The following is a 72089-nucleotide window of genomic DNA, read 5'->3' as shown; positions in this document are numbered from 1 at the left end:
GCTATTCTCGATAATCTCAAACACCAATAATTCACATCATGTTAACCTTTAATTCCCCGCAACGCTCTAATCATTAAAATCACCCCGAGACTCATCCCGAGCCCCGAACTTAAACCTATTATGACTAGACCGCTAATTAATATTCAAAGATCGTCTCATGCCGGATAGCTTGAACAAACCCACATTATAATGTGGTCTCAACAATAGGTCACCGACATGCACACAAATATACAATTATGCCCTCAACGGGCCAAATTACCAAAATATCATAATAATCAAATGTGGACCCACATGCATGCATATAACATCATATTATAATATAATTCTCATAAACATGCATATTATCATTTAATGGCATAATTAAACAGTTATGGCTCTCCCGGCCTACTAATCCAGCCATTAAACTGCATTAGGGATTTCGGGGCATTACTGCATTTTAGTCATATTGAAAAAAAAATTGACCAAAATCGGGCTCAGAGTATTATTTTGATCCATTTTGCAAAACATGAGGTTTGAAATGTCATTTAACAAAACATAGGGGTCGATCGAGTATTTTGGCAAAACATAGAGGCCAAACTAGTATTTTCTCTTATTAATATATAATTATGAGATACTAACAAAAAATATGCTTCTTTTTTCTCCTATAAGAATTAGACACTTTTTGACTTCTATTATAAAGACTAATGCTATGGGGCATCATATGGTGTCTAACACTATATGATGTGTTAAATCGTAATTGGTGTAATATAATATCAAGGCTCGCGTATTTTATTTTAAATTTGAATGTGTTGGACCTGATATTAAATTTGCAACAATTACTATTTGCTACATCATGTAGTGTTGGGTATCTTAAAGTGTCATATAACAATACTTTATTAAAAATAAGTTTTTTTTTTTAAAAAAAAGTTTTATGATAAAAGTCAGTAAATACTTTGAAAGGTTGTATATAAGTTACTAAGTAGTCACTAAGTAGTTTTTTGTGGCAAAAGTCACATTTTACACTAATTTTGTGTGGCCACTAGTAATTTTTTGTAAAATTTAACAAACAATTTATCGACTTTTGTCACACCAAATTGGTACAAAATATGACTTTTACTGCCAAAAAAACTTCTTAATAACTTAAGTGCAACCTCTTAAATTATTTACTAATTTTCATTACATATTTATTTTATTTTTAGTAAGAGAAACTACTACTGATGAAAATATTTTAATACAATAACATGCTAGCCTGAGAACATAAGGAGCAAAACACTTGATTTGGTTGGTAGACGAGGTACATGTCTAACCATACTTAAGACACTTGATGGAGGCACATGTCTTATAACTCTGATGGCAATTAATAATTAAAGCTCCATATTAGTTATGAAACTTGTAGGCATATTGAAGAGACAAGTACACATCATGAGCCCAAGACACGCTTAAACCGTTTGCTTTTGCTTCCACATAAAATATCCATGTATCTCTTCCCAGCCAAAAGGAGTACTACAAAAAACATTCCCCTATACTCTTGCGTATGTGAAGTGAAATTCCAGTTTTTATAAATACCAAGTGATTAAATAAAGACAACTTAAATACACATGGAAGTGAGTTTAAGTTGAGGATAATTTTTACATGGTTAGGATACCCTTAGTCCACGGGGCCATGTCTAAAAATAGAACTGTTGTAACTCAGAAATATTACTCTACTCAACAGAAACAAATTCTCAAACACATGTAAAACAGCAATGTATATGCAAAAAACCAGAAAAATTATGAGCAATCAAATAACATAATTTAATCAAAGAAAAGAGAAGAAGAGACACAAAGATTATCCTGGTTCAGTCACAAATATGGTGACCTAATCCAGCTCTTCCCAATCTGGGAGTTCCCTTAGTTATTTAGAAAGTTACAACCACCAATATTCCTGTGTACACCTCCGAGCCTCTTCAATGAAGTTGTCTTCTACACCTCTATTCTAATCTCAAGAACAAAGTCTTTACATACAACTCCTCTTCTTGCTCGTTTCAAACACACACTATATCTCTCTATGAAAACACTCAGATGACTCTCCTTTTTCTCACACACCTCTAAAGATGGCTGTTACTCATATTTATAATGAGAGTAACAGAACCAGTTACAAGAGATTACTTAAAACCGAAAAACAGAATATTAGTTGAACTCTAACTAACTAACAATCTAACTGTTTAACAATCTTGTTGTGGATTACAAACACTACAAATTCCTCCTTAATTCACAATAAGATGAGATGAAAGGGAAACCAGTTGGGAAGTAAACTAGCTCATTAGCTTGCTCCAAAATTCAGGAGCTCCAAGCAATGTTGAAACTTGCTGATTGTTAGCACTTTGGTTCCAGCATCAGCGGGGTTCTCCTCACTTGCAATCTTCTCAAGTTCAATTTCTCCCATCTCTATCTTGTCCTTTATCCAAAACATTCTTATGTCTATATGTTTGGATCTTTCATGATAAACTGGATTTTTACTCAGGTATATGGCAGATTGTCTATTTGAGTATATCACTATTTTGTCTTCAAACATTTGGATTTCTTTCAGCAATCCCTTTATCCAAACTGCTTCCTTGAAGGCTACAGTTGTTGCCATAAACTCAGCTTCTGTAGTGGAGAGTGCCACTACGGGTTGGAGCTGAGATTTCCAGCTAACACAGCACTCATTCTACAGAAAATAGAAGCTAGTTAATGACTTTCTTGTGTCCTTATTTGCAGCATAATCAAAATCCACAAATCCCTTTAAATTTATCTTCTCTCCATTCTTTCGAAACAGCAGGCCATGATTCTGAGTTGACTTCAGATATCTTAGTAACCATTTCATTCCATTCCAATGCTCTTGACCCGGATTTGACATGTATCGGCTTAGAGTGCTCATTGCATATGTTAGATCTGGTCGAGTGTTCACCATAGAGTACATTACACTTCAAATTTCCCCCGCATAGGGTACATTAGCCATCTTTCTTCTCTCTTCAATTGTCTTAGGTGATTGTTCTGTAGAAAAATGTGAAGTGTCCTGCTATAGGTAAACTGGCCACTTTAGCATTTGTCATATTGAACTTTCTGAGTATATCTTTCACATACTTCTCTTGTGATAACATTAACATCTGTGCCTTTCTTTTCCTCATGATATGTATCCCCATAATTTTTACTGTAGCTCCTAAATCCTTCATTTGAAATTCACCTTTTAACACATTTTTTAGTTTGTTGATATGATCCCAATCCTTTCCCATTATAAGCATATCATCTACGTAAATGAGAATAAAGGTTTCAGCTAAAGTGTTCAGATTTGAGTAGTATAAACAAGTATTATATTTTGATCTTGAGTATCCAAATCTTGTCACCACTGAGTCAAACTTTCTGTACCATAACCTTGGTGACTGCTTGAGACCATATAAAGATTTCCTTAGTAAGCACACTAGTTCTTCCTTCTCTGACCTCTTCTCAAATCCCTCTGGTTGGCTCATAAGGATAGTGTCTTCAAGTTTTCCATTTAAGAAAGCAGTCTTGTGACAGTCAGAATCCTGTGATCTGTAAGGGGAAAGACCGAGTAAGCTGTACAATCCCACACTGCCTGGGGAAGGTCAAGTGTAATGATTCTAAGACTGTGTAGGTATGGGACTACACAGTTGAAGAGGGCTTAAATGGATTGATGGGTACTACCTATATCAAGAAGGTGCATCTTCTTTTCGGTAGCCCATCACTTGAGAACTCCATGGTTAAGCGTGCTTGGCCTGGAGTAATCTAGGGATGGGTGACCCCCTGGGAAGTTTTCCCAGGAAGTGTGCGAGTGGGGACAAAGCACGCTGGAAAGACTTGTCTTGGTTTGTAGGGCCAGTCGTCATTCCAGAAAGCAGCCATAGTGATGTGGGGCGTCACAAGTCTTGACATCAAGCTGCTCTATTTCCCAATCTTTCTGAACTGCAAGGGCAATCATTATTCGGATTGTCTTCAATTTAACTACTGGTGAGAAGATCTCTGTGTAGTCCACTCCTTCTTCTTGATTGTATCCTTTTGCCACTAAGCGAGTCTTATATCTCTTTGGTTCAGTTTCTGACATACCATCTTTAATTTTGAAAATCCATTTGTTGTCGATGACCTTCTGCCCAGCTTGTCTCGTTACTAATTCCCATGTTTTGTTCTCCTTTAATGAGTTGAGTTCTTCAAGCATTGCTTCTTTCCATTTGTTTGCATCTTTGCTACTGATTGCTTCTTTAAAATTCTTTGGCACTTCCTCTTTAGACTCATTCTTCATTGACAAAGCATAAGCTATGATGTCAGCTTCAGCAAACTTTGTTGGTTGTTATCTGGCTGTTCAGATATGGCTTCTTTCCCATCATGCTTTTCATATTCTGGTTCAATTTTGTCACCTAAAACATCAAGAAAAGTACCCTTCTCATTTCCTTTAAAAGGCAAATCTGCTTCATTAAATATAACATCCCTACTGATTACAATTTTATTTGTTTCTAATGACAGTAATCTATATCCTTTTACACCATTTGGATAGCCTAGGAAGATGCATTTAATTGATCTCTTACTCAATTTGTCTTCAACATTATGAGCATATGCAACACAGCCAAAAAAATTTAAATGAGAAAGAGATGGGGGCTTACCAGACCATAATTCTTCAGGTGATTTCAGCTGGTTTGCTCGGCTTGGACTTTTGTTAATTAAATAGCAAGCAGTATACAAAGCTTCCCCCAAAAAATGTTTCTTTAAACCGGATTCAAGTAACAAGCATCTAACCTTATTTAATAAAGTCCTATTCATTCTTTTGGCTATTCCATTTTGCTGTGGGGTCCTAGCTACTGTTTTGTGTCTTTGTATACCATGTTTTGAGCAGAAATCATTAAACTCCTGGTTTACAAATTCTAAGCCACTGTCTGTCCTAAGGGTCTTTATTTTTCTATTAGTTTGAGTTTCTATAAACACCTTCCATTCTTTAAACTTATCTAAGCATTCATGTTTATGTTTTAATAAAAAAACCCAAACTTTTCTGCTGAAATCATCTACAATAGAGAGAAAATATTGATTACCTCATTGTGTTTTGATTCGACTGGCACCCCATAAATCTGCATGCATATATTCCAGCACATGTTTTTCTCTGTATTGGCTGTTTGTAAACTTTATTGTGTGTTGTTTGCCCTGCACATAAATTTCACAGAAAGGTAAGTTAACATGTGTAATCCTTGCTAAGATAACTCTACCAATCCCTGTTCACTAATGTGTCCCATGCGTGCATGCCAAATCTTTGTATCTGAGTTGCACTTGTCAATAGTAGCTGCAAGTGCTGGTGCCATTGTTTCCCCATCAAGTATATATAAGCCATTTCTCTTGGTCCCTTTCATCACTAACAAAGCTCCCTTTGAGATTCTCATATTTCCATTATTGATCTTATGACCATAGCCATCATCATCAAAAGTCCCTACTGAGATGAGGTTCCGTTTTAAATCTGGTATATGCCGAACTTTAGTTAATGTTATGATAGATCCATCAAAACTCTTTATTGCAATAGAACCTATTCCAATTACTCTGCACTTGTGGTCATTTCCCATTACCACACTACCACCATTTATATTTGTATAATTAGTGAACCAATCTCTTCTTGAGCTCATGTGAAAAGTACACCCACTATTGATCTTTCTTGATCGTACTAGTATGTGCCTCTCCATTTGTCTTTGTTGATTCTAACTGTGTTGAAGTAACAGCGAATACATCTCCATCAGAGTTGTAGTCTTTATCTGCTAATGCAGAGAAATCTTCATTCTTTTCGTCTTCTTCCTTTTTCTTTTTCTTTTTGAGTTCCCAACAGAATTTTATCAGATGGCCTACTTTGCCACAATGATGGCACTTTCTTGTTTCTCTGTTTCTTGACTTAGATCTTGAAGAATTTTTGTGTGGCCCTCTTGAGTGACTTCTTCTTATGAGCCTTCCTCGAGCCATCAAGGCCTCATCTTTGTTCGTCTCTTGCCTTGCTACCTTTTTCCAAGTGAGTTCACCATCCCTTGACCGAAGTGCTCCCATAACATCATCAAGTGTAAGCGTGTCCCTGCTGTACATAATGACTGTTCGGAGCTCCTTGAACTGATCTGGTAGTCCATTGAGAAGAATCACTTCCTGATCCTCTTCCTGAATATTTTCAACCATGTTAGTAAGAGCCAAGACAATTTTATTCAACTCATCAATATTTTGATCTAATGAATTGGATGCATTTATTTTAAATCCATAATACTTCCCTTTCAAGAAGATCGTGGTTGCTGTTGTCTTTGCCATGTAAAGTTGTATTAGCTTCTTCCAAATTCCCAAAGCTGTCTTCTCACTAATGACCTGCCTCAGAACATTATCTGAGAGATTCATTATGATTGTTGATCTAGCTTGTTTGATGATAGTATTGTCTTCAACCTTTCCTTCTCCTTCTGGTTTCTTCTCTGGCTTTTCTTCTTCTAGAGCCGAGTCTAGTTTCTGGTATATCAGGATTGCCATCATCTTTTCCTTCCACAAGTTGAAGTCTCCGGACTTGTCGAATTTTTCTAAATCGAATCTTGTTGAAGATGATGCCATTCTTGATTCTTGTTTTGATTCAACGAAGTTCTTACTTGCTTAATCCAACCTGGATCTCTGATACCAATGTTGTAACTCAGAAATACAACTCTACTCAACAGAAACAAATTCTCAAACACATGTAAAACAGCAATGTATATGCAAAAGCCAGAAAAATTATGAGCAATCAAATAACATAATTTAATCAAAGAAAAGAGAAGAAGAGACACAAATATTATCCTAGTTCAGTCACCAATATGGTGACCTAATCCAGCTCTTCCCAATCTGGGAGTTCCCTTAGTTATTTAGAAAGTTACAACCACCAATATTCCTGTGTACACCTCCGAGCCTCTTCAATGAAGTTGTCTTCTACACCTCTATTCTAATCTCAAGAACAAAGTCTTTACATACAACTCCTCTTCTTGCTCGTTGCAAACACACACTATATCTCTCTATGAAAACACTCAGATGACTCTCCTTTTTCTCACACACCTCTAAAGCTGGCTGTTACTCATATTTATAATGAGAGTAACAGAACCAGTTACAAGAGATTACTTAAAACCGAAAAATAGAATATTAGTTGAACTCTAACTATCTAACAAGTATAAAAATATTGACTTAAACATGACAAGATTTCCTCTTAAATCTACGCTGCAAGTTTGTTATAATATCTTTAAGAACCCTGTTCTGATGAAACTATAAAACTCTTGAAATCATTTTAATAGTTAGCGAGTGCTCTTTTCTTCTTGAAGTGAATCTTAATAAAAATATTATCCCGAAATTTTATGTGTTCTTGTATAAAGATCACACCTGTGCTTCACAACACATAATATACAAGAAATATATAATACACACTTTTTAAAAATTAATGAATCTCAGTATTAATCTTTTACAAAGAGATCTCAATATATCATAGATATGCACAAATGATAAACACAAAAAGAGATAAAATTTTCTTCAATTACAAAAATCTATCTGTATTACAGAATCTGTTTGGACAGATACAAAAGTTGATCTAACAACTTTTATGAACTAAGACGTCTTTTCTGTCTAGATTTATTTCTGGGATCAAAAACTACCCAAAATAAACTTCAGCCTGTAGAAAAATGATCAGAATAATTTATAAAGGAATCTTAATAAATCTTTGTTGCCAAAATCGTTTTTCTTAAGGAAAGAAATACTCAATCTTTATTTAGAGGATCATAAATCCATAAATTGATTGGTATTTCCAAAAGACCTTTCATACTTGATCTCATTTGAAATCTCAATTAATTACAAATATATTTGTCTAATATAAGATTGTGAAATATGAATTTTACATGAAGTATAAGTTACGTGGATATTTTATTTTATATAGACTTTTAATTGATGTTTTAAAAAATATGGCTTTTTTTTCAACATAACATTTTTATGGCTTTTTATACTTTTTTATTATTTTTATGGTTTTTTTTTTATATTTTTTTAAAATGTCTGATTATGCCATATGTTTATTACTATTGACTTTTTTTAGGGTTAATACATTTTTAGACCCTGTGTTTTGACTCATTACCTGTTTAGACCCTGTGTTTTGACAAATTATTTTTTGGACCCTGTGTTTTGACAAATTATTTTTTGGACCTTGTGTTTTGTAAAATTGTTCAAATATGCCCCTAAACTTGATTTTGATTAATAAAAAATTGAATATAACAACACAGTTCTTAGGCAGAATGACTGTATTTTTGTTCTGAGTTGTTAGTTTGATGAATTATTTGTGATTTTAGTTCAAAAAAATTTGATCAAAATCGTGTTCAGGGTCTATTTGAACTATTTTAGAAAATACAGGGTCCAAAAAGTAATTTGTCAAAACACAGGGTCCAAACAGGTAATGAGCCAAAACACAGGGTCTAAAAAGGCATAAACCCTTTTTTTAAGTCCAAGTATAGTTTTGTAATTTTATTTTATTTAATTTTTTAAAATTTTGTGAAGGTAGTTTTTATATTTTTATATTATTTTATTTTAACTTTTTTATATTACTTCTTCATCTTTCTTTTTTTAACTTTACCATTCAATTCATTTTTTTTCCCGATTCTTCTTCTTCTCTTCTTCAAACCGGTTGTTTTTGCATGCTTTTGTGTCTTCGGTGATCAGAATTGTTGAATAGAATTTGGGGTGATCAGAGTTGTTTTCGGTCATCTGAGTTGTTGAATAGAAGTTGGGGATGACTGGAATTTTCGGAAGTTTTCGGCTAACGGACGTGAAGGGTATGGGTATGCGTCGTTCTCCTCAAACTCCAACAGTTCCTGTTGACAATGCATGTCCTAACATTAAGGTATTTTGGTTTCTTTATATTGTTTGGTTTTTATTTTGATTTGTATTTTTTTCTGTGTTTTGGTTTTCTTATTAGTTTGTTTTTTGTTAATTTGAGTTGTTCTCAAATTTTTTTTTTCTGTTGTATACGTTATTTTTATTTTATGTTTATGTTTTTAAGGGAGGTAATGTTGTGTGACGCCCCACATCACTATGGCTGTTTTCTGGAATGACGACTGGCCCTACAAACCAAGACAAGTCTTTCCAGCATGCTTTGTCCTCACTCGCACACTTCCTGGGAAAACTTCCCAGGAGGTCACCCATCCCTAGATTACTCCAGGCCAAGCACGCTTAACCATAGAGTTCTCAAGTGATGGGCTACCGAAAAGAAGATGCACCTTCCTGATATAGGTAGTACCCATCAATCAATTTAAGTCATCTTCAACTGTGTAGTCCCATACCTACACAGTCTTAGAATCATTACACTTGACCTTCCCCAGGCGGTGCGGGATTGCACAGCTTACCCGGTCTTTCCCCTTACGGATCACGGGATTTTGACTGTCACATGTTGGTTCTTCATCAACAAGTGTTGATGGTGGTTTGTGTTCTTCCCCTCGAGGTAAAGATTCATCAAGGATCAAGAGCACAGCTGCTGGGACAAATAAAGATCATGGGAGTAGAGTTAAGGTACCTAGTTACTTTGATTTTATTTTCCATGTTTATGTGTCTGTTTTTATTATAATTTTTTTTTAAGTTCATAGTTTATATTTGTTTGGTATTGCTTTCTTTTGTGGTCCCTTGTAACTTTATATGGTTTAAGCGTATGATTATGTTTATTATGTTTAGTGTTTTGTAATGTGTTCTCATGTGGTCCCTAGTTACTTTTGAATTGATTTACTTTTATCATTTTTTGTTATTTTAATTTTAAGTTTTCTTGTTCTATATGTTATCCACTTTTCTTTTCTTTTTATAATTTTTTTGGCTTTTATAGGTACCGAGTTAGTTGTTGATGCTTAGTATTTTTTTTTTAAAGTTCATAGTTTATATGTGTTTGGTATTGCTTTCTTTTGTGGTCTCTGGTTACTTTATATGGTTTAAGCGTATGATTATGTTTATTAAGTTTAGTGTTTTGTAATGTGTTCTCATGTGGTCCCTAGTTACTTTTGAATTGATTTGCTTTTATCATTTTTTGTTATTTTAATGATAAGTTACTTTGTTCTGTATGTTGTCCACTTTTCTTTTTGTTTTATAATTTTTTTGGCTTTTATAGGTACCGAGTTAGTTGTTGATGTTTAGTGTTTTATAATAGGTACCTAGTTTCCTTTATATTATTCACAGTTACTTTATTATGTTTAGTGTTACGTTACCAGTGTGTAATTGGTTGGCATGTGTTTTTTGTAGGATGCGCATTTCAGAATTAAACCTGATAGGTGTTTTGGTAGTAAAGTCCAACAGTGGAATAAGCCTTCTGTTATTAGTGAGATTAAGGCAGTTTTAAGTTCGAAACCAAAAGCGATGTTTCGAAGAACCCCATTCGGTCACTTTTTGGATATGCCTGATATTACATTTCAGGCGCAGTTATTTCATAGTGTTTTGCTTAGGGAGGTTCATCAAAAAAATGAAGATTCCGAGTTTTGGTTTAAATTGGGTGGCAAATTAGTTAGGTTCTCAATCAATGAGTTTGCCCTCATTACTGGTTTGAAATGTGTGGGCATTGTTGACTTTAGCATGTTCAAATAAGCTGATTTAGGGCTTAGGAAATCTCTTTTTCCGTTGTACGAAGGTAAACCCAGGAAGGAAGAAAAACTTAGGAAAGAGGAGGTTGCATGTGCGTTTAATGATAAAAATTTGAAGAAGAAATGTGATGAGGTTGTCGTTAAGTTGGCTATTGTTCATTTGTTAGCCAGTTTTTTGTTTTGGACACAAACTGAGACTCGTGTTGACAACTCCTTCTTTGCCATGGTTGATACTGATTTCGTTGAGATGAAGAAGTTTGCTTTTGAAAAGTATTGTGGCCAAGAACTAGATGTGTCATGCGAGCAGTATTGAAAGATAGGAACGCCATGTATGATGATTATGTTCCTAGGAAAGCAGATGGGTCACTGGATAACCATAGTTATAAGTGCTATGGTTTCCCTATTGCTTTCCTTATATGGATATATGAGACAATTCCTCCTTGTTCTCAAGCGTTGTGTAGAAGGGTTAATTTTTTGTTTCCAAGGATTCTGAATTGGACAAGCAGGGGAAGTGTGTCATACCAGTATTGTGTAATACCAGTATTTGGTTGATAAAGTTCTTTTGGAGGAAGAGGTGATTTTGTTTTATTTTTTATTTTTTTTGGTTTTTTTGTCATTCAATTTTATTATTATTATGTTTGTTTTATATTTGGGTAACTAGTTACTTATTACAGTTATGTTTGTAGTTTGTTTAAAAATAAATTTTGATTCTTATAGTATGATGTTAATGTCATAATCCCTACCAATAAAGAAATGAGACTGCCTATATACTAAGAGGGTTGTCTGTTGAGAGTAAGCTTTTGCCAACAGATCCACCTGATGATGATGCTAGACCATCAGATATGCATCAGGATCTTATTGCCATTCAATCAAAATTGGCTGAAGTGCAAGATTCCCAGAAGTGTATATTGCTTGCAATTTCTGAATTGAAGAATTCTTTCGCATCTGATTTTGCTACTGTTATATCTTTGTTGGGTGGTATTAAGGCATCTATGGTTGCTGGTAATCATAATGTTGGTGGAGAGTTTGAAGATCCTATGCATGCTAAGGCTTCTTCTGAGGTAACTGGTTACTATTGTTTGTGTGTTTCCCTATATTATGTCTAATTTGGTTCTAATTTTTGTAAAAATTGTTGGTTTTTGTATTTTAGAATTTTTTTTATGGCCATTCTTCTGGAGGTTACCAAAATGTTGATATTGGTGAGGAGTTGGGGGCTGATTTGAAGCATTCTGTTCAGATTGCCTCACAATTTTTTACTACTGATAAAGTAAGATTTTCTTTTCGTTTTAGTTGTTTAAGCAATTGGTTATTTTCCCCTTATTTTCTTGCTTTTAATGAAGTATTGGTTGTACATATTTATTTCTTTTATAGGAGCCAATTAAAGTTGACTCAACTGTATGCTCAAGTCCTCGAACTCCCACATTTCATGTCTCTAAGGTAATATGGAGAGTTATTAATGAATCGGTTGAGAGGCCACTTAAAGAGAGTAGTTCTTTGGAGGATAAAAGTAAGTGTTCGATTGTGTTGTATGATGATGCACAAGCCGTTGATAATGGACTGATTTTGGGAAAGAAAAGGGAAGCAAGGCCGAGCGCTGTAGTAAAGTCTTCTTTCTTAACAAATTTTGGATCTTCTGAAGTCGGAGTGAAACAAAAAAGAAAGAGGACAATATTGGATAATATTTGTCCATTTTCCAATGAACTTGGTGATAATCACACTAAAGAACAACTGTCTGAGTTTGACTCCTGGATTAAACGTGATTTGAAGAAAAGGAACAAGTATGTATAACTATTAATTGTTTTTAAGTTATTTCTATGCGTAATATGTCTGATTAATTTGTTAACTTTTTATTTTATTTTAATTTATTGTTCAGGTTCAAGAAATATGATGATAATTCCGTGGACCCACCAATTAACTTCACTTTTGTCCTTATTTCTGAGAAGACTTTTGTTTCATAGCCTTTATTTCTCTGGGCAATTCGTTGATTCAACAGTGAGATTCTTCCTTTTATTTTATCTATTTTTTCATGTTGGACTTATTTTTTTTGTTTTAAAAGGTAATAAGTCTAGTGATCTATTTATGTTATATATTATGATGTTATTGGGTAACCAGTTCCCTTACTGTTTCTTTGTTGTAGTTCATTGGGTAACTGGTTACCCAAGCTTTGTAACTGTTTTGTGTTGATGATGGTAACCAGTTACCCTTGTGTAATAAAGTTTTCTTGACTGTTATAGTAGATTGGTTTCTACATATATCATCTTATAAGCATGTATTTTTTTTATTATGAAGCATATTGATGTGATGTATTATTTGAGGAGAAAGGTTAAATTGTCTAAAGATTTGAAGAGGAGAGTATCTACGAGTGACACTTGTTTTGGGCAAAACATAGTGTTTATGTATGAAGATTTTAAGAAAAAAGGTAGTGGTGCATTTAAAGTAGATGAGAGCTGCATTGCTTTGAAGATAATGAAGGGGGAATTTATGTTTTGTGCAACTCATTGGAATTTGCTTGATGATGTTGTCATGCCTGTTAATGTGAAGGCTCTTATGCATTGGATTTTGTTGCACTTTAATATACAGCAGAGATCACTTACGATGTATGATTCAATGTCTGGTGCAAAGCATGAAAATCAGACTTTACCTATCATTGAGGCATTTCCTGTTTTGATTCCTCTTCTATTGAAGAAGATTGTTTTTTATGATCATCAAGATATTAATATTGATGTTAGTCCATATGATGTGGCAGAGAATGAGGCTTTGAAGTTGAGCATTGCTACAGGCATTCCTCAACAAATTGATTGGTTAGTTTGTTTATTTGATTTTAGTTTTTTTTTTCTTTGTGTTCTTTTTTGTTTATATGTTCTTAGTTTTTTTTTACCTGTTTCCATTATGCAGCGATTGTGGGGTGTTTTCTACTTATTTTGCTGAGCAAATAATTCTTGGGAAGGAGAATGAGATGCCTAAACATATTGATGTTCGTCTCATTCGCAAAAACATTGTTGTCAGCTTGTACTATCATGGAAAGAACATAGACTTGAGGGATACTTAACTAGCGATGAGTTCAATGAAAAGCTTTTGGAGAGGGAGACAGAAGATAATGAAAATTGCTACATAGGCTTTTAGTGATATTATGTTTCTTTTGCTTTTTTATTTTTGCTACAACAGTAATTAAATGATGGATCAATTTCTAGTTTAACAGTTAGTTATTTTAAATTTCTGCTTATGTAAAACATTGGGATTCTTAAGGTCATTTTATATATATATATATCGGTATAGCCTTTTGTTAATTTATTTGTTGTTTTATTTTTATTTTTTTGTTCATTGATTCTTTAATTCAATTATTAATATATATGTTATATATCACTTTAAAGCAGGTAGTTAGTATTCCTTTTTATTTTTAAAAAATATTCTTTGTTTTATGGAATTGTTTTGAGGGTAACCAGTTCACAGATTGGATGTTTAGCTAATTTTTCAGGTGTAAGTGGTGGAAAGAATGATTTAGAGGGTAACCAGGTACCCAGGTTGTTTCTTTGCTAACATACCGAGGGGAACTGGTTACTTAAGTGTTTTTTTTTTTGTTTTTTCCCCATTGGTTTGTTGTTTTTAATTTCAATTATTAGTATATATTTTAGATAACACTTTAAAGTAGATAAGTAGTTTTCTATTTGTTTTCGTATTTTTGTACAATGTTTTATGGAATAATTTGAGGGAAACTATTTCCCAGTTGGGTTGTTTAACTAATTTTATTGGTTTTATTCGATCAAGAATGATTTTGAGGGTAACCAGGTACTCAGGCTGTTTCTTTCCTAATATACCGAGGGTAACTGGTTACTTAAGTGTTTTTTTAGATTTTTCCACTAAGTTTGTCTTATTATAGTTATGCAATCAGTTTATTAAGTTAATATTAAAGTAACTTTAATATTATATATAGAGGAGTTTGTGATAAAAGAAAGTAAAGGTTTTAATTCTTTTTTTGTCTTTTAGATTGTTATAGTGGGTAATTTATCTTGTATTGTAACTTCAGGGTAACTAGTTACATATATCGTTGTTTTGTTATTAATTTTTGGTAACTGGTTAATTCATGTTTGTTTCCTTATGGTGTATTTATACTGATGATAGCATTGATAAATAAGAAGCAAACAAATCCAAGAAAGTAGTTTGAAAGTGTTATCCCCAAAAATTGGAGATCGATGATGTGGCAATAGAGGTGACAAGTGACAGTGCATGGTCCGTAAACGACACATTAATAGTCAATAAATATATTGGCTCCTCAGAGTTGTGATAAAGTGATCTGGCTTAGGAGTGACCCGGTAGACCAATGAAGAATTTTGACTGGCCAGTCAAGTGTCATGACCGACCAGGCATGACCTTGTCCGACCAGTCATATGATTGTCTGCCCAGGCATAACCTTGTCTGCCTAGGCATGACCTTGTCTGCCCAGTCATGACCATGTCTGACCAGTCATGACCATGTCCAACCATTCATGACCTGTCTGCCCAGCCAAGTGCATGTCTGCCCAGTCAAGTGCATGTCTGCCCAGTCAAGGGCATGACTGCCCAGTAAAGGTGTGGCTGACCAGGCTGAAGGTGATATGGATCAACTAGATAGAGCAGGACTACGTCAAGATTCCCAGAAACGGCTTCAACAAGAATCGGTCTTGGCATACGCGGGAATCTCTCATTTATCCCACAAATTTAGTGTACTGTTACATTTTGAATATTGTTGTAATTTAAATATAATGAGAATAATAAAATATCCCGATTATGGGGATATCATCTGTACGATCCTAAGCCTATAAATACAAGACTTATGGCATCATAAAGGGGACTTTTGGACTTTTGGGGGAACTTTTGATTCAAATTCTAATTTTCTAGAGAGAGAGAGAGTACTTGTATTTGAGAGAATTCTTGTATTCTTGTAATCTGCACTGAAGAAACTCAGTTGACTCAGGTTCATCTGATCTTGAGTGCAGATCTATAATCACAACTCTAAGTGGATTAGGCTATTACCAACATATTGGGGCTGAACCACTATAAAATCGTCTGTGTCATTTATTTCTCTTGAAGGTTTTTGTCATTTTTGACGTCTACATGCCGTTGGCCAAAAACGCGGTCAACATTTTGGTGCTTTCATTGAGAGCCTGAAGAGAAAGACAGACGGTCCCTGAGGTATTATGGCGCCTAAGAACACCAATGCGGCTTCCAAGAAGACAGGCTTCTCTAAAGAGCCCGCCAAATCAGAAGGTCCTAGCCTTCAAGACCATGAGACTGAGCCCAGGGTCATGCTCGAGGACGTGACTCCAGAAGTCGAGGAACTCCAGGAGGCCATGGGGGCCTTCCAGGAGGAGATGGCACAATTCCACGCCAGACAGGAGGCATTCGCTTGAAGAGATGGTCAGGCAAAAAGCCACGTTAGAGCAGCAAAAGCGCGATATGGAGGCCAGAAGCGAAGAGCTCAGACAACAACAGGAGGAGGTCAACCGGAGACATCGTGAAGCAGCACTTGCTCTAGAAGCAGCTACCCAATTGGCCCAAGCCAATTCTCAAGCCGCTGCACAAGCAGCCACCCAGGGAGCAAGAAATAATAACGCTGGTCGGAGGACCACTAACAGAGCCGATTCTCGAGGACCGGGCAGAAGCAGGAGTAACCCCCCTAGTCGGGAAGATGATGGGGACCGATCTAGAACTGCCTCGATGCAAAGGGAGAACTTTAGAACCCCCTCCAGGAGCCACCAATCAGAAACTTCGAGGACAGGGAGTCACCGGTCGGGCAGTAAAAAGACTCCACCCATGCAGGATCAGACCAAGACTCCTCGAGAGAAGAGGACTTCACAATTCAAAGATGGGCACGATCGTGATGAGGCTGAGTCATCACACCGATCAGTCAAATGAAAAGGAGGGCAATGACCAACAAGGAGGAAAAGACTGCCCAGGACGTACCGAAAGGCCTCCACTGCACCCCGGCCAGCAACGTAGTGGGAGAGAGCAAGTCCCGCGTAGTAAACCCTCTGAAAAATCGAAAAGTACGGTGTTTGATCGGGCAGGAGAGCATGCTTCCCGGAAGGATCTGAGGGACATTATCACCAACAAGAGGAGGACCGTCCCGGTCGAAGGGCAAAATCTGGACCGCCTTGCCAGTCAAGTAGAAATACTTGACGATGGCGCGCCAAATGGTAATGCCCGACCAAGCGGTCAAGACCTTGGAACCTCATCAGTTGCACCAGCCATCCAAGCCCAGCTTGACATGCTAACAGCTGTAGTGCAAGGTTTGTCAAAACGACCTTCCAAGATAGACGCGATAGACCACCGGAGTGGAAGCCCATTTTGTGCCCGGATTAGAGCAGCCCAGCCTCCGGCAAAATATAAAGCACCGATTCTGCCAGTATATACAGAAAAGGCAGATCCCATCAGACATATTGGGAAGTTCGAGGACCATATGTAATTGCTCGGAGTAAGTGACGATTATCGGTGTAGAGTTTTCCCCACTACATTGTCGGATACTGCCCAGGAATGATATTAGAAGTTTAAGCCAAACTCCATTACCTCTTGGGAAGCATTTAGGAAGGAGTTTTGTAGACAATTCAACACTGCCCGGACCCCACCAGTTTATGCCAACCACTTGGCAGATATCAAACAAGGAAAAGATGAGTCTCTAAAGAACTATATACAGAGGTTCATGAGAGAAGCCAATAGAGCAACTGCTGTAGGAGACGAGGGGAAGATGGTTGCCATATCTGCTGGGATAACTTATCAGAGCCCTTTGTGGGACAGTATACATAGAAATCCAATTTCAACACTTCAGCAATTTCTTGACCGGGCGGACAAGTATATGAAATTGGATGATGCAATAGAGAAAGAGGAGAATGGCATAAACAATTCGCGCGGATCAAGTGACTCTGGTGGAAGGAAATGTGGAAATAACGGGTCTGACCACCATGAGGAAAAGAAAGCAAAGTTGAATTCAAATGAAAAGCCAACCAATTATGAGCCTCAATTCACTAACTACACCACTCTCTTGACCATCCTAGCGGAAATATATCTTGCTAGTCATGAAGAGGTTCCCTACAAGAAGCCTCCCCCCATCAGGAAAGAGATGAGGAAGAGAGACATGAATAAGTTTTTTCGTTTCCATGGAGATTATGGTCACGACACGAATGAATGCAATCACCTCAAGGACGAGATAGAATTCCTTCTCCGGTCGGGCAAGTTGAGGAAGTATCGGGCAGAGGCACCCCAAGGAGAAGGAGGTAGCAGCAATCTTGGTTTCAAGCGACAAAGATCTCCACCCTTGCTGCCCGGACCTGTGGACTTTACCTTAGACACTATATGTGGAGGTCCACACTTGGCTGAGGAAAGCAACAAAGCAAAGGAGAAGTATGCTGAGCGGGAGTGCTAGGATCAAAAACCACTGGAGTGGCGAGCATCAGAGGATATATTATTTTTAAATATCGCTTTCAGAGTGGTAGCTTGATTTCGAGTTGTTTGACTTGTTATTTAAGTTTGTTTTATGAGCTGGTTATTTGCTAACCAGTCATTTTATTTTTGAACAATTTTGGTTGTTTAAGACTCGTTATTAGACATGTTTTGTCCATTTTAATTTACGAGTAATAAAAGAGACTGCGCGCAGCGTGGTCGATTCTTGCTACAAATATGCATGTGTGTTAGTTATCCGAGCAGTGTTCAACTGGTCGGTAAAATCGGACAGTGTTGAACTGGTCGATACGTTCAAGCAGTGTTCAACTGCTTGAATATTTTCAATATATTCTATGTGTTTCACGAGCAATTAACTGCTCGAACAAATTCGGTCAAGTAGCAGGTGACTAAAGATCTTTCAACCCTCAATCACCTGGGGGGCACATGGGGTATACTAGTATATAATTTAACACAGGGAATAAGAGCACGAGTTAATATATATGTTTTTAGGCTGACTTGTAAATTTTCGAAGTCCAAAAAGGCCATTAAGCTAACTTGTTTCACAAAGCTTAAGTAACTTGGAATTTTTAAAATTTCAAGTTAGGAGCAGATACTCGTGTGACAATAAACATTATGCTCATAAAATGTTAGAGCAATAAGAGTGTGAGAAAGTATACTTAGTATGGACTTATGAAATGTCTAGAATTTCTAAGTTAGAAAACAAAGTACTCATGCGAAAATATAAGGCATACATCAAAGTGACTTTACTATTCACAAAAAAAAAACTTATAACTTTTTAAGTCTAAAAAGACTTAGAATGTTTTAAGTTAGAAAAGAAAAGTAAAGTATAAATGCCAACAGCTCAGCTATACAAGAATAAAGAGTAAACTACTAGGTACAAGTTTAGCTGATCAGGTGCAAATTTTTCCTGCTCAGGAGAGCAGATACAACTTCCCTGGTCGGCTAAGCATGTATCACCGATCGAGTAGGAAACTCTGTTGTTTAGAATAAATAACATAGATGAGTCCCTGGAGTGAATCAAACAAATGCATGCAAAGTAAATACTACATAGTGAAAAAACGTCTTTGAGAAGAGAAGTCAATTTTTCACCAAGATTGATTGAGAGAAATCAATCTCTCAAAATAATTATGGGAGATTCGAACAAGGTGTTTTGATGGTATTTGGAGGGATAAGTTTTTGGCATATGGCATGGCTGCCTAAGCATATCCCCGAGTGGTGGTGCCGCACAACCAAGGCTAAACGTCGAGCGGCTTGATTGCGTGTCCGGTCGGATAGGGCGTGTCCGAGCAGCAGGCGTGCATTCAGAAGGTGGTGCCTTGGCGTCCGAGCAGAAGGTGGCTGTGTCCGATCGGCTGGCAGCATGTGTCCAAGCAGTGAAGCTGCGTCCGAGCGGATGGCCAGGGTCCGAGGAGCAGCGTGCGTCCAAGGGGTTGCGTCTGGTCCGAGGAGCGGATGCTGGGTGCCGAACTGCTGCTGCGCCTGTCCGAGCGGGTGATGCATGTCATCTGAGCGGTTTCCGCGCCTATCCGAGCGGACCATGCCTAGCCGAGGCTGTCGCCGTGCGTCCGAGGAGCCAGTTGGCGCGTGGCCGAGGAGTTGGGGTTTGTCCGAGGGGTAGTGGATAGTACCGATCGGATGGGCATAAATTCCAAGGCAATCTAGGCATCCAAGCAGCCCTAGACCCATACCACAAACATAAACCCATTCCGAAAAAACAAAGCCCTAAATTCCATGAACACAAACACCATTTCTCATCCAAAACACATACTACAACAAGATCAAGAAATAGAATTTGAAGAAATCAAAAGACAAGTTCAGTCGTGGGTTTACGTGAAAGTTATCAACCGGATAGGAGCTTTTGAATGAACTCAAGAACATTTTGCTGGAAGAAAAGTTTATCATACGAGAAAATCGTATAATAAACTTGGGGGGCAAATGTTATCCCCAAAAATTGGAGATCGATGACGTGGCAATAGAGGTGACAAGTGGCAGTGCATGGTCCGTAAACGACACATTAATAGTCAATAAATATATTGGCTCCTCAGAGTTGTGATAAAGTGATCTGGCTTAGGGGTGACCCGGTAAACCAATGAAGAATTTTGACTGGCCAGTCAAGTGTCATGACCGACCAGGCATGACCTTGTCCGACCAGTCATATGATTGTCTGCCCAGGCATGACCTTGTCTGCCCAGGCATGACCTTGTCTGCCCAGTCATGACCATGTCCGACCAGTCATGACCATGTCCGACCAGCCAAGTGCATGTCTGCCCAGTCAAGTGCATGTCTGCCCAGTCATGACCTGTCTGCCCAGTCAAGTGCATGTCTGCCCAGTAAAGGTGTGGCCGACCAGACTGAAGGTGATATGGATCAACTAGATAGAGTAGGACTACGTCAAGATTCCTAGAAATGGCTTCAACAAGAATCGGTCTTGGCATACACGGGAATCTCTCATTTATCCCACAAATTTAGTGTACTGTAACATTTTGAATATTGTTGTAATTTAAATATAATGAGAATAATAAAATATCCCGATTATGGGGATATCATCTGTACGATCCTAAGCCTATAAATACAAGACTTGTGGCATCATAAAGGGGACTTTTGGACCTTTGGGGGAACTTTTGATTCGAATTCTAATTTTCTAGAGAGAGAGAGAGTACTTGTATTTGAGAGAATTCTTGTATTCTTGTAATCTGCACTGAAGAAACTCAGTTGACTCAGATTCATCTGATCTTGAGTGCAGATCTATAATCACAACTCTAAGTGGATTAGGCTATTACCAACATATTGGGGCTGAACCACTATAAAATCGTCTGTGTCGTTTATTTCTCTTGAAGGTTTTTGTCGTTTTTGACGTCTACACGTCGTTGGCCAAAAACGCGGTCAACAGAAAGGATTTTATAAGTTTGCATAATCAATCAATGTGTTTAAATTTGAAACAATCTTATAAAAATACTGAATGATACTTGATGAATATGAAAGTCACTCTTTCAATGAATAAAGCTATGAAATGTTTGTTTTGATGTAAAATATGAATCTATGTCTTTGGCTTTTTCTGTTTGTTTGGCTTCTCAATTGGAGGATTCCTGCAAGTCTTCCTGTTATGTCTTGGTTGCCCACATTCCCACAGGTGGTTATTACTTTAGGTTCCCCTCTTGATCTTATTCTTTTCTTTCTTGGTCTTCCTGCAGGGATTGTTGCCTTTGGAGGCAGCACCATTATGTCCAAGTGTTGTGGGAGATTCCATTCATCTTTATGGGGTAAAGAATGGACATTTTCTTGATACAATGCTTTCAACGTTTTTGTTCTGTAGAACTTTGCACAATAATCATACACACTCAAGTTTCTCTTTGCAATGACAGCTACTGCATGGCCACAAGGGATTTCATCTTCTTGGAACCTATTGCAAGTACATGTTCTATTATGTATATTTACTGTGAAATTTATCCCCTTTTGATCACGAACTTGGTATTCTATTGTGTTGAAAGGCAAGACCTAAAAATAGTTTTTTCATGAAATAGAATCAGATAATAAACATTTTAACTAGAATTAAGATTGAAAGTAACTAGTTATGCTTCAGTGTAAAAAAAAAAATCATGTTGTTATGGAAGGTAACTGGTTACCATCTATTGACAGAATAAATAATAGTAAGAATAAGTTTAGTTGCATACCTCATACTTCATTTTTTAAACAATGTCATGTCTCAACTCATTCCCTGTTGTTGTAGAGACTTTTATGAATGTTCTGTTTGCATTATTTGAGTTGTTCCAAACCCACTTTTGAACCAAACTTCTAAGGCATTCAACCAAGATATAAATGGGGAGATTTCTTGAAGCTTTTAGTGCAGCGTTGAGTGATTCTGTGATGTTGGATGTCATCTTTTTGTTGGTGAGTATGATCTTGCCCAAGTTTCATACTTGGCTTTTTTCTAAATAGGGTCTAATGCGTCTATCAATTCTATCAAGGCCTCTCATGTAGTGTTCACATTCTGTTTTTGTGTATGCTTTTGCTGCCACAATGAATTTCATTTGTAGCTCTTCTCCATGGCTTCCATACTTGCTTTTCAAATTATTGAGCAAGTGAAACATGCAAGCTCCATGGAAAGCATTTGGGTACACCATATGTACTGCATTGTCTATGCTCTTATGTCTGTCAGAAACTATAGCCAATCCTATGGAGTATAAATATTTTTAAATAAAAAATAAAATTAGGTATTTTTCAATTTTTTTTTTTAATTTTGGTGAAGGCAACTAGTTACTTTATTCAGATACTAAAAGAAATAGCATGTATTTGTGTATTTGGTTTTGGTAACCAGTTCCTTTGGGTTTGTAAACAAGAATATATCATTGAAGCTATCATACCTTCGGGTTCTCCATAGGTGTCTCTCAATTTGGAGAAGAACCAAAGCCATGAGTTATCATTTTCAGAGTCTGCCATTCCAAAAGCCAACACGAAAATGTTTTTGTTTGAATCTAACGTTGATGCTGAAAATAGGGTACCACCACGTGCATTTTTCAAGAAAGTTCCATCAACAACAATTATAGGCCTCAAGTATCTCCAACCCTTGATTGAGTTAGAGAAAGCTATGTATAGGTATTTGAATCTATCTTCCTTGTCTGTGAGTAAGTGTGTTATTGTTCCTGGATTTGCTTGCTTCAACATGTAAAGATATATTGGCAACTTTTGATATGAATCATCGAGGTTCCCTCTTACTAGACGCAAAGCTTTCTCTCTTGATCTCCATGCTTTTGTGTATCCCATAGTTACTCTGAAGTAATCATTCATATCATTCATGATGTCATTTGGAGTGTAATTTCTTTTGATTGACTTATACTTATTCTTTATTGATTCACCAACTACGATGCTTTTTGCTTGCCTATGGTCTTCCAAAACAATTTCAAAAGAGCAAGTGTGATTTTGATTGCATTTTCCTACCTTGAATAAATCTTGATTTCTGTACTTAGATGCTCTCACCAACCAGTTGCATGTTTCATCTACGCAGGTAACTAGGTACTTTCTAGGTTCTGATCTTTTTGTTTTGAACTGGAAGTTATGCGGCATTGCATAGTAGCTAAGAGCTGATTTGATTGTGTTCTTATCCTTGTAAATTTGCCCTTGCTCTATTGTGTTGACTCTGTAATCAGATATTACTATTTGGATTTCCTCCAACTTCTTTTTTCTTTTTGTATTGTCTTCAATTATGAAATCAGCTACTTCTTCAGCAAAATGAGGTATGTATGACACATTTATGCCCTCATTTGTTGTGCTTGACATTCCTTCTTTAAGTAACATTTGTTCATTAATGGAAGCTTGGTTTGCTTGCATTAATAATGTCCCCACCTCCATTTCTTCTGTTGTAGCTTTTTGATTTGCTAGTAGAAGAATGTCATTTTCATTGCTTGATTCTTGAACTATAGTGACACACAATGATAAGTCTGTTATTTTTGCAATAACTTTTTTCTTTATTTCCATGAATAACAACACTGAATTGTCTATTACAACCTTCATTGGTGGTGTTCATTTTTCTACTTGATAAGAAACTTCAATAATTGTTGTTGTTTCCTTTATCTCCTTTTTTATCAAATTCACCAAGTTGTCAAGAGAACAATTTGGTGGTATTAATATCCCAGTCACTGTGTACCCTTGATACTCGTTGTTTTCATTCCACTTGCCTCCATATTGAACCAAAGAAATAGTATTGTCCATACCTGCAAAATTTGGCAATTTTTAAGCAGTTAGTTGGTTCTAAATGGGCTAGGCTAGGTAACTGGTTAACTTAATCTTTAATCATATCTTCTTCTGGAACATTTAGATTTTGTAGGGTAACTGGTTACACTTAGTTTTATATATTGACTGTTTTTCCACTTAGTTTTATATATTGACTGTTTTTGCAAGGTAACTGGTTACACTTAATTTTATATATTGACTTTTTTTGTAGGGTAATTGGTTACCTTAATATTTAATCATATATTGACTGTTTTTACACTTAGTTTTATATAGTTGTAATTTCCACTTAGTTTTATATTTTGGCTATTTTTAGGGTAACTGGTTACCCTATTGTTACTGTTTGTTTTGCAGTAAAAATTCACACCTACATCAAATAAATTTTTTTTATTGTAAAGACAAATTAGAAAGTAAAATTTTCAGAGTTCTTGTTTCTTGTCTGTTTTTTTGTTAATCAATGTACACAAACCAGTGGGAAGGTAACTGGTTTCCTTAATCTGTAGTCCCATACCCTACTGAAACATTTAGTTGAATATATTGATTATTTTTCCAAGTAACTGGTTATCCTAATGTTACTCAATATTTTGGCAATTAAAATTCACACTAATATAAAATTATTCTTTTTATTGTAAAGAAAAATTAGAATGTAAAATTTTCAGAGTTCTTGTTTCTTGTCTATTTTTTTGTTAATCAATGTACACAAACCAGTGGGTTTGGATAAATTTTTTCAATTTTTTAGTTTATAAATTGTTTGTGTTTTTCAGCAAGCACATTATGATCATGATCATTATCATTATAATCAAGATAATAGTTCATCTATAATTTTGATTTTGTATGCAAATAATATATTTTTAGATAGAAGATTTAAGATAGTTTCCAAATAAAAGAAAATAACAATAGAATAGAGTTGACAGAGGAGACGATTTCTTGCAAACCTTGTTTTTTGATCGTGTAGTGGATATGCAGGTCGCTGGAATTTTCAAAGATTGCAGCTCGTATGATTGGAAGAATGTTGGAATTTATTTTATTTCTGCAGAAAAGGATCAATACTTTAGTTATCAAAGTGGTCAGATTTTTGTTAAATGTTTTTGCAGAAGCTGAGGTCGAACCTTTGCTAGAATTGGTCGAATGTTGTGGAAATCGTCGAAGATAGGAGTTGTCGCCGGAGAAGAAAGCTACCGCCGGAGAAGGGAGTGCTAGAGATGGAAGCAATTGCAGAGAGTTACGTGGTTTTGGAGAAAGCTTTGATCGTGTTTCAGGCTTGAGCTGAGAACTATTGTATTGTTAATTACATTTGTGCCACTGATTGTGCTGATGTGTTTTTGTTTAAATTTCAATTGTCCTATGTACTTATTTTTCCCGTAAACTAAGTTTTTCTTATTTAAATTCTTCTATACATATTATAAAAAAATTAATTCCTATATTTTTGCACAAAGATGGCTAAATAGTCATATTTTTGAAAAATTCCCAAGAGTGTGCTGCTAATGAGATATTTTAGCCCACTCTCTATTATGTTCTCTTTATTAATTTGATAGCATATATCATTTTTTAAATAATATTTATTTTTTATAAAATAATTAATCATAATATTTTAATTTTATTACAAGTATGCCACTACAATTAAATATTTAAATCAATCAATTTACAACATTTTTATTTACGGGTTTGTTTTTAGATAAATACGGAGGAATCAAAATTACAAGTCTTTACAATAACCAACCTTATTTTTTTGGGATAAATTGGAAAATATCCACTTTTAAGACTAGTTAACCAAAATTAGCCAATAAATATATTTAGTTTAATACTACCTAGATTTATAATCACATTTCCCACAGTACCCTTACTCAAAAACCCTACTCACCTTCATGTAAATCTCTGCCATTAATTTCTCTCTCTAAAACTGGAAGGATTTGAGTTGGTAAATGGAAGATGATGGGTTAGTGGAAGGATTTGAGTTGGTAAATGGAAGATGATGGGTTAGTGGAAGGATTGAGTGGGAGAAAGATTAATAAAATGGTATAATGGGTAGATTTAATGAAATATTGGGTATAAAAATAAAAGTATTATAAAGTAGCTAGAAATTAAAATCTCCCTCTAAAACTGGGTACTCCATCTAATTTCATCATTTACTAAACATATAAATCCACGGCTAAATTATGATGAAATTAGATGGAGTACTCAGTTTTAGAGGGAGATTTTAATTTCTAGCTACTTTCTAATACTCTTATTTTTATACCCAATATTTCATTAAATCTACCCATTATACCATTTTATTAATCTTTCTCCCACTCAATCCTTCCACTAACCCATCATCTTCCATTTACCAACTCAAATCCTTCCCTAACCCATCATCTTTCATTTACCAACTCAAATCCTTCCAGTTTTAGAGAAAGAAATTAATAGCAGAGATTTACATGGGTTTTTGAGTAAGGGTACCGTGGGAAATGTGGTTATAAATCTAGGTAGTATTAAACTAAATATATTTATTGGCTAATTTTGATTAACTAGTCTTAAAAAGGGGTATTTTCCAATTTATCCCCTAAATTATCATAGTTGTAACACTTTTTTCTCTTTGAAATAAAAGTAATAATAACATATCAAATCGTATGATTTAATGATTTTATCTGAATACTTATTTCCCAAGTATTAGTTATAAATTATTAATGATTTACTCATTCACTTCCTCTTTCAATCTTTCTTTACCAATCTTTCTTCTAACAAGTGGAAAGTTAAAAATTAAATTTTAATATAAATGTGTATTTTCCATAACCAAAAAGAGTAATTATAATTTTATAATGATTAAAACAAATGATCCAACTTATATACTTTTGTCATTTAATATATATATATATAAGTAACGGATATATTTGTTTAATTTTATTTAAAAAAAATTATTAAGTTATTATGATTGTGATATAAATTTTAAATAAATTAAAAAAATATTATATATAAAAAAACGACCTAAACATATTTAAAGAAAAATTAAATCAAAACAATGCTTAATTTTTTTTTAAAAAAAATATGATAACATTTTAGATCATAAACTACCATATTTAAGATACAAAACATTAATGATATTATTTAAATCTCACCTCAATAATTAGAAAATAAGTTATTTATTCTTGGTAGAAGAGAAATATTATTCTAATTTTTTATATAGTTACACAGTCATACTATTTGTACACACACGACACCTAAGTGACAATCATAATATTTATACTATATTTATAATGTTTGTTGTGATTTAATATTAATATATATTTATATAAGTTAGAATAAGAATATATTTTCTTTTTAAGTATAAATGATAAAAAATTTAATAAAATTTAAGATTATTTATTATTATAATAATATTTATAACTTTTAAATTTATATTAATATAATTATTATAGATCTAGTATTAAATATTATCGTACGCCCTGATTTTCCCACGGGTTGATTAGCAGGCCGAGCTGCGGCCTAACCATGATTACCTCATGATCATCCCCAGGGGCCGGAGCTTCTGTCGTAATGTCGTGCCTTCTTAGCTCGAGGAAGCCCCAAGAGCTCGCCTTCACTGCCCAAGGTCGAGGCAGGGATTCCGAAGGTCGAAGACCGAGCTAAGTATGAAGCTCGTGGTACGAGCTTCATATGGAGGCTATGACCCTTTGTGAAGTCAACACACGCAAGGTAAACGTGCACATATCAGGCATCACGTGTCTGATATCCCCCTGACTTCTCGGACACACAGCAGGAATGTGCGTATTCAGACACCCACGACTGGGTTGGGCCGTGCGGCCCATTACCTCCTTACCTATGATTTGACCACACTTATGTGTCAGGTTTAGGAACTAATCATGAATGTCGCAGAATTGATACGACAAGTAAGAAGGTCACGGGATGACCCTCTTAACAACTTCCAAGTGTCTTCTCCTATAAATATGGAGACCCTGAAAGTTGATAAGGGTTGGAAAAATAATCTCTTGTAAGAAATACTCTGTAATCAAATACTCAGTATAGATCAATAATATTGACTAGTGGAGTAGAAGGATTTTAACCTTCGAACCACTTAAAAAACGTGTCTTGAGTCACCTATTTCATCCTCTAAGATCATATATCTGTTTCGGTTCTACATTTGGCACTAATCCCTTTCTCTTTTTCTCTTAATTACCTGTTGGCGAAGAACCGCGTCAACAATTATTATAATAATGATATATTATAATATTTAAATTTATATTAATATAAATACTAAATATTTATTCTACTAAAATTTTATAAAAAATTAGAATTATATATTATTATTATTATAATAATAATATTTATAACATTTGAATTTATATTAAATATTTAATATTGTATCATATATTATTATAATAATAATATTTGAATTTATATTAATATAATTAATAAATATTATAGTTTTAGAGGTATATTCTATTAAATATTTATAATATTAACAAAAAAAAACTAATAAAAATAGTTAAATTTATATTTTATATTGAAGAGATATATAATCATGGATTTTAAACTTATATATTGATGTAAAATGAGTGATTTAATTATAATGGCACCAGAGGTTTGCCTCTCAATCAATAAAATTTCTTCCTTTAAAAAAAAAAAAGGACAATGGCAAAACTACGGCTGCACATCTGGACCAAAAAACATGCAATACTTGCCCGACCTGCACTCGAAAAACTTCAGAAAAAGACGAAACACATGTGTTCGAGTCAGAGCGGGTTAAACCTGACTACGAGTTTGGGTCAAGTTCAGGTGGTCGTTTCCATCAGCTTCGGGTGTAACCTGAACCAACTAAGCTTTTTTTTAGTTTTGTTTATTTACTTTTTTTTAAGATTAAAGATTAAAAATTAAATAAAAAAATTCCTATGAAAAATTTACCCCCTCCCATACCCCCCCACCCGACTCTCTCTCTCGACTACACTCTCTCTCTCTCTCTCTCTCGGTTGTCTCCCCCCTCATCGGCGTTGACCGACCAAACCACTGCCGCCCAGTGGTCCCCGAGTCCTGACCGACCACCACACCACCATTCCAGCCTCTTCTTCTCTTCTCCAAGACCGACTCCTCCCTCGCTCTCTCCCTCTTGGTGTCCTTCCTCGCTGCTGGCTCGAGCTCCTCCGACTCCTCCTTGTCGTCAACGTTGCAAGCGACAGCAACTCCAGCAAGCTTCCAGCAAGGCAGCAAAGGGCTTTGGCTGGGCATTGAGGTGTCGGCAGAGGTAATTTGTAGCTTTTAGTTGTTTTTAAATTTTAAATGAATATATATTTATAGTATATTGTATATTATAAATTTGTGATATGATTTTATATAGGATTATATATTTGAACTTTGTTGAATTTATATTTTTAATTTTAATATAGGATTTTGTGAGTTTTGATTTTTAGTAATTAATATAAACTTTTCATTTTGTAATTTTACATATTAGTGTGGGAGATTGTGATTTGTGATTAAGCAAGCAGTGAGCATTTGAGGTTAAATTAAAATTGTTATTAGTTAGTTGAATGGATATTGAATATTTGAGGTGAAAATGCTTATGCTTCTGCTTCTATTAATGCTTTATCTATAGTCTCATCTGCTGCACAAGATACTGGATGAATCAAGAAGGGAACCTCAACGCAGCTTGACTTGTAAGAATTTAAGAACCTCATAATTCAAAATTCATATTTACTATTTTTTTTTAATTTATTGAACTTATTTATTTTTCTATGTAAGGTTTATATTTCAGAATTGGAAATTGGGAAGGAGAATTGAAGGAATGATGAAGGATAACCAAAATATTTTGGAAATTGGATAGTATCTATAATTAATTTCTATTTTGGATCTTAGTTTGGACTTTGGATATTTTGTGGACTTTGAATTGATGGATTTTTTATTTTTAGTAGTTTTGTTACATTTGTTAAGAACTTTGGATTTTGAGTTTTGGACTATGGACTTTTAAATTTTAATTAAGGCCTGGAAATTATGGATTTTTGTTTTTGATTAAAGTTGGACATAGATGTTAGTTTTGTTTATACCTTTTTGGATTTTGTTTTGACAAATTATTTTTTAGACTCTGTATTTTGTAAAATAGTTCAAATAGACTCTTAAGCCCAATTTTATTAAACAAAAAATTGAATATAACAACATAGTTGTTAGGCAGAATTATTTTACGTTTGTTCTGAGTTATTAGTTTGGTGAATTATTTGTGATTTTAGTTCAAAAATATTTGATCAAAATCAAGTTTAGGTGTCTATTTGAACCATTTTACAAAACACAGAGTCCAAAAAGTGTTTTGTCAAAACACAGTGTCCAAACAGGTAATCGGTTAAAATACAGTCCAAAAATGTATAAATTCATGTTAGTTTTATATTTGTGAGTGAACTTGAACATGATCCAATAGTTTTAGAGTTGAGTGAATTGCAATAGTATATAAGCAATAGTTTTATAAACTAATTTTTTTCCGGATAGTAAGTTTTATGTACCAAGTATATTTTTAATCAATTGTAAAATTTGTTAATCACTTAAAAGTTGACAAAAATAAATAAACCGAATCCAAATTGTAAAAAAAATAGTTAGAAGTCTAATTTTTTAAGAAAAAATGATGTTTAAAAAAAACAAAGAACAAGGCAACCCGACCCCTACCACACCCGCAACCATCTCGGTCAGGTTCGGCATTAGCTTTCCCCCACCCGAACCCGACCACACTCGAACTCGAGCTCCCCTACCCGACGCGATTTGACCAGCACCCAGTACTATTTCGGACAGGTTTGGTATTAATTTTCCCCACCCGAACCCAAAACCGAAAATTCCACCCAATTTGCAGCCCTAGGCAAAAGTCTAATAAGTTTAAAACATGACCAACTATTTTATAAAAGTAGACATTGATTAAAATATGACATATGTCATCAAATTAAAAAGAAAGTGCAAAAAAAAAATGGACTAGAAAATCTCCCAAACACTCCTCTAAGTTAAAATATACCTATTAATAAAAGTTTTTAGTAATATTGCCCCTCTTAATCAACCTGATTAGATTAGGGCAATGACTTGGTAATAACCACTATATGCTAAAAAATTACCAACGATAAGCATATGTACATTTATATTAATAATTATAATTATGTAGAGTAGACGCCCACACAGCAGGATGAGTTGATTTGAATTAAATTGGCTTTATTAATTACTTCTTCCCCGTTCCAAATCAATCCACTAGATCTAGAAGTAGAATTATCAAGCTTATATTTTCTCAACCTTTCGACTGAGAGCGAATATGACTATAGAAAAGGCTACTGACGACGGCCCCACATGACAGATAATGATAATAAATAACATAACTAATCAAATAAAAGACGAGAACTCCGTGAAATATCAGTTCCTTTCAATTAATTCATCCAAAATAACTTGAAAAATTGCAACTCGACAGTATATAAAGTTATCACGGAAACAAGGAGGGAGCCTGCTTCTCTATTCTGTGCTCTTTTAAGAACCGGGAAATGCAATCATTGCTAAAAACGAAACTAGAAAGCGTACAAGGTAGAGGTAAAGCCTAGCTATACAGATCATCTTCCTCGGCCACACCAGCAGAAGCTGCAAATGGATCTAAACCAGAAGCTGCCCCCGTTCCCGACTCAGCAAACCTAAACTCTGATCCGAATCCCCGTGACTGCTGCAAGGTCTGAGCAAATGCCTGGTATTTGCGTATGTCGGCATCACTAACACTCCTCCGAGCATACTTCATGGACTCCTCAAAATGAGCAGCTTTGATCTCTGACACTTCATCCTCCATGTCCTCGTCCATGGCCTCTGGATTATCCTTTCTCCTTCTCTCCCTCTCTATATCCTGTAATCAGAAGACCAGTAACAAATTTGATCAGCCAAATTAAGAAGGCTTTGATAAAAACCACAATATCTATTTGTCCCACACAACAATCAATCAACAAGTTTTTCATAAATGGGCTTCAGTCTAAATCAAAAATATATACTTCTACATGTGACACAATGCTGTAGAGATCCTTCATAATTTTAAAACTAAAATACCTAATCTGCAACTACTGCCGAGAGTAGCACTCAAAATGCCATGGCCTCTCAAATTCATTTGTAGACATGATAAAGTACACCATCGAAAGACTAGGCATTTCACATGCGATAAGAAAATGCAACTCCAAGGTAAAAACAGTTGTAAATATGGTCAAAAACTGATGGCCTAACTTAAAAGAGCTAGATCACTAAACACCTATACAACACAAGGTTCAAGTCATACAAACATATCAACATTTGCAAGTCTAATCAAAGCAATTAACAAGAACGAACCTTTTCTATATTTTCCCTTATAGCATATTTACAAGCTCGCTGGCATATCTCTGTAATATCAGCTCCACTGAAGCCTTGAGTATACTTTGCCAATGCTCTCAAATCAACATCTTTTGAGATTGGCGATTTTCTCAAGTTAGCTTTAAAGATTTGATGACGCGAATCTTCATCTGGGAGAGGAATGTAGATTAATTGATCAAGACGACCTGGACGTAAAAGTGCTGGGTCGATAATATCAGGTCGATTAGTGGCCCCAATGATAAAAACAGTTTTCTTTGCTGACATGCCATCCATTTCAGTAAGAAGTTGGTTCAGAACCCTATCGGCAGCACCACCAGCATCCCCAACACTGCTTCCTCTCTGTAATATTGCAGACAAAAATTAGTTCCAAAAACAATGATTATTGAATCGGATTCATAAGGAATAAAAGGAAAAAAAGCAATCAAAATCAAAACATCCACTTCACCTACTCCATCAGTTTATTACTATTCAAAACTCCAAAGACTAGTTTATAAAAATGTAATTATAAAAATGCCAGTGACCCAATAAAGACAGCACCTGGGTAGCAATAGAGTCGAGCTCGTCAAAGAAAAGGACACATGGTGCAGATCCCCGAGCCTTATCAAAAATTTCTCGAACATTGGCTTCACTCTCCCCAAACCACATAGTGAGCAATTCAGGACCTTTGATACTGATAAAATTTGCTTGACATTCATTTGCAATTGCCTTAGCCAGCAGAGTTTTTCCACATCCAGGGGGTCCATAAAAGAGGACTCCTTTCGAAGGTGACATGCCAAATTTCTCAAACTTCTCAGGGTGCTCAACAGGATATTGAACAGTCTGCAAGGACACAAATCATACAAGAATGTTACTGCTGTAAATAGATTAGAAACTACAAGATTTTCAGTTGAAGTAACTTCAGTCTAAACAATAATTACCTCCTGAAGCTCCCGCTTAACATTCTCAAGACCTCCAACATCATCCCAGCTGACATTGGGGACTTCAACAACCTGAAGAACAAACAAGCAATTATAAGCAAAATTGCAAAAGCTACAGTTCTCAAGAAAAAGCAAGTTTTTTCCACCATACAAGGGGTGTACACAAAAGAACACTCACTGTTTCACGCAATGCAGATGGATTGCTTGTTCCAAGTGCAGTCTGGAAGTGCTCATTCGTGACAGCCATGGAATTTAGTATCTCAGCATCAATAGTTTCATCTTCCAAATCAATCACATCCATCTTCTCTCTAATACATTGTAGTGCAGCTTCAGTGCAGAGAGCAGCAAGGTCAGCTCCAACATATCCATGGGTATCTTTTGAGATTCTTTCCAAATCAACCTGTTGCGAACATTTTTTGACAATCAGCAAAAAAAGAAAAAGACCAGAACAGGCAGGCACCTGGGGATGTTGGTTCATGTAGAATATGTTTGATGTTCGGTTCGTTACAGTAGCATTTGTATAAATTTAAGAGGAATACAGGAAGAAAATAAAAAGGCAATGTTCAACTTACATCTTCAGACAGTTTCATATTCTTGGTATGTATACGCAGAACTTCAAGGCGACCAATTTCATCTGGAACCCCAATATCTATCTCCCTGTCAAACCTACCAAACCTTCTCAAAGCTGGATCAATACTATTTGGACGATTTGTAGCACCCATGACAATAACGTGAGCACGAGATTTCAGCCCATCCATCAAGGTCAGAAGTTGTGAAACAATGCGCCTTTCAACTTCACCATGTGTTTTCTCTCGCTTAGGAGCAATTGAATCAATCTCATCGATGAAAATGATGGATGGGGCATTCTTCTCAGCTTCTTCAAATGCCTTTCTGAGATTGCTTTCACTTTCTCCGGCCAATTTAGACATGATCTCAGGCCCATTAATACAAAAGAAAAAAGCACCAGTCTCATTAGCCACAGCTCTAGCTATCAATGTCTTTCCAGAACCCGGAGGTCCATAAAGAAGAATTCCTTTAGGTGGTTTCACACCAATTGATTTAAAAAGTTGAGGATGCCTCAGTGGCAGCTCCACCAACTCTCGGATCTGAGCCATCTGCTTCCGCACACCACCAACATCATCATAACCAACTTCATCCAACCGTTCCTCATCCTCCCTTTTAACAGGCTCCCCCTCGCAGAAGATTTCAGTGTCTGGTGAAACTACACAATACTCCCCAGGTTCAGTTTCAATGACTTTGAACTCTACACTTCTCATTCCTCCTCTAACAAGAAAGAGATCCCCCTTTCTCACAGGACGATAAGCTTCCAAAAAGTAAGCTGTAAATATAAAATGGCTACAAATGTAAGACAAATTTGAAAAAGATAACAGAGAGAGAGAGAGTAAAACAATCCAACGAATCATAACTGCTACATGATAATGCAGGTATGCAGTAAATTACAACTTCTACATGATTATGCATACATAACTAAAAAAGCAATCTGGTCAATCATAACTGCTACATGCCCGTACATACACTATTACTAGCATGGATAGAGAAACAGTAGAAAGATTAAAACACACACACACACACAAGTGAAAGCAAATAGGAACCGATATGAATTGTAAAATGCTCGATACTCAATTGTGGAATTCCCTATAATAGAATACAATCGCATAATCAAACCACTGACCAAAGAGAAGGGACAGATTAACTTCCATAGAGGAAGAGACAGGTAGAGAGCATAAAAGGGAGAGAATGAAACAAATTAATCATCAGTTAAGATTGATACAAAAAATACGGAAAATTTTGGTTGCTAGCCGTAGAGATGAAAATCCACAAAACAACCATCAAGGACATTATTTGCCACAAACTAGAGAAGCAACAATTGAAAGACTCTAGGACAAACAACATAAATAGTGGTAAAGAAAGCACCATAAACAGCAAGCGAGAAAGATTACAAAAATGCTAAATTAACATTACACTAAACAACACAAATTAACTTTAAGAACAATTGAACAAATGCTATGATAACAGGAAAAATAAAGGATACAAATAAAATCACTTGCACACGCTAACATGATACTGGATGCAAAAAGATAAAAATCAAGAAAACAAAGGAAGGAGAAAAGAGCAAATGCAGCAGGTTTATTAACTCACGTTTCAAGAATGCATCAAACAGATTCCCCGTAACACCTTCTATGGTATCATCCACTGGCAGAATATGGACACGCTTTCCATACTTAACATCAGGGCATTGGTGTACAGACACCACATCACCAAGACGAACCCTTAAATTTGATCTAACAACTTTGTTCATCCTGATTTTTGGCTCCTCACAGGTATCATCAGCGAGTGCAATGCAGACAGTATCCTTTCGTTTCTTTCCCTGCAAATCCAATCATGAACATAAAAAAGAGGAACAATAAAGATAAGATAAACTGCAACAATAACAGAAATTGCAAGTTCAAAAAACATAAAACATCAGAGCATTCGAGACTAAAACTTCAAATGATGCCAAAATAAAGTTGATATATGCAATACTGACGGAAAAATTATCAAACAAAAACCAAAATCTTAGGGTCTGATTGGTTCGCGATTAGAAAACTGTATTTTTGAAAAGTGGGATTCTGAAATGAAAATCTGAATTTAGTGACTGAAAACATGTTTCTGAAAATGTGATTGGTTTAATGTCAGTAAATTGTTTTTGAGTTTTAAAAAACTGAATCTGTGATTGAGATTAAATTTGAAAATATAACAGAAACTGAATATGTGATTGGTTTAGCTGAAAGTAAAATTTAATTATATTGATAAATTAAAATTTAATAATATTGCATTAATTAAATTCATAACAATATTGCATTGTCATTAACTTTGATTTTTTTTATATTAAAGTTATATTTTTTTAGGACACGATTGATTAGTGATTTAAAAATTGTATTTTGAAAAAGTATGATTCTGAAAAAAGAATCTAGGTTTAGTGTCTGAAAATATGTTTATGAAAATGTGATTGAATGTATTGTCCGTTAACTATTTTTTAGTTTTATAAAATTGAATAATTTTTTAGTAGAAAATCTAAAAATTGAATATGTAATATATATATTTTTTATTTTTTGTATAATAATAATTGAAGTGAAAATATTTTTTTAATTATTTGTTGTAATTTTTATTTGATCAATGATTTTTTTTAGCAAATATATTGTAAATTAGAATTAAATTATATTCTGTTATATAATTTTATAATTAATTATTTTACTAAATTTATATAGATAAAAATTTTAAAAAGTAGATTGACTTGTAAAAATGACAAAAGAAAAAAAATCAAGACTATAAGAAAAATAGCAAGAATTTTTTTTTTTTTTAAATAGTAAGATTATACTGAAAACATTAAGGGACTAATTGATAGTTAATTCAAAAATATAATTTTAGAAAATTATTTTCAAATCAAATGATTTGAAAATAAAGAAAACAACAATTTGTTGTTTTCTCTTTTGCTGAAGGATTTTAACTTAGTTTTCAAAAACGGTTTTTTTTATTTTCTAAAACAAGTGTGCCAATCAAGTTTTCATTACTGTTTTCATTTTTTAAAATCTGAAAATGATAAAACTGTTTTTGAATCCCCTACCAATCACACCTAGCTTCTGCTCAAACAGAAAGTTTAACTTGTTCATATCGTCCCTACATCAAATTTGCTACAAAGAAAGATGCCAATACCAACTGTTTTCTTATACTTATGTACCTAAACAAACCAAAAAACTAAAGACCGAGCGGTCCGACCCCATCTATGATATTAATACCTATCAGCAATTCAGCATAAAGCATAAATTTTGAGAACCTCAGCAAAATCCCAAATTAATATATTCACATTCAACGCGCACAGTTACCAGTCATTAGCCTACTCATACCCAAAATTCAACTTATATCATAAAAAACGTAAACCCTAAATTTTCTACTTGAAATTATTCATTCTAGCCAAAAGGTTATAGATATTTCTTCGTGTAAAATAACCTCAGTACCTTGATGAGAATCGTATCTCCACGGAAAAGCTGCAACTTCTCCATGGTATTAGGGTGAATCGAAACGACGGAGTTGTCGTCATTGACAGCCTCATCCACAACCAGTCGGTTCGGCGACTTCTTACGCTCCAGAATCGCCGTCGAGAAATCCTTCTTTCTGAAAAATAAAAAACATCAAAATCGTAAAAATTTCAATCGAAAAAGAGAGTATTGAGAAGAGAAAAAAAAAACGTAGAGAGTTGACTCACGCGTCGGAGGGTTCAGCTTTGTCAGTCATGGCGGATGAGTTGGTCTTAGAGATCAGAAACTCGTAGAAAAATGTGAGAGAGAGTGCGTTTGTTTAGGCGAAGAAGCCAAAGAAATTCAGAAGAAGTTGAGGACTGGACGATGGTATATAAAGAGTGAAACTCTGAACTTGTTTGGCAAGAAAGAAAATAAAGAAAAACTATCTCAGTGGTTGTGTTTGGTTCTGCCTGTGGTTACGTATTTACAAGAGTACTCTTATCAGAAAAAAAACTCGGGTTTGGGTTTTGGGGTTCAATTTGAATTTTAATCTTATAGGCCAAACACCGACTCTCTAGATCTTTTTTATTCGAGTAATTTGTGGGGAAAAAAAGATGAAATACTTTGGGTTATAATTTTTTTTTTTTGGCAACCAATAGGTACGTAGCAGTTGATAAGAATGGGTGTTGGAATGGAATTATTATTCCCGAAAAGGGTGTTTGGGATGGAGTAAAATAAATGTGGGAATGAGAATCTAAAAGTTTTTTTATTTTGTTCAAATTTTAAAGACTAAAGTTAATAATTTGTATAGATTCCACATGTATTTTAAAAGTAAAGTGAATCATTTGTACACACAAATTTAATATTACATTCATCCTAAGTCCCTTTACATTTTCTAAGACAACTCGATTTCTCAAAACGAATACCTCGAAGTGTATTCATTCTATTGTTTGGTTTCCTTCTATTTTTTTGAAAGGTCATTCCCTTCATAATTACAATTCATGCAAATAGAATAATCACTTTTCATAAATTAAACCACTTGAATAACAATTCATTTCCAACACTTTTTATATAATGTATTATCTGCCCTTTTCATCTTAATGGTTCATACATAAAATTATAGAAATAATCATCATTTTATATTTTTTTATGTTGTACCCCAAAATAAGCTTGATTCAATCATTCAGCTAGAGGTACAACCGGCAGATAAACATATAGAGAAAGCATGCGAGTAGGACATCTGGCTAATTCTAATGTGAGCAGCTCGAGTTAAGACTTGGCAGCATGATAAACAGATAATCTCCAAAATATCTCTCAGGACAATAACCTAGTTTGAGACATATGATGGCTAGATCGCCTTCTGGATACTCCGAACTTGGTCCGAACTAAAGTATGTTCACTCTTTGATCTCCAGCTCGAGGAAGATGTTTAGATCATGGAAACTAGTCATGACGCATAGTGAAGGATCCCGAAAGACTTGGAGGTTCCTTATACGCTCATTAATGCCCATACAGTATTACATTTTTATTGCCTGAGATAACGGGTGTAATTTACATAGGTAATCGTATCCCTATATAGATGGGAAATTATACTGATTGATTGTTTACCATATATATGCACGCGGTTACCCAAACATGTCCAGGAATATCCACTATAAATATCAGGGATGATGGACAGGAAAAGGGATTGTTTTTTAAGATACAGAAACTTTGCAGAAGTTGTAAGAGATTAATAATATTGTATCGAGGACTAGGTGGGTTTTTAACCACTGAACCACGTAAAATTGTGAGTGTGAGAATTTTTTCATTTAGTTAATTACGGTTTAGAAAAAAACATAATCTCTTTGTTATCAAATTTCTCAATCCACTGTTGGCGAAAAATCGAGTCAACAGATTAGTGCTTTCGTTGAGAGCTCATTAGTGCTTAATCCCCTACGCGAAGTTTCACTCAACATTCATCATGGTGGTCACCAGATCTATGCACGACAATGAAATGGAACAGCCTAGTAATCAAGAGGCGCATCATACAATCTCTGAAAAAGGCCCAGACGTTCAGCAACACCCTAGAAAGCAACATATGAGCCAAGACGATACTGGGAGTTCAGCATCACGCCTACCAAATCCTAATACGAGGTATATAACAGCTATCGAGATGGAAAATGCCTAATTAAGGAGTCATCTCACTCGGACTAATAGGCAGATCGAGGAGGCTCTAGCTTGGTTACCCCCTCTTACAACCAATGCTAACATCGGAAAGAGGCAAAGTGGGTCCCTAGGTCTCACAAGAATAACTGACCCAATCCTAGTCGTTCTATCAGGATTGCAACTCCGAGCTCTGTACCTTTCAAGCAAAATCAGCGGAGTGCTCGACCTGCTAATCCTCACAGGAACCATCGTCCCCATGTTAGTCGATCGATCAGGACTACAACTCCCAGCTTCGTGCCTTCTGAATAGATTCCAAGGAATGTTCACAACAACCCAACAGGGCGAGCTGGGACCAATTCAAGAAGACAAAATGCCCCAGAAAATCCATCCGTACCGCAATCAAAGCCTCAGGCACAGAGGACCCGGGAGATCGGGGTAGAATCAAGATGGGCTAACTTAGTGCGACCTGATGGAACGAGGATAACCTTGTCGATAAGGCACCTATCATCACCGGTTAGACATCCAACACCACCGCGCCCACAGAGGAACGCTCCAGTTCGGGGGGATAGTATGAGGAATTCTCCCCTGTCAGAGGATATCTATGTCCCACGGCCTCGCACTGATAATCCAGGTCCTTGATCTTAGCCGCGAGTTGTAAGTTTCGCTAATTGAAGTTACTGGACAGGGAGCCAGCATGGAGTCACGTCTGAAAGCAACCTAAGGAATCATCTTAGTTCCACACAAAGTCCTCGTTTTGACCACATCCTAACCTGCGTGATCATCTGAATTCACAAAGGAGGTATCCAACACACCATGATGATATGAGCTACATTTAGCACAGGGGAAGTTTGTCTATCGTACACAACAAAGAAAATGTCCCACCTAACCAAGCCCAAGCTTGGAGAGAAAACAACTCAACTAACACGTACAATAGAATGGGGGCTGGTGATCAACTCCTAACTAACATAGAGACCAAAGATCCAACCCTCGAGCAACTAGCCTTGTTGGAGGAGCAGATGAAGAGGCTCTTATCTGAAAAAGGAATTGATGACTGTGATTCCGATGAGGAGCTTGAGCCATTCACTCCAAACATCACAGCAGCTCCGTATCCTGTTGGCTTCAGGATGCCGACCATGCCTGCATTTGATGGAAACTCATATCCAACCAATCACCTCGGGACATTCAATACGCTAATGATGGCCCACAATGTCGGGTTTGACCTAAGGTGTATTTTGTTCCCTGCAACTCTAACTGAACCCGCCAGACAGTGGTTCAATAAATACTAAAGACATTCGATCACCTCATGGAAGAAATTGTCTTCTGTGTTTAAGAAAGCGTTCCAGGCTTCGAAAGAAACTCACGTTGACGCCGACTCATTGGCCAACATAAAACAACAACCTGGTGAGTCCCTGAAAGCATATCTGAGAAGATTCACCAACGATGCAGATGTTGATGATAGCTCCAAGCTTATGGCAATGAGGAAATGAATCACAGTAAGAGGTGATTTATGGCAGGAACTTCGGCGAAAATGAGTTAAAAGTGTAAATGAATTCTTAGCCTAGGCTCAGGAATGGATAAATTTTGAGGAGGCGTGATCTGTTGTCGCAGGAACTAGCGAGGTCCCTATTTAGCCCGCTGGAGCGGTGATGGATGTTGCAGCTACGACTCAACCTGTTACCCAGAATAACCACGTGGGAAACAATAAGAGAAAAGGGAATGACGAGGGCGATCAGAGCGGCACAAAGAAGAACAAGCCCAGGGAAAAATTCAAACCCATCTATGCCACCTACACCGACCTGACTGATACACGGGAACATACCTGGCGAACTCTAATTGCCTTCCATGGAAGAAGCCAGAACCGTTGAGGCACCAGAGGGCAAAGACAGATCCCTCTAAATTTTTTCGATATCACAATGACATCGACCATAACACTGATGATTGTTGACAATTGAAAGACGAGATCGAAACTCTCATTCGAGCTGGTTCGTTAGCCCAGTATGCCCAAAACCTAGTCATTCCCAATCAATCAACTAGGCAGAATGCTCATCCAGCTCCGGAAACACCAATAGTAGGAGGTGATATAACTACTATTGTTGGAGGACCCCATTTTGCAAGCACAAGCAATGGGGCCCAAAAAGGTATATACAAGAGTCGAAAACCCACAACGGTGCTAAATTTATCTCGGAGCAACGGTTATCAAGAGAACAGTGGTTGGAGAAACAACCAATCATTTTCACGGAAGAGGATGCTAGCCACGTTCAGTTCTCGCATAATGATCCGCTAATGGTAACTGTTCAGCTTGCCAATCGAAGGGTACAGAGGATATTGGTTGATAATGGGAGCTCGGTAAATGTGCTATTCAGGTCCACCCTAGAAAAGATGGGATTGTCTGTAACCGATCTTAAGGCGACCTCAATGACATTGTACGGATTCTTAGGTAAAGGAACATCAGCCATATAGACGATCGGGGTAGTGGTCACTCTAGGAGATTATACGTGAATTGTTTCTAAAATACTCGAGTTTGTCGTAATCGATTGTCCAGACGCCTATAATGCGATTTTGGGACGGCCCGCGTTGATGACTTTTGAGGCCATCACCTCGATCCGACACCTGGCGATGAAGTTTCCCTCAGCCTCAGGTATTTGTAACGTAAGGGGAGACCAACTCACTGCCAGAGAATGCTACGACATTTCCATGAAGGGAAAATCACAACCTGGACAACAATGGTCATAGTTGAAGGAAATGAGGGGCCTCGAGTGATGGAAGTTACCCATGGGGTGGAAGAACCTCAAGAAGGAAATAACGAGGTCGCCCAACATGAGAACATTGATCTGTGATTAGGCAAAGATAGGTCTGAGCTCCAAGATGTGGAGGAGCTCGAGGAAATCAGTATCGACCCAGAGATACCTTCAAGGGTTGTAAAGGTTGGGAGAAATCTTGGAGCTGAAATGAAGAAGGATCTGGTCGATTTCTTGAAAAATAACGTGGTTGTCTTCGCCTGTTCGCACGAAGAAATGGTGGGAATCAGTCTAAATATGATAATGCATACTTTGAATTTGGATAGGAATGTGCCAGCAAAATCCCAAAAACGAAGGTTGTTGGGGAGAGAGCGGTCGGAGGCTTTAGAAGAAGAAGTGGCTCACCTACTTAAGTGCAAATTTATCAGGGAAGCAAAATATCTGACCTGGGTTGCTAACTCTGTTCTGGTCTCGAAACCCAATGGGAAGTAAAGAATGTGCATTGACTTCTCAGATCTCAACAAGGCCTATCCTAAGAACTGTTTCCCACTACCTATAATCGATCAGTTGGTAAACGCAACAACCGATCTTGAGCTCATGTCTTTCATGGATGCATATTCTAGATATAACAGATCACGATGAACTCTGCAGACCAAGAGCATACTACCTTCATGGCTGAGCATTACGTATACTGCTACAAAGTTATGTCATTTGGGTTAAAGAATGCAGGTGCAAAATACCAACGATTAGTCAACAAAATGTTTGTTAACCAGATCGGGAAAAACATGGAAGTGTGCGTCGATGATATGCTCGTTAATCAAAGACTGTTGACAACCATGTGTTCGACCTGGAAGAGTGTTTTAGCATACTAAGGAGGTACGCCATGAAGCTAAACCCCCAGAAGTGCACTTTTGGAGTTTCGTCAGGAAAATTTATGGGCTTCATAGTCAACACAAGTGGGGTAGAAGCGAACCCAGAGAAAACTAGGCCTTTACTAGAAATGCCTTCACCTAGGTTCCATAAAGAAGTACAAAGCTTCACTGGAAGAGTGGCGGTCCTAAACCACTTCGTTTCAAAATCCATTGACAAGCGTCTCCCATTTTACAACTTTCTTAGAGGAAACAAAAAGTTTGAGTGGACCAAAGAATGCGACATAGGCATTTCGCAACTTGAAGGTTCACCTAGCTGAACCCCCCATACTATCGAAACCTGCAGCTGGGGAATGTCTGCTCTTATATCTGGTTGTGACAGAAAATGCGGTCAGCTTCATATTAGTTCGAGAGGAGAATTAGGTGCAGAAACCAGTGTACTATGTGAGTAAAAGACTTTTGGGAGCTAAGTCTTGATATCCTTAAATAGAAAAACTCGCGTTCTGCTTGATTTTGGCGTCAAGAAAGCTCAAACCATACTTTCAGTCCCACACCATCCATGTCTTAACCGATCAACCTTCAAAGCCTGAAACATCGAGACGTCTACTAAAGTGGGCCATCGATCTCAGCCAGTTCAAGATATTGTATATGCCACACACGACGATCAAGAGTCAAGCACTCGCTGACTTTGTAGCCGAATGCACTGGTTTTCAAGACGAGCCAATGAGAGAACCAGTGCAAGAGTTGTGGAAGATCTTCGTTGATTGGTCCTCTAACGAGAACAAATCAGGAGCTGGGATAATTCTGATCTCACTTCAAAGGCATCGATTCCATACAGCTCTCAGGTTTGGGTTCTAAGCATCCAGCAACGAGGCAAAGTACGAAGCTCTTTCGGCAGGAATAAGGGTGGCGAAAGAACTAAAGGCGAAGGCGATCCAATGATATAGTGATTCCCAGCTCGTGGTTAATCAAATTTTGGGGGAGTATCAAGCTCATAGTATTAAAATGGTGGCTTACTTAGCTAAGGTTAAAGGCGAGTTGCCTGAATTTGAGTTCTGCTCTGTTGAACATGTACCCCTCGAACATATTCCAACGCAGATGCCTTAGCTCGACTTGCCACCACCAAAGAGGCGGACACACTGAACGTAGTCCCGGTGGAGTTCTTGGAATAACCGAGCATAGTAGCAGAATCTCTTGAAGTCAGAATGATTGACATAAAACCGATCTATATGACCCCCATAGTGGAGTACCTCACAACTGGTAAGCTACCAGGCGATTGAAAGGACGTAAGAAAATTGCTATATCAAGCTCTGCAGTATGTTATGGTTGAAAGGACTCTATGTCGACGAGGGAATTTGCTACCTCTCATGCGGTGTGTTCTGTCCGAGGAAGCGTAGACTATCTTGTAGAAGATACATGAAGGCTTCTGCAGAGACCATGTTGGGGGGCAAAACTTGGCTCTAAAGATATTAAGATAGGGCTAGTTATGGCCTACGTTGAAAATGGATTCACCATCATACATGCAGAAATGTGACAAGTGCCAGCGTTTCTCCACCATTTTTTGGGTAGCACCCATTGAGTTAACCATGATCTCATCCCCCTAGCCATTTTCGGTATTGGAAATTGACTTGATTGGTTCTTTACCAACAGGAAAAGGAGGAGTTCGCTACACAGTTGTTGCCATTGATTACTTCATGAAGTGGGTCGAGGCCGAGCCTCTGGCGACCATAACCTTGAAGAGAATCCTAGATTTTGTTGTAAAGAACATCATATGTCATTTTTTGCTCCCAAAGAAGATCGTGTCTGGTAGCGAAACTTAATTCAATAGTGATCTCTTCACAAACTTTTGTGAGAAATATGACATAACAAAGAGTTTCTCGCTAGTAGCATACCTGCAAGTTAATGGGTAGGTCGAGGCTGTAAATAAAACCCTAAAGGAGAGCTTAAAGACATGATTAGATGAAGCCAAGGGATTATGGCCCGAGCAGCTCCCATAGGTACATTGGGCCTATAGAACCTCACATCGTACCTCCACAGGGCACACTCATTTCTCTCTGACTTTTGGAAGTGAGGCGATGCTCCCGATTGAGGCACTAGTGACGACACATAGACAAAAAATCTTTGTTCAAGATCAAAACCACGAGCTACTCAGTGCATCCCTGGATCTGATTGAGGAAAAATGAGAAGAGTCACAATTGTAGCTGGCCCAATATCAATAGAGAATCACTCGTTACTTCAACTCGAAGGTGAAAGGTCGCAAAATCGGACTCAGTGATTTAGTACTTCGGATGGTGTTTTTGGCAAGTAAAGATCCCAAGGACGGTGTGTTAGGATCGAACTAGGAAGGGACATACCATATTGTGGAAATCCTACGAGAATGGACCTTTAAACTAGCTTGGTTAAATGGAGAGATAGTCCCATGGACTTGGAATGCCTTGCACCTTAAAAAATACTATCAATAATAGTTGGCATAGTCACTTTTTCTTTAATGTTTTTGGTGCTATTTATTGATCCCAAAAGAGGGTGTTTTAATATTTATACTCGCAAGTGCACAAATCGTTTCGGAATATAATGTTCATGTAAGTACGAGGTCGAACCCATGAGAGTTGACTAACATCAAAAGAAACTATTTCAAACAAAGCAAGAAGATTCTAACCTAGTTCCAAATATTTGATGAGATTTTGTTTTAGAAAAATAAAAGACAAGTAATAAAAAGATTTAAGATTAATAGAAAAATGGTTTTCAAATGAGATATGTAAAATAAGATTATTAAGATAGTAGAATCCACATAATGCAAGTTCAATAGTATTTATAAGTGTACGCCCTGATTTTCCCACGGGCTGATTAGCAAGCCGAGCTTCGGCCTAACCATGATTACCTCATGATCATCCTCAGAGCTGGAGCTTCTGTCGTAATGTCGTGCCTTCTTAGCTTGAGGAAGCCCCAAGAGCTCACCTTCACCGCCCAAGGCCGGGGCAGGGATCCCGAAGGCCGAAGACCGAGCTAAGTATGAAGCTCGTGGTACGAGCTGGATATGGAGGCTGTGACCCTTTGTGAAGTCAACACACGCAAGGTAAACGTGCATATATCAGGCATCACGTATCTGATATCCCCCTGACTTCTCGGACACGCAGCAGGAACGTGCGTGTTCAGACACCCACTACTAGGTTGGGCCGTGCGGCCCATTACCTCCTTACCTATTGATTTGACCACACTTATGTGTCAGGTTTAGGAATTAATCATGAATGTCACAGAATTGATACGACAGCTAAGAAGGTCACGGGATGACCTTCTTACCAACTTCCAGGTGCCTTCTCCTATAAATATGGAGACCCTAGGAGTTGGTAAGGGTTGGAAAAATAATCTCTTGTAAGAAATACTCTATAATCAAATACTCAGTATAGATCAATAATATTGACTAGTGGAGTAGAAGGATTTTAACCTTCGAACCACTTAAAAAACGTGTCTTGAATCACCTCTTTCATGCTCTAAGATCATATATCTATTTTGGTTCACCTTTAGCACTAATCCCTTTCTCTTCCTCTCTTAATTACCTGTTGGCGAAGAACCGCGTCAACAGTTTGGTGCTTTCATTGAGAGCAAGTTCGATTAGTGCTGCTGCAAACATCCAACTATGGTGACTACTCGGTCCAAGCATGGTAACGAGACAGAACAACATGATGGGCAGGAGGCTCATCATACTACCATCCCTGATGAACAAGTTCCTGAAGTCCAGCAGCGGCCAGGAAAACAGCCGGTGGGCCAAGATGATACCGGTAGTTCGGCGCCTCAGCCACCTAATCCGAACCCATGTTATTATACTGCGGTGGAAATGGAGAACGCTCAACTGAGGAGTCAGTTAGCAACAGCTAGCCAGCAAATCCAGGATATCCTGGCCCGATTACCCCCTCTCACAACCGGCGTTAACGTCGGAGAGAGGCAAGGCGAGGCTCCTAAGTCTCGCCGGGGTAACAGGTCCAGGCATAGCCGTTTGGATAGACTTCTGGCAGCCAACTCCACCCCTTCATCACACCATTGAGAAGCAAACTTTGAGGAAATGCCTAGGACCGGACAACAGCAATACAGCCGTTCGGTCAGGACATCAACTCCTAGTTTTTAGCCATCCTCGAGGACGCCCAGGAGAGCTCGAGGAGATTCCCGAAGGAGATCCGGGGAGGGCTCGCGGCGTCAGCCCGTCCCCGACGACCGTCCTGCGCCTCGTCCAGATCGCTCGGCGCGGGATCAACAGGTTGGCAGGGCCGAAAGGCCCCCACCAAACTTGATCCGTCCAGACGGAACTAGGATCGCCTCCCCAGTCAGGCATCCTCCATCTCCTCCTCGGCCCGTCCGGGACATCCCAGCCTATGGGGGTAGTAGGAGAAACCCGCCATCAGATGGACCTTCCCGGCGCAGCAGGGCGCCAGGGGAAAGCTCAGGTCGTCACCACCAAAGGTGGACTCCAAGCCTATCCAGCAGGAGCCACTGGACCGGCAGTCGCCAGAGTGATCTCTCCGGGGGAGACCTTCGTCAGCGTTTAAGTTCGGCACAAAGTCACCAGACCACCCAGGGAGGTGACCTGCGAGATCGCCTCAACTCTCATAGAGGGGACAGAGCAGGAGGAGATGGCCAGGTTCGTTCAGGGGGGGTTCTGTCCGGAGTACATAACGGAGGGAATGTCCCAAATAACCTATCTCAAGATAGGAGGGGCAATAACCCACCAAATGTGTACAATGGATCCGGAGCTGTTGAACAGCCCCGGAATAACTAAGGACATCAGGACCAAACCCTCGAGCGCCTGACTCAGATGGAGGAGCTGATGAGGAAGCTCCTATCAGAAAAAGAAAAAGATGAATATGATTCGGGAGACGAGATGGAACTCTTTGCCCCCAACATAACATCAACGGCATACCCATCTGGTTTCCGTATGCCTCACTTGTCAAAGTTCAACGGGGACGGAGACCCGTCAGACCATTTAGGGATGCTTAATACCCTAATGATGGCCCATAACATTGGCCCGGAGCTGAGATGCTTGATCTTCCCTTCCACACTGACTGGACCTGCCAGACAGTGGTTCAAGCAAAGTAAAAGACAGTCAATCAGTTCCTAGAATACCTTCTCAGCCGACTTCAAAAGGGCATTCCGAGCCTCCCAGGCCGCCAGTGTTCATGCCGACTCCCTAGCTAACATGAGACAGCAGGCTGGTGAGACTCTGAAGGCCTACCTGAGCAGATTCGCGAACGTCGCTGCTCGGGCTAGAGACGCGGATGATAGCTCCAAGCTCATGTCCATGAGAACCGGAATCCTTGTCGGAGGAGACCTATGGAAGGATATATAGAGGAAGGGAGTCAGCTCAGTCAACGAATTCCTTAACAGGGCCCAGGAATGGATAAACTTGGAAGAAGTCGAAGCCTCAGCTGCGGGAACCAACCAGGTTCCCGATCAGCCCGCGGGGGTGGGGACGGAGGTCGTGGCAGCGACCCCAAATGTCGCACAGAGCAACCAGCCCGGCGGAGGCAAAAGAAAGGGCAATGGCGAAAACAGTCAGCACGACCAAAAGAAGAATAAGTTCGTAGATAAGTTTAAGCCCGTTTTCACGACGTATACCGAACTCACCCAGTCCAGAGAGAGTATCTTCTTGGCCAACTCTACTCGGGTCCCTTGGAAGAGGCCGGAGCCATTGAAGCACCACAAGGGAAAGAGAGACACTTCCAAATTTTGCCGTTTTCATAACGACATCGGCCACAATACCGACGATTGTAGGCATTTAAAAGATGAGATCGAGACTCTCATCCGAGCCGGTCCCTTGGCTCAATACTCGTGGAACAGGGTCCCAGCGAGTCGACCTGCTCCAGAAGCCCCAGCCAGTCATCCCGGGTCTCGGGTAGATCAGGATGTCCCTCCCCCCGTGGTCGAAGGAGAGATATCCACCATCTCTAGAGGACCGTACATGGCTGGCACGAGCAGAGGTGCCCAGAAGAGATAGGTGAATGAACTAAAGGCTCACAACGGAGTGGAGTTCGTCCCGGAGCAGCGCCAGTCAAAGCAGCAACGATTGGAGAGGCAACCAATCATTTTTACGGAGGAAGATGCATGCCATGTCCAGTTCCCTCACAATGACCCCTTGGTTGTAGCAGCCCAGCTCGCCAACCAGAGAGTGAGGAGGGTATTGATAAACAACGGGAGCTCGGTGAACCTCCTGTTCTGATCCACCTTAGAGAAGATGGGTTTGACCGTCGCCGAGCTAAAGGCAACCTCCATGATGCTGTATGTTTTTCGGGAGAAGGATCAGCGGCGATAGGGACGATCGAGCTGGTGATCACCCTAGGGGAAGAATCTCGGACAGTCTCCAAACTACTCGAGTTCGTGGTCATAGACTGCCCCACTGCTTACAACGCCATTTTGGGCCGACCTACGCTCATAGCTTTCGAGGCTATCACTTCCATTCGACACCTCGCCATGAAGTTCCCTACTTCAACAGGAATCTGCACTATCCAGGGCAATTAGCTTGCTGCCAGGGAATGCTACAACATTTCCATGAAGGGAAAATCTAAACCCGGGCAGCTGGCTATGGCCATTCTGAGTGAAGAGGAATCTCAGGAACCCTCAGCGGACCCTGAGATTGAAAAACCTCAAAGCGCCAAAGGGGGAAATGTCGCTTTAAGTGAGGATATTGACCCCCGAGTAGGCGAAGACAGATCCGAGCTCCAGGCTATTGAGGAGCTCGAGGAGGTGAACCTTGACCCACAAAATCCATCACGGACGGTCAGGCTCGGGAAAAATCTCTGTAGCAAGAGGAAGGCGGAGTTGACTACGTTTCTCCAAGCTAACTTAGACGTATTTGCCTGGTCCCATGAGGACATGGTGGGGATTAGCCCAAGTGTCATCATGCACACGCTTCACCTGGATAAAAGCATTCCTGCCAAGTCTCAGAAGCAAAGACGTTTAGGAACAACCCGGGCTGATGCCCTAGAAGAAGAAGTAGCCCGGCTAAAAAAATGTGGCTTTATCCGTGAAGCCAAGTTTCCAATTTGGGTCGCCAACCCCGTGCTGGTTCCAAAGCCCAACGGAAAATGGCGGACTTGCATCGACTTCTCCGACCTGAACAAAGCCTGCCCCCAAGGATTGTTTTCCATTGCCACGGATTGACCAGCTGGTGGATGCCACGGCGGGGCACGAGCTCATGTCCTTTATGGAAGCATACTCAGGCTACAATCAAATCGCGATGAATTCGGCGGACCAGGAACACACCAACTTCATGACCCCAACTAATGTCTATTGCTATAAGGTCATGCCGTTCGGACTGAAGAACGCCGGAGCTACCTAACAAAGGCTAGTAAATAGAATGTTCGCGGACCAGATCGGTAAAAACATGGAAGTGTACGTTGATGACATGCTAGTAAAATCCAAGACTGCCGATAACCATGTTTCCGACCTGGAAGAATGTTTTAAAATACTACGAGAATACGGCATGAGGCTCAATCCCCAGAAATGCACTTTTGGAGTCGCGTCAGGGAAATTCCTGTGGTTCATAGTCAATACCCGAGGAATCGAGGCAAACCCCGATAAGATCCGGTCACTGCTCGAGCTTCCTTCGCCCAGGTCGCGGAAAGATGTCCAAGGCATAACAGGAAGAGTGGCAGCGCTCAACCGGTTTATTTCCAAGTCAACCGATAAGTGTTTGCCCTTCTACAACCTGCTCCGAGGAAACAAGAAGTTTGAATGGACAGTAGAATGCGAAAGCGCATTCCTCGACCTGAAGGCACATCTGGCTGAACCGCCCGTGCTATCCAAACCCAAGGTAGGAGAGCCTCTTTTTCTCTACCTGGTTGTCACTGAGGATGCAGCTAGTGCCGTACTGGTACGAGAAGAGGGCCAAGTTCAGAAGCCAATCTATTACATCAGCAAGAGACTTCTCGGGGCAGAATCACGATACCCACTGATGGAAAAATTGACGTTCTGCCTAATCACGGCCTCGAGAAAGCTCAGGCCGTACTTCCAATCTCACTCAGTACACGTCATGACCGATCAGCCTCTAAGGCAGGTTTTGCAAAAACCTGAAGCATCGAGACGTTTGTTAAAATGGGCAGTCGAGCTCAGCCAGTTCGAGATTTTCTACACTCCACGAACTGCTATAAAAAGTCAGGCCCTCGCCGATTTTGTGGCAGAATGCACGGGGTTCCAGGAGGATCCAGCAGAGGGCTCACCCTAGGTCACCTCGCCCTAATCGTTGTGGAGGATCTTCGTAGATGGTTCATCCAACGAGAACGGCTCCGGGGCCGGAATCATTCTGATATCCCCCGAGGGACATAGATTCCACTCGGCGCTAAGGTTCGGGTTCAAGGCCTCCAACAATGAAGCAGAGTACGAAGCTTTGTTGGCCGGGCTGAGGATAGCCAAAGAGTTAAAGGCGAGCTCCGTCCAGTGCTTCAGTGACTCCCAGCTCGTGGTAAACCAGGTTCTGGGCGAGTATCAGGCGCGGGGACCCAAGATGGCCGCCTATCTGGCAAAGGTAAAAGCCGAGCTATCCGCATTTGAGCGAGGATCGATCAAACAGAATCCTCGGGAACATTACGCTAATGCAGATGCTCTTGCCAAGCTCGCCACTTCGGGAGAGACGGAGACCTTGGGGTTGGTGCCAATAGAATTCTTAGAAATACCAAGTATAGAAGAAGACCGGGCGGAGGTCGAGATGGTCGACGCCAGGCCGACCTGGATGACCCCTATTCTTGAATATCTCGCCAAGGGCAAGCTGCCTGAAGGGCGTAACGATGCACGGCGAATCCTGTATCAAGCTCTGAGATATACGTTGATCGATGGGGTGTTGTACCGACGTGGGCATTCCCTACCTCTCCTCCGGTGCGTTCTTCCAAGTGAAGCGAAGGCCATCCTGCAAGAACTTCACGAAGGATTCTGCGGAGACCACACTGGGGGGCAGAGCTTGGCCTTAAAGGTTCTCAGGCAAGGGTATTACTGGCCAACTCTATCCAAAGACTCGATCTCGTACGTGAAGAAGTGCGACAAGTGCCAGCGATTCGCTGCAGTTGCTCGAGCTCCTCCGGTCGAGCTGAGGATGATCTCGTCCCCATGGCCGTTTGTCGTTTGGGGGATAGACTTGGTTGGCGCCATCCCCACTGGAAAAGGCGGGGTCCGTTACGCCGTGGTAGCCATCGACTACTTTACTAAGTGGGCTGAGGCAGAGCCGTTGGCAACGATAACGTCCAAAAAGGTGCTTGACTTCGTGGTTAAAAGCATCATCTGTCGCTTCGACCTGCCCAAGAAGATCGTCTCCGATAACGGCACTCAGTTCGACAGCGACCTGTTCACTGAGTTCTGTGAAAGACATGGGATTGTAAAAAGTTTCTCCTCCGTGGCCTATCCTCAGGCTAATGGCCAGGTCGAAGCTGTCAACAAGACCCTAAAGGCGAGCCTCAAGAAAAGATTAGATGAAGCGAAGGGGGTCTGGCCAGAACAGCTCCCCCAGGTCCTATGGGCATACCGGACCTCGCATCGAACTCCTACGGGTCATACTCCCTTTTCCCTAACCTTTGGGAGTGAGGCAGTCCTCCCCGTGGAGATAAAGGTTCTTTCGCATAGAGTCCAGTCTTACGACCAAGATCGAAACCATGAGCTCCTGTGCCATTCCCTCGATCTGGTTGAGGAAAGGCGAGAGGATTCGCAACTCTAGCTCGCCCATTATCAGCAGAAATTCACCCGCTACTTCAACACCAAGTTCAAAAAACGCGCTTTTAGCATGGGTGACTTGGTCCTGAGGAGAGTTTTCCTCTCCGGAAAAGATCCCAAAGATGGAGTTTTGGGACCGAACTGGGAAGGACCATACCAGGTCATCGAAGTCATCAAGGAGGGAACTTATAAGTTAGCTCGACTTGATGGAGGGGCGGTCCCGCGGACTTGGAACACCATCCACTTAAAGAGATATTATCAATGATCCACTTGTAAGGCCTGGAAGGCCACTTTTTATGTATTAATGAAAATCAGCTTTTTACGCATATTTGCAAGTGTATTCTTTAAGTAACCACGAAAGACCCTTTCCCAGTTACTTGGGGGGCATATGGTACCTGGATATAACTAGGTCTCCTTAACGACTTAGATGTTGATTCTTATCGATTGAACGTTGTTTTCTAAAAACGCGAGATATTGATAAGGGTTAACGCTAACTAAGTCCTATTATGGTTTTAACCAGGTCAAAAACTTAGAAGTTGATTTAAATCTATTGATCGTTGTTCTTCTTAAAGAGCTCGAGATATGGATAAAAGTTAACACGAACTAAGTTTTCAAATTAAGTTCCTGGTTTTAACTGGGTCATAAAACTTAGAAGTTGATTTAAATCTATTGATCGTTGTTCTTCTTAAAGAGCTCGAGATATGGATAAAAGTTAACACGAACTAAGTTTTCAAATTAAGTTCCTGGTTTTAACCGGGTCATAAAACTTCGAAGTTGACTTAAATCTATTGATCGTTGTTCTTCTTAAAGAGCTCGAGATATGGATAAAAGTTAACACGAACTAAGTTTTCAAATTAAGTTCCTGGTTCTAACCGGGTCATAAAACTTAGAAGTTGATTTAAATCTATTGATCGATGTTCTTCCTAAAGAGCTCGAGATATGGATAAAAGTTAACACGAACTAAGTTTTCAAATTAAGTTCCTGGTTCTAACCGGGTCATAAAACTTAGAAGTTGATTTAAATCTATTGATCGATGTTCTTCCTAAAGAGCTTGAGATATGGATAAAAATTAACGCGAACTAAGTTTCTCAAAAAAAAATTTATTGTAACCAAAGCTCGAAAAGGCATGAAAAAGCGTAAATTAAAAATGTCAAAGCCAATTGTCTCGAGGTGAAAACACCTCATGCAAAGGTTACATCAAAAAAATACTTAAAAATATTCAAGGGCAAAAGAGAAAAAATTCCCTAAGCTCCGTCAGATGGCCCCTGAGAGGTCGCTGTCTCACCCTGCTACGCCGCGCCAGAGCCTTCCTCAGTTTCCGAAGGTGGCGCCTCTTTCTCAAGGCGAGCTTGGGACTTCACCAGCAAGCACGCCCAAAGACTTGGTGACATGAAAGAAAAGTCAGCCTCCGGATTGTAGGCCCAGCAGTGATAGAACAGATCTTCCAGGGACTGCTCCGAAGTGGTCCGTTCGGCCTCCAGGGCGGCCTGGGCAGCCTGGATCTCAGTCTTCGCGACCTCAAGGTCTGTCTGCGAGGTGGCAAGGGAGGTCTCGAGCTCTTGGACCTTCGAGCGGGTCTTCTCCAACTCGGCCTTCGAGGTCGCCAAGGCATCTTTAGTCACCTTAGCCTCCTGAAGAGAGGCCTGGTGCTCGGTCCTCATATCCTCGAGCTGAGTTTTGGCCCTGATGATGCTCCGGTGAAGAGCGACGACGCCCTGCGAGAAATGAAAGATAAATTGCCTTAGAGGAAAAATAGGGCAAAGCGTAATGGTAAAAGCTTTAAGAGAACAGGGTAACTTACCGTTAAGGTCATGCCCATTGAAGACTCCATTACGCCAACTGGGCTCATTGTCTCAATGGCCCGGAGCTCCTTCTCGGTGAACTTGTATATATGGCTGACGGCATAGTTCGCCGACTCATACACCGTTCCCCGGAAGGCCTCTGGGATCTTCTCCAGATCCTGGGGATTGACTGGGATGCGTACATCGGAGGCCACCACGGCCGAAGTCCTGAGCTCCATTCCTGCGTCCTGGGTGGCGGCTCGAGCTCTCGGAGGTGGTGGAGGCATTTGGCCTGCTCCTGCAGCAGGGAGAATCGCTCCCGCGACCTGGTCTGCCGGGGCTTTCTCCTTCTCCTTTGCCGGATACTTGGTGGAGACCCCAGCGACGCTCTTGGACCCCCGGAGCCTTTTCAGTCTTGGCCCGGCTGAGGGGTTCCCCCCGAAGACTGCACCTCGCAAGCTCTCCTCGGGCTGAGACATCTCTTCTGTCAAAACAAAAACATGGTTAGTACATGTTAGCAACCATACAAAGACAGAGACAAAGGGTTAAAGATAAAAAGTATGCGAATACTAAGGGAGCCCTACCCCCCGAGCTGGAAGAAGAACCTAAGACGATTACTTCCCGAACTGGCGCAAGTTCTGGGTCCGGGTCTGACTCAGGGCTAGATTCTCCTACGTACTGCCTAAGCCCCGGAGCTAAGATACCCCTCCGGAGGGATGGCCATGAACGGAGGTTGGTCCTGTACTCCTCGAATAGGATCGACCTAAAGGCTAGGGTGTTATCTAACGGTACCCCTAGGTCAGTTATCTTGGTAGTCCAACACGAGCCGATCGACGCAGTGGAGCAGGGTTGTGTCCAGGTCCGGATCACTTCGGTGCTGATGGACGAGCTGTCGGGGGTTGAATCTTGCTAGCTGGGGGTCGGCAATGGCCCTATCTAAGTTCCTAAATATGTAAAGGTTACCTTGGCCCGAGGGACCCGCGGCTGCTCCGGACTAGATCCTCTCTTCGTCCGTTATCTGGGCGACCTCCAGCGCCCGCTTCCTACTCCTCATAAGGGGAGTCTCGTCCTCCTCATCCTTGTCCATCGCGACCTCCTCCACGATGATGGTCATAGAGGAGCGAACTGGGGGAGGCCCTCGAGGCCTCCTTAGATTCAAAGTCTGATTTGGGAAAATCAGCTTACAAGCCACCATCGTCTCATCCGTCACGAGCACCCGGTAGTCCTTCTCACTGGGGGGCAAGCCCGCCAGTGTCTTGTATTGGGCCCCGAGGGTCACAGATTTCTCTGTCCTCGCGAAGATGGCTGCAAGATTAATCTGAGTCAGAACGGGGTACGGGAGGAGCTAAAATGACACTTAAAGTACGAGCTAAGGTCGGAGAAAACTTATGAGGACGATTGAAATAGTGATGCTCGCAATTCCGGAACCCAGTTGACATGAAGAACTGGTCCTTAAAGTCATTAGGGTGGCTGGGCAGCTCGATGACCACCGCCGTATTGGGAAACCAGGTTAGATAGTAAAACCCGTCACCTCGCCCCCGCTGGTCCGGGCTGGCTTTGAGGCAGAAGAAATATAAAATGTCTGCAGGAGTGGGGACCTCCCACTCGTGCTTCTGGAACAAATACCTCAACCCTGCCAGCAGACGGTAGGAGTTGGGGGGGAGCTGAAACAGGGCCAACCCCACGTAGTTGAGGAAATCAGCAAAATACTGATCCAGTGGAAGGAAGGCCCCTGCCTTAAAGTGTTCACCGCTCCAGGCTGCGAACGACTCGTCAAGCGGTGCACAGCTCCGCTCGCCATCTGAAGCAGGTCGGGCCACTACGGATGCTTTCCCCATGGCGATGTTGTGAGAAATGAAAATTTTGTTAATCTTCACCTGGTCGGTTATCTTTGAGACGATCCTCTCCGCCTCAAAGAATGCATCAGGGGCCACCTCGACCTCCTTCTCCACTGCCGGCCCGAAGTGGGGGATCGGGGAGCTAGGCATCGCCGTCTTTCCTCTGTCCTGCTGGGAGGCCGAGCTGCTGACGTTCTTCTGGGGGAGATTCCTCTTTGGAGCCATCTGGTCGCCTAACGAACAAAAGAAAACATTTCAGAAAAGACAACCCAAGCATGAGGAAAAAGCAATTATTATTTGCATGAGCTGAGGTAAGCCCAGCCCGTGGAGAGTGGGACCACGCGGTTCGATGAACACGCGCCGGTGCTCCCAACAGATCCCCAATTCCTCGGGATTCGTGTGTCAGGAGGGTCGGGATAGAATTTGCCTTGGGGGGAAAGTTTCAGTAGGCAGAAAATTGCAAAACCGCCTGTGAGGCGTGTTCCCTAAGCTACCCGATTTTGCACCCAAAATTACCAAAACTCCTACCCAGAAAATTTTCCCCAGAAAAAGCATCCTAAAACCCATACTCTAAAATGGTTTCCTACAGCAAAGATACCCTAACCTAAAAAGGGCTTTCACCCTCCGTATCCAAAAAACCTAGTAAAACCTTGCATGCGGCTACAGTAAAATTTTTACCTATGCTACAGTGGCATATATTCTCAAAACGCACATGGTCAGGAAACTTACAGTGTGTAGCTGGGAGGTGGATGGAGGTGTCGCCTTGGTAAAAGCTTCGTCGATGTATTGGCTTCCAAAGCTTCGAAGAAATCCGTGCACCTAAGCTTCTTGAACGCTGAAAATGGCAATAACAAAATAGAGGGTTTGTTCTTCTGAAATAAAGAGAGAAGAAGAAGAGAAGTTTGAAAAATTTCGAATGAAAGGGTGGCCCATGCGTAGGGTGGCTACCCCCTTTTTATATGCGTAAAGGATCACATGTAGAGGGCCATTGGATGGCCCTGATGAGGGATCCGAGGCCCTCCACTCGAAATACGAAACGACGGCTGGGCATAGGTTAGGCCATTAAATGCGATTCTCGTAAGACGTACCATCACCACCCACGATGTTCCACGTATCAGGCGCCTGCGTAAAAAGTAGAATACGAAGAGTTCATGGGGAAGTCTAAAAGCCCCTACTGTGGTCTTATATACGGCGTGATATACCACGAGCAGAAGCTTGGGGGGCAGATGTACGCCCTGATTTTCCCACGGGCTGATTAGCAAGCCGAGCTTCGGCCTAACCATGATTACCTCATGATCATCCTCAGAGCTGGAGCTTCTGTCGTAATGTCGTGCCTTCTTAGCTCGAGGAAGCCCCAAGAGCTCGCCTTCACCGCCCAAGGCCGAGGCAGGGATCCCGAAGGCCGAAGACCGAGCTAAGTATGAAGCTCGTGGTACGAGCTGGATATGGAGGCTGTGACCCTTTGTGAAGTCAACACACACAAGGTAAACATGCATATATCAGGCATCACGTGTCTGATATCCCCCTGACTTCTCGGACACGCAGCAGGAACGTGCGTGTTCAGACACCCACGACTGGGTTGGGCCGTGCGACCCATTACCTCCTTACCTATTGATTAGACCACACTTATGTGTCAGGTTTAGGAATTAATCATGAATGTCACAGAATTGATACGACAGCTAAGAAGGTCACGGGATGACCTTCTTACCAACTTCCAGGTGCCTTCTCCTATAAATATGGAGACCCTAGGAGTTGGTAAGGGTTGGAAAAATAATCTCTTGTAAGAAATACTCTGTAATCAAATACTCAGTATAGATCAATAATATTGACTAGTGGAGTAGAAGGATTTTAACCTTCGAACCACTTAAAAAATGTGTCTTAAGTCACCTCTTTCATGCTCTAAGATCATATATCTATTTCGGTTCACCTTTAGCACTAATCCCTTTCTCTTCCTCTCTTAATTACCTGTTGGCGAAGAACCGCGTCAACAATAAGTATATTGATTCCCAAGTTTAGATATAGTTGAAATAAATCACACTATATTTTTTTCAAAATACATTTTCTATTCAAGCACAAGTTACTTAAAAAAAAGGTAGGATTTTTCTTCACTTATATAAGATATAATTTCTAAGCATTAGTTGTGTTACAACCTAATGAAACTACAAAAAATCAAAGAGATTATGTTTAGGCAAAATATGATACTTATGCTCTAAGAATTAGATGTGAACAATTTAATGAAAAACATTTAATCAAAGAATATCATATTTTTGCATAATGAAGAACTAAGTGTAATATGCTTTAACAATCAATAATAGTTGAAAAATGCATATCTTTGATAGAAAAATCCATAAACAATGTTGCACAAATGGGAAATCAACATACAACAAAAAATACTATCTAGTTACATTTTGCTTCATCATCATCTTAATAATCTTTGAAAAATATTAGAAGCTCATAACTAGATAAAAATTACAAAATAACATACTTGACATGCTCTTCAAAAGATGAAAATGGTAGAGAGAAACTAGTGAAAAGAAGAAAAATATGATGTGTAGAAGAGGTTGAAAAGATGAAGAAGAAGAGCTCCTCAAATGGTCTTACAAGACTCTATTTATAGGCAAAATATGGAGATTAAATTAATCAAATTAAAATAAATAAATTGATTAATTTAATTGTGTTGGGAAGTGGTAGGATAAATAGAGTAAGTGTAAGAGTATTGGAAAGATGAAATGTTTGGTTGGGTAAAAGATTAGTGAAAAGCTAGGGTAAAAAAATGAATTAGGAATGTTTATTTAGGTGAAAAAAATAGGGAAGAGTGAATTGATATTTTAGTGAAAAATATTGGGAATAAAAATGTGGTTTTTTGGCCTTTTGGTGGCTATTGGCAGCTTGGTCTAGGCTGGCATGGGGTGCAAATTGGGCCAGGGAGATTGAGGACTTGCTGGTTGAAGAGGCCCGAGTGGCTGGCGGGCCAGGAGGAAATGGCAGCAGCTTGGGGTTGGCTTCATGAGGGAGTGGCATTGGGCCTGAGGGGGGATCCGGCCCAAATGGAGGGAAGTGATTCGGTTGAGCTGAAGTGAGGCTAGGTGGAGTTGGGAGACAAGGTCTTGGAATGTTGGAGGCTGGACAGGTGGCACTGAAGGCAGGAGGTGAATAGTTGCTTAAGGAGTGATGAATGGCAGGCGGATTGAAGCAGGCTGAGGAGGTTGGGCCTGGGACAGCTGGCGTGGGCCTTGGTGTGTTACTAAAATGAGATGGCCTTGTGCCAAAATTTGCTATTTCCTCTTCACAAATGCCACTTTTTTCATCATTTTCCTTGCATTTCAAGCACCTAAAAATAACATTATTTCCTACAAAATAATTATAAACTAAATTAAAATTAAATATTTTCACTAATAAAATATACAATATAACTTCCATGAAAATATTAATTAAAATTTAATTTACAAAACATTTAAGCTCAAAATTACATCTTTTTACTCCTAACTTAACAATATTAATTTTAACTAATTAAGCCATAACATTTTACAATAATATAACAATAAAAATACACAAAAATCTATAAAATTAAAATAAACCTAATAAATTCAAAATTATTTAGAAACTTAATAAATCAATTAAAAACTCAAGAATTAAGCAACAATTAGCACATAAAAAGTGGTAAATAACTCTATTTTGTAGAGTTATCACAATTTCATGTAAGGCTTGTTTATAAAAGTCACTTCATCTAAATAACATTGGTTTTTTATTGAGCCAATATTTTCGTCTTGTTCTTGTAAAGAATCACGTGCTCATTTTGTAAAAGTGACCTAGAATATGCATAAGTTTTGGTCACTTGGGGGCACATAATCGAAGAGCTTTTAAAAGAGTTTAACATATTCAGATAAAATTTGAAACTTACAATTTGGAAAAATTGATTATTCTACATCTTTTTAAAGCTCGAATTTTCAAAGTAATTTCAAATACAAACTAATTTCAGAAATTTCTAAGACAAAACAAAACCTAGAAGAAAAGTAGGAAACCCTAGATATAACCAGGTCCGAGGCCTGATTCTTAACAGGTACAATGCTATTTAGCAGATAAAACTCCTAGACATAACCAGGTCCGAAGCCTGATTCCTAACAGGCATAGCACTACTAGGTGGGCAAATTCTTGGGTATAACCAGGAAATTGACTAAAATTGTTTAGTTGAGCCATCAAAATCCTATCCCGATCTAAAGACAACCCCTACGATTTCGAGTGTGCAAGAATTTAAAAATTTATAAAAGATTAAGGGGAACAAAAATAGATCACAAAATAACAAACATGTACTAAAAATTATGTGATTATCTCGATGAGAAAAAAACTTGTTCTAAGTCCGAAGGAGATTGTTTCAATTTGCAAGAACTAAATTATAGAAAAAAAGAAAATAAAGTAAATGGAGTAAAAAACATCACTGAGCTTGGTCAACTTGCTTGTGTGATGACACCTCCTCGCCATCCCCTTCAGCAGCTCTAGTAGCATCCACGGTCTCAGAAGGCTCTTGTGAGAGTCGACTCTAAAACATGGCAAGATAAGGTCCCCAGAGCTACGACACCATAAAGGAGAAATCCTCTTCCTGGTTGTAAGCCCAACACCTATAGAACATCTCCTTCAGGGTGTTCATTGAGTCCTCGATCTCCTCCTTAGTGTTGGACTTAACCTCGGATAACTTATTCTTGAGCACATCAACCTCTTCGAGCTTCTTATTGAGGTCGTCAACCTCAGCCTGCAGTTGATCTCGATGCTTGCTCACCTCTACCACCTGGTCCTTAGCGATCCGCTCATTCTCTTAGGAAGCGGTCAGGGCGGCCTTGGCAGACCTCTTGTTCTCCTGGGACGCAGCCAGGGCGGACTTGAGCTCCTCTTTCAAAGCTTGGGACGGGGTGATGCCCTGGAGTTGAGCCAGGACAAACTGCATAGGGAAAATGCAGGTCAGTGTTCGTTTAAAAAAAAAAAAAAAAGAAGTACTATAGGGGGAATGAATGTGGCTCACAGTGAGGTTCATTCCCATGGCGGACTCTAGAACATCTTCATGAGAACACTTCTCCATAGCCCTCAGGTCCTTAACATTGGCTCTACATGCGTGACCCACCATATGGTTCGTCATCTCATATACAGTCCCTCTGAATGCTTCTGGGATCCTTGCCAGCTTGAGTGGTTTTACCGATATCTGAATGGAGGGGACTTCGCCCTAAATAACCTAAGGGATGGGAGTAGGTGCATGTCGAGGAAGAGGAGGAGGAACCTCAAGAACGGTAACTGTCATTACCGAAGCTGGGGGCAGGGTTTGTTGTTGTTGTCTCTGGGTGGAGCTGGCACCTTTATCTTTACAGGAGATTCGGTGGAAGCTCCGAACTTGGAGGCAACTTTCTTTGTTACTCTTGCCTTCTTAATCACGAGTCCAGCTCTGACCCCACCAGCTTTAAAGGTACCTTTTAGGTCCATATTGTTGCCTGCAAAGGAACGGGCTCAAGATTTAGATACAAGAAATGGTTAGTCAAAATAATGCAAGGAAAAGAACAGAGCAAGAACCCTACCCTCCGAGCTAAAGGAGGGAACTACTGTGATCGGCTCGGGGTTACGAACTGGACTAGGTAAAACCTCTTACTCATGGATTATTAGGGGAGGGGGAGACTCTAATATTATTATGTCTTGGTTCCTACGGGGTTCAGGCTCTTCATCCGAGTTGGACTCATCTATGATTTGCCTAAAACCGGTGGAAAATACGCCCTGACGTAGGGAAGGCCACATCCTACGATTCATACGATACTCCTAAAATATGGTGGACCTAAAGTGGAGGGTATTGTCTACCACTATGGTGCATCGAGGATAACTATGGTCATCACGAACCAGCAAGTGATCCACACATTGTTGGAGGGTTAATTTCAGGTCCAGGTCAATAGGATGTCGACTCACGAGCTATCGTGGGCTGAATTGGACTAGCCTAAAACAGGCAGCAACCCGGTCTAATTCTCTATAGGGGTTACCTTGTCCGGAAGTCCCAGCTGCTATCCCCGACTCAGCTTGGTTTGGGTCAGAATGCTGAACGTCTTTAGGAGCTCTTCTCTTGCGCACCAGCGACGCCACCTCTTCTTCCTCCTCGGTGTCTTCAATAGAGAGAATTTCTTGAGGAGAAGGGAGCTCGGGGGCGGACCTCGGGCTCTGATGGCCGATGTTTGATCTTTCCAGATAAGATTATAGGCCACCATGGTAGCATCGTTCACTACCATTTGAAACTCCTTCTCCTTCGGAGTAATAAGAGATAGTGTCTCGTACTGACCTCCAAGGGTCTCAGATCACTTTGTCCTCTTGTATATAGCTCAATTAGGAGTGTTAAACTCAATAGAAAAGGTATTCACGTATGAAATTTGAAAAGTTAGGAAACTTATGAGGACGATTGAAGTATCGGTGAGTGCAGTTCTTGAACCTATTGACATAAAGAATTTATCTTTATAGTCATTTGGGTGGCTGGGGAGGTTGATGATAAAGTTTGTGCTGGGGAATCGAGTGAGGTAGTAGAAACCATCACCTCACCCCTTCTGCTTAGAGTTGGCCTTGAGGCAAAAGAAATACATGATGTCAGTCGGGGTGGGGACCTCCTACTCGTGCTTCAAAAATAAATACTTGAGCCCTGCCAAAAGTCAATATGAGTTGGGGGAGCTGGAATGGAGCCAGTTCGAAGTAGTTTAAAAAGTCTATGAAGTAATGGTCCAGAGGGAGGAAAGCATCTGCTTTCAGGTGCTCATCACTCCATGCCCCGAAATCATCCTAAAGTGGGCATAACTCCGCTCTCCTTCCAGCAGAGATCGTGCAACAAGGCCATCGGGTCCCATCTCAATCTCGTGGCTCAGCAAAATCTTGTTCACCTTGCCTTGAGTCGTTATTCGAGACACGATGTTCTCAGCCTCAAAAAAGGCATCAGGGTCTACTACGATCTCCCTGTCCACCACTGGGCCGAAGTGGGGAAGAGGGGTGCTGGGCGCAACCTCCTTGCCCTTACTCTTGATTTGAGAAGAGGAGCTTGCGATGGTTTTCTTTTGATGGGCCATGATCTAGCTCACCTGACGACAAAGCGGCCTGTTAGTGGCAACCTAAAATAAAGCCTAGCTACGACGACAAAGGTCCAATGACCCTGGGGTTTGAATTTGATTTATTTAGCCTAGAATATACATGAGCTAAGAGGTACCCTAGCACCAACGCGTAGTCCTTAGCCACGCACTACAGATTGGTTGAATCCCTGATACTTCAAGATTCACGTGTCAGACCTAGTACCTTTTTTAAAGCGGTTTAATGTAAAACCACTCAAGGAATCATGACCCTTAAGCAACCTAGAACTGAACATAAAAACCCCTCAACTTCTACGTCCAAACAGGTAACTTAATCGATTCATCAACAATTACATCCTTTTCAAAACCCAAAAAATTTCCCATTTTTCACACACCTTATTTCTAAAAGAACCTAGTATTGTTCTTTTAGCCTAAGTGAACTGCTATTGAGCTCGGACATGGTTAAAATACGAGACTGTACTAGAAAATTTTTGAAGTAAAAGGAACTTATTGGAAAATAAAGAATGAAAGATTTAAACTGGATGAAGAGATAATTACAGTTTATATGTTTACTCGACGGGGATGCTGGTGGTTCCAAATGTAGGAGCTTGAGAGCTTCTGAAAAATGGAAGGATGATGAAGGTTTTTGGAAGAGGTCTGAGAAGAAAGGGGAAGTTTTCTGAAAGGAAACTTTTTGAATGCGAAGGTGTTCAGGCCTGATTTTTCTATTTATACGTAAACTTCGGGAGTTAATCTGGGTCATTCGATCAGGTCAGCTCGAGATCCAATGGACAAGATTAAATGAATCATACGGCGGCAAAAAGTTGACAAGATAGTTGTCACAGTCCTCGAAACCCGAATAGGCGCCTATTATAGACGACCACGTGTTTAACACTCGAGTAGTGGGTGGGCACGATTCCACACAACACAAGCCTAAAAGCACCTACTGTCATGTCAGAAGTGACGTCATGCACGAGCAGGATCTTGGGGGAAAATGTTGTACCCCAAAATAAGCATGGATTCAATCATTCAGCTAGGGGGTACAACTGGCAGATAAACATATGGGGAAAGCATGCGAGTAGGACATCTGGCTAATTCTAATGTGAGCAGCTCAAGTTAAGACTTGGCAGCATAATAAGCAGATAATCTCCAAATCGCCTCCTAGGACAATAATCTAGCTCGAGGAAGATGTTCAACTCGCGGAAACCTAGTCATGACGCACAGTGAAGGATCCCGAAAGACTTGGAGGTTCTTTATACGTTCATTAATGCCCAGGTTGTATTACTTATTTATTGCCCAAGATAACGAATGCAATTTACATAGGCAATCGTATCCCTATGTAGATGAGAAGTTATATTGATTGATTGTTTACCATATATATGCACGTGGTTACCCAAACATGAATAAGAATATCTACTATAAATATCAGGAATAATGGACAGGAAAATAGACTGCTTTTTAAGATACAGAAACTCTGCAGAAGTTGTAAGAGATTAATATTATTGTCTCGTGTACTAGGTGAGTTTTTAACCACTGAACCACGTAAAATTGCGAGTGTGAGAATTTGTTCATTTAGTTAATTACGATTTAGAAAAAGCACTAATCTCTCTGTTGTTGGATTTCTTAATTGATTGTTGGCAAAAAACCGTATCAACATTTTATATAAAAAGAAAGTGACAAATTTGAGTTTAGAAAGAATGATAAAAAAAAATGATGCCATGACCCAATATTTGTTAAAAAAAATTTAAAACTAACTTGCACATATTTTAATTTATTATTAATGTTAATATACATTTCTTATTATGTTACTATAACGAACGGTTGTATTTATAACGTTTTTTTTACTAAAGTAATAAAGTCGTTATGTAAAATAAATATTGTAAAGATTTACCTTAATATTATCTCAATACATAAAAAAATATTTAATTAAGTATATATTTTTTAATTATTAACTGACGAAATATTAATGTATAATTCATTATTTATTTATTTAATTTATTATATGAAAGTAATTTGGTCCAATAAATATAATTTATAATAAAAATAGTATTTTTTTACAATAGAAAAATAGTAATTTGGTATATAAAAAATTACTATACAAGGATAATAATAATTTGATTAATATTTAATTTATATGACTAAGGAAGTTTTGATCAAAATAATATTAATTTCATTTTATTCCATAATATATCAAACATAATCATCCTTATTCAGTTATTCATTCCAAAGTACCTACCAAACAAAAGAATTAAAATTTCATTCCCTTCTATTCTTATTCTTATTCAATTCCTATTACCATTACCATTACAATTTTATTTTGAAACCAACCGCCACCAAATATTTTTTTACATGGTTTAGTAGTTAATTCTACTTAGTCCACGAGTCACTTTTATTTATCTGTCTGCGTTAAAGCTTTGAAAGCAATTGCACAGAGTTTTTGTGTATCAGAATTGAGCGTCCCCTATCAATGACTAAATCCAGGTATTTATAGACCTGGTTTACAAATATTGCTTCCCATATTTTTAGGGAAGTTACAACCTAATTTATTTGAATTCAAAATACAAATAAATATCGATAAATACAAATTAAATGCATTATTTAAATAAATATCTCTTAAATATAGGTGTTACCCCAAAAATTGGCATATCTGACGTGACATTATACTTTAGACATATGGAATTATGCTTTGGACACGTGGCATTAAGTTTAGATGTATGGTGTTAGGCCAGGTAGGTTGGTCGGCGTGTAAACACAAAATGTATAATAGTTACTGCTCAGCAGGTATACCAGCAAGACTAGCTGGTCGGTGAGATGGGCAGACAAACCTGGTCGGCGAGAAGAGGTTACACTCGCCATTAGCACTTCGCAAAAATCGCCCAACCACCCTCAAGGGGCACCTAATAGCCCTGAAAACTTGGTCAAGCCTCCTAACAAATAGGACTGTAACTACCTGCGAGAATAATGGGATATTTCCACCATCAGTTACGTCGTGTGCCGCCCCTAGGCCAACAGAACATTATAAATACAAACCCTCCACCAGAGTGGAGGGGTTTCACGAACTCGCCTACCAACCAGTATTTAGAAAGATACCGGACAACCTATTTTTATACCTAGCAGCGATTTTGCCTTATTGTATTGTCTTTTACACATAGAAATCCACTTGTAATCCTCTGTGATCTTGTGTAAACCTTTAAGATTATTACAAAACTATGAGGAAGTAGGTCATTACCAATTTTTGGGGTCGAACCTCTATAAATCACAGTGTTCTTTATTATTTATTGCTCTTTATTATTAAGCTTTTGGCTCATTTATTGTTCATTGATTGTTCTACTGAAGTTCTTGAATTAATTATTTCGACTCCGCGTCAGTTGGCTAAAAAACCAGTAAACATTTTAGTGCTTTCATTGAGAGCTCGAAAAATCACATTCGAATTTCGTTACTACAAAGATTATGGCTTCAACAAGAAGATCAGGTCAAGAACCTCCAGAGCGCGAGGCTGAATTGTCGCACTGAGTTCCCTCAATGAGTAATTTGAACGGGGGGCGAGCTGATTTTGTAACGCCATCCTAATCCAGGACCATTACACTGTGTGCTTAAAATTGTGTCAGACCTGCTGATCAGGTCATTTAGCTTAAAACGTGTAACTAAGGTTAGTGACAAGGGTTAGGTTTAAAATTTTTGGTCAAAGAAGCATTGAATTTTATTCCAAAAGCTTTATATGACATGGGATCCCAAAATATTACAACAGAGCTGTAAAAAGGGTAAAGACATAACAAAAGTTACATTAGCTGTCCTAAGCGGCAAAACGGGGCTATAACCCTAGTTCCTCTGAGATAAACCTCGACCGTGATGGTCGAGTAGCCGCATATGTACACGTCGCCACTGAAGCTCTCCAACTCATGGCTGGTCAAGCTTTCCCTTTCCCTTACCTGCACCACAAAGCACCCGTGAGCCGAGGCTCAGCAAGAAAATAGAACGTACAACAACAGAGAATATAACTTTAAAATAACCATTCAATAATAATCAATAACATTAATTCATAGCCAATGTTATTTGGTTCAATCACACGATCATTGGATCAACCTGGGGCCGTTGCCCTATTCAGTTGGCTTTTAAGCCAACCCTCGGGCCTATTCCCTAGCTACGTGACCATAGAGTCACCTGGGGCCTCGCCCTTAGCTATGTCTCACTAGCTATAGAGATAGCCTAACCCCTGTGGTTCACCATCGACCTTAGAGTCGATCAATGTAATAGTACGTTACTGGTTTAGGCCAATGCCCTTCGACAAGCGCGCAGCACGCTATTGCCGTCCTTTACTCATAAGTCAAGCCCTGATCCAGGATTTCATATCTTACTTATAAGAAACAGATGTTGATAGATACATCCCAAAAAATTAAGCACATATTCATGCTAATCATATAATCCCATAGAATAACCATTTTCATAATACTAACATATTCATATAACGGGGTAACATGCCCTAACCATATAGTTCATATAACGAATATAAGCACTTAAGCATTTGTCAACAAGCATTTAGAACAATAGCCTAACATAACCAATCCTGGGGCCCAAGCCCTAATCATATCAATATATAACAGATGGGCCAAGCCCTAATCACATACAACACGTTCTAGGTGCAGTATTCTTACCTTAGGTCAAAGCAAGCGAAAATAAGAACGACCATCGAGCACGATCCCAGTTCCAAGCCCTTAGCGATATCCTAAGTCACAACCATAAAATAGGATTCTATTAATAGTGAGCAATCAAAGGCTTTCGAACCAAGCGCTAGCCTCCGAGACCTCGGGTTCCACCAAACCGGGTAGTGGAAACAATCCCGAGCCCCTAAGGTTAAGTTCCCACGCTCAAAACCTTCTAGGGGTCCAAAAAACCCTTAAGAGCCGCGGCCCTATGCCCCTATGCTGCGACCCGCCTCCAATCTGAGGCCTAGCCTCCCCAACCAGCAGACATGCATCACAGCCCAGCCATAGTGGCGTCGTGGCCTGCCCTCCTTCCCTGGCTCTCATCCGCTCTAGAGGGCCGCGACTCACCAAGAACAGAGCTGCGACCCGACCCCTTCGAACCCAGAAAATCCCCCATTTCAACAGCCAAATCTCAGCTAGTTTAACCCAAAATCATCCCAACAACACAATTAAATCAACACAACAACTCAAATATGCTCCTAGCAACAAAACCCAGCAGAAGACTAGTCCCAAAACTCACTAAGCCACCAATTAAATCTTTGAACCTTAAGAGCTCAAGACACTTTAAAACCGGCCAGCAAATTCCATAATTAAATTGCCAAAATTCATAATTCAAATTTTACCTCACTAAAGATTAAATCCCTCAGATGCTACTGAATTAATCCCCAAGACTTTAGCTCCAATCCTTATGTTTCTAGCCCAATTCCTCCTTAGCTTCAATGGTAAATTTGGAAAGTGTTCTTGAGAGAAAAAAGAGAGTGAATAGAGAGAGAGAGTCGATCTAGCCCCAAAGCTTCTAAGTGTTCTGTTGTTTTGTCTTTTGTTTAACTAAGCTTATCTAACTTAAGCTAATCCCAAGGCTCGGGGTACCGAAAACGTCCCCGAGGGCAAAATGGTAAATTTCCCCAATATTCCCTCCTAAACTCTCTATCTTCAAATATATCTCCAATTATTTATTTTCATAACTCGATAACCCAAATAAATGAATATTACCCAAAATACCCATTGACTCGCCCCGAGTCAGGTATTGGGTCCTGTTGTGACTTCCCCACTAACTTGCTCCCTAGAATTGCCTCGTGCCGAGTAACCCAAATAAACCCACATAATAATGTGGTCTCTCACATATATCGCATATATGCACATAAATACACATTTATGCCCGCAACAGGCCAAATTACCAAATCGCCCTTCTAATAAGAAACGGGCCCACGTGCATATTTAATATCCCTAAATATGCGCATTTAATCATATTATCACATAATTCACATATTAACAATTAATATAGCAATTAAACATGTAATTTCATATATTGCCATCACGACCCCCTAATCAAGGCCATAAGCCTTATTAGGTAATTTTGGGATGTTATAGATTTGCTACCCAGAAACCCGCCTAGCACTAAGGGGCAGGCTACAGGGACCACTACAGTCGGGCATGAGGCTACTACATTTACAGGAGTTACTAATGCAGGAGCTTTAGGTGGAGGTATTGCAAGGGGTAGTGACCAACTAGGACCGAGAGTTGGAGGTCCTGGACAGTATAAACCCCACGTGGATATTGAAGGACTTGACCCTGAAATTGAGCAGATAAGGGAGGTCATGGGACAGATGCAAGATCAGCTTGCCACCATGAACCAGGGGCGGGCTACTGCTCAAGAAGCCATTAATAAGTCTTTCAAAAAACAAAGAAGAGATTTCCAAGAATGGATGGATCGACATGCCCAGGAGGTGCAGGCCCATCAGGAAGACATGGAATGCCGAACTAGGGAGGCTGCTGAGTCCACCCATAATTATATGCAACAGAAGCAGACTCAGGGTATGGGGACTGCAGTTGGAACTACTGCTCACAATCAACAACGCCCTCTTGTATTTGGTTTCGGTGATGGAGTCATGAATGAACCAAAGGTTTGACCTCATAATGGGAATCAGGGCCCGACCAGGAGTCACCGATCTGGTCGAGGCGCCCAAGCCAACAACAACAGGGATCCCTTACCAGCTGACGAACATGTCCTTCCAAGGCGCTGCATGGGACAAGACTGAGCGTGAAACTTTCGGCTGAGATCTCAAGGTAGTGGCCATGAAAGAAATCCTGATGTTGCTGGACGGGATGACAACCCCCAAGCACTAGCACCGAATAAGAGTGGTCAACTCCAAAACAACCAGCAACAACCTGGTCGGTACAAACAACACCAAGAGTACCGACCAAGATCTAGAAGGGATGAGCTAGAGGTTAGTAGTGCGTACAGACCCTACTATGTCGCTGAATATGATCATGAGGAGGAAACGAGCCAAGTTCGCCAACAGAATAATCATAACCAGAAGGGTAACTAGCCCAAAGGATCGTTTGTCCCACAAGGGCAGGATGTCCTAATCAACCAGCCACCCCCGGGTGGAGGGTTCTAGGGAGTACCTCCAGTACCAGTTCGAGCAAATAGCCAAAATGTTGGGTGAAGGCCACGACCAAACTCTATATTCAACCGAATGGGCCCCATGAGAGGTGAGGACTTATGAGATGCCCTCAATCGCAGTAGGGAAAAATGGGACTCGAATAACATAGCTCTGCCTAAGCCTGTTCGGGACCCGAGAATGGATGAGGTCCGCAATGCAGTGTAGCCCCATGCAGCTGCAGACCCAAACTTCCAGGCCCAGTTGGATCTATTAACATGATTGGTAAGAGACCTGATAGCTCCCAAGTTGACGGATATTGAAATGGAAAGGCAGAGAGGTTCCCTGTTTTCATAACGTATTAACTACTTGCCCATACCTGTTAAATTCAAGATGCCAACATGGAAGATATACACTGGGCGAGAAGACCCAATGTCCCATGTTCACAACTTTGAACTATAAACTCATCTCCAGGGGGTTCGGGATGATGCTAGGTGCAAGATCTTCCCTGCCACCCTGTCAGAAATTGCCCAGCACTGGTTCTTTAAGCTACAGCCATGGTTGATTACATCATGGGATTGATTTGTATGCATATTCTATTCCCAATTTTCTTCAGCAATGTCCCTTCTGGCCGAGCCGGTTGACCTGGTGGACATAAAACAAAGAGATAATGAACCTTTAAAGGACTACATTCAATGTTTTATGCAGGAGGACACCAGGGTGAAATCCCTGAGCGATGAGGGTAAATTGATAGTCATCAACTCAGGAATCAAAGTAAAAAAGCCTTTTTTGGAGCAGCTTGAAGAGGAAGTCTGCGCGTACCACCCAGAAATTCCTTGATCAGGCAGAAGAATTTATTAAGCTTGAGGAAGCTGAACGGAAGGTTGATAATCCAACTCAAGTAGCTGCTGTGCAAGGAAAAACAGAAGATGGGAATACCACTAACACAACAGGAGAAAGTAAAAATGGGGCCAAAAATGGCAAACGTGGTAATGGGGCTGGAAGTAGTAGTAATCAGAATGACAATAAGAAGCCTAAAACTATCAAGCAGCTCAAACCATGAGAATATGTTCCTAAGTTTACTACTTAAGCCATCATGTTGGAGCCTCGTGCAGATGTTTTCAGTGCTACCCAGACCGTACAAAAGATCTCCACCAATGAGGAAGGATGTTAACAGACGAGATATGACTAAATTCTGTCAATTTCACAATGACTATGGTCATGAAACCAATGATGTAACCACCTGAAGGAAGAGATATAATTCCTCATTCGAAAAAAAAATGCTCATCTAAAGAGGTATGTACGACCGACTGGCGACAAATATCCTCAACAACAGTCCTCGCAACAGTATCAAGGTAATCAACCTCTCTTACCACCACCAGTCGCTGGTCGGCTAGATATGATTTGTGGAGGACCACATTTGGCCGATAGTACCGGCAAGGCACGAGAAAAATACACTCGTTCCTTTAGATATGAGCAAGACGATGATGTACTGGCTGTCCAGGAGTGTACTCCCAAACAGACTCACTATGAGTGTGAGCCCATCCACATAACGACCCTTTGGTTGTGGAAGTATAGATTGCCAACATGATTGTGGCCTGAACAATGATCGACCATGGGTCATCTGCAAACATCCTGTTTAAGAATACCCTGGACTGAATGAATTTGAGCATAAAAGATCTAGAGCCATGTGAGCAGCTGTTGTACGGGTTCACAAGAAGCAGCATGGCCCCAACATGAAGCATAAGGCTGCCTCTTATGGTGGGGACAACACCTAAGAACAACACTGTCATGGCCTTGTTCATTGTAATCGACATCCTTTCTCCATATAATGCCATGATAGGCCGACAAGTCATATATGACCTCCGAGCAGTAACTTCAGTCTTCCATCTGCTCGTTAAGTTTCCAACTCAGGCAGGTATCAGATGT

General features: G+C 39.6%; 1 protein-coding gene and 1 long non-coding RNA gene across 2 annotated transcripts; one reads left to right on the top strand and one right to left on the bottom strand.

The window, feature by feature from the left end:
* Window positions 1–28201: 28201 nt before the first annotated feature.
* On the top strand, window positions 28202–29678 carry LOC133789936 (uncharacterized). Its single transcript, XR_009873797.1, has 3 exons — window positions 28202–28930; window positions 29279–29339; window positions 29425–29678. It is a non-coding gene; the product is annotated as an uncharacterized LOC133789936 (long non-coding RNA).
* Window positions 29679–31045: 1367 nt separating this feature from the next.
* On the bottom strand, window positions 31046–37448 carry LOC133788667 (cell division cycle protein 48 homolog). The gene is made up of 9 exons (XM_062226216.1): window positions 37201–37448; window positions 36953–37109; window positions 35097–35325; window positions 33509–34275; window positions 33115–33336; window positions 32937–33008; window positions 32557–32838; window positions 31999–32358; window positions 31046–31528 (listed from the first exon to the last, which is right to left on the bottom strand). Exons 1-9 carry the CDS (start codon window positions 37227–37229, stop codon window positions 31235–31237), a joined length of 2412 nt encoding a protein of 803 aa, XP_062082200.1. The 5' UTR covers window positions 37230–37448; the 3' UTR covers window positions 31046–31234.
* Window positions 37449–72089: the final 34641 nt, after the last annotated feature.

This window comes from Humulus lupulus, chromosome 7 (genome assembly GCF_963169125.1).
Source record: "Humulus lupulus chromosome 7, drHumLupu1.1, whole genome shotgun sequence".
Lineage (NCBI taxonomy): Eukaryota > Viridiplantae > Streptophyta > Magnoliopsida > Rosales > Cannabaceae > Humulus > Humulus lupulus.
The sequence above is the reverse complement of the archived record's forward strand: the minus strand, read 5'-3'. Positions and strand labels throughout refer to the sequence as shown.

Excerpts from the sequence above, each read along its gene's own strand:
- LOC133788667 (XM_062226216.1), bottom strand. The coding sequence starts at position 37,229 with ATGACTGACAAAGCTGAACCCTCCGACGC. Across the intron at positions 33,337-33,508 it reads ATATGAAACTGTCTGAAGAT|GTTGATTTGGAAAGAATCTC; the intron begins GTAAGTTGAACA and ends TGTTCGCAACAG. Across the intron at positions 32,839-32,936 it reads TTAAGCGGGAGCTTCAGGAG|ACTGTTCAATATCCTGTTGA; the intron begins GTAATTATTGTT and ends GTGTCCTTGCAG.